General features: G+C 40.0%; 2 protein-coding genes across 2 annotated transcripts; one reads left to right on the plus strand and one right to left on the minus strand.

Moving 5' to 3' along the window:
* Positions 1-979: 979 nt before the first annotated feature.
* SCAMP1 (secretory carrier membrane protein 1) lies at positions 980-39,287 on the plus strand (the record flags this gene model as incomplete). Its single annotated transcript, XM_079548386.1, has 9 exons — positions 980-1,036; positions 15,308-15,385; positions 23,304-23,402; positions 23,656-23,767; positions 26,874-27,002; positions 31,613-31,772; positions 33,623-33,724; positions 37,748-37,865; positions 39,123-39,287. 9 exons carry the CDS (start codon positions 980-982, stop codon positions 39,285-39,287), a joined length of 1,020 nt encoding a protein of 339 aa, XP_079404512.1.
* Positions 39,288-47,292: 8,005 nt separating this feature from the next.
* LHFPL2 (LHFPL tetraspan subfamily member 2) lies at positions 47,293-59,329 on the minus strand (the record flags this gene model as incomplete). The annotated part of the gene is made up of 2 exons (XM_079548110.1): positions 47,293-47,549; positions 58,900-59,329. 2 exons carry the CDS (start codon positions 59,327-59,329, stop codon positions 47,293-47,295), a joined length of 687 nt encoding a protein of 228 aa, XP_079404236.1.
* Between the last annotated feature and the right edge of the window lie 12,760 nt (positions 59,330-72,089).

The raw sequence follows: 72,089 nt of genomic DNA on the forward strand, positions 1-72,089 counted from the left end.
CTGCTGAAACACACCAACCACTGCTTCACTGCACTCATATTCACTGTTTTGTCTCCATAAATGTTCAGCAAATGTTGATGAATGTCAGTGGGTGCCATGTTTTCCTCACGGAAGAATTCAGTGACATAGCTTTGTTTCATACACACTTCTGTGTCAGTTGCCAGAGTGCCCCTCCACTGCATCTGTCACACGGCAACAACACAGAGTGGGATGCTGGTGGGAAAGTTCAGCCTCTACTGCTGTTGCACCATGTGTGCCTCTGATGTTGTGGCCCTGCCCTTGTATGTACAGGTATAAGGATCTGCCCTTCTATGTACAGGTATAAGGATCGTGTTCAGCTGGCATGACAGTGGTGGTTGGACTATCTGATCTTAGTGTCTTCCCCAACCTTTATGACTTTGTGACTCTATGTGTTAATGTTCTGAGTCAGCCTTCAACAAACCCCAAATAACAATACCCAAAGTTTGCCTGTGGTTGTTATATGGAGAAAAAAATAACAATTAACACTGAGAAAGCCAATTTTACTCTGCAACAGCTCCTTTCAGACAGACTTCAGGCCTCAGTTTCAACCCTCTCTTTTTGCATTTTAACGAAAACTTAAATAATTTCTTTAGAAAACATAGAGAAAAATTCAGGATTTGTGCCGGTGGACACATCAGAAGAGCTTCTCGGGGGTGCCTCGGCCGGCCTCCAACCTCCTCGCGCCGCGCATGGGCTCTCACAGCCGCGCTACCTCCACGCCGCTCCGGGCCGGCCGCTTCCCCCGCTAACAGCGCCGCCCGCCCGGCGACGCCATTTCCGGGGCGGCCATTTTGGGAGGCCGGCGCTCGGCGGCTGGTAGGTGCGGAGGGGGCGGGCTCGGGCCACAGCAGCAGCTGGTGTCAGGGCGGGGGGCATCTCGTGAGCCGGCGAGTGTGGGGCGCCGCAGGGCGAGAGCCGCCGCCACCACCGCCGCCACCCGGAGATCGCAGCCCCCGCCATGTCGGACTTCGACAGCAACCCCTTCGCCGACCCGGACCTCAACAACCCCTTCAAGGTGAGGCGGGCGGGCGGGGAGGGCGGTGTGCTCGGGGCATCCCGCTGCAGGAACCGGCCCCGGAGGCTTCTGCTGGCTCGAGTCGCTTTCGTGGGGCTGGGCGGCTCGGGGTGTTGTCAGGGAAAGCAGCCGTTCTGGAAGCGCTGGGAACGGGCGTAGCGCTCTCAGGAGTTCAGGTTTCTCTGTTTCGTCGTCCATACTGCAGCTGGAATAATAGGAATTGTTTTTTCCAGTTCTCACCTCCCTCTTAATTTTGTTTTTCACGTAATGTCTGCAGATGTGTGTGTGCGTGTGATACTCTACAGTATTTTTCTTTCTGATCGGCTGACCCACATAATGCTGTGGATTTATCTCGTTTTCCCTCATCGGGCTTACCTGCTTTGCTGCATTTTTTTGAAGCGCGCAGGGTGCTGAGGGAGAGGCTGGGTTCTGCCCTGCTTTCTAAAATGCTGTGTTACAATGTGTGCTGAGCTTTCGGTTCTTGCTCTCCTGACCTGGCACGCTGCTGGGAATTGTTTCTTTACCCTCTGTTCTGTCCGCGGTGGTCAGGGTGAGCTGACCTCTCCAATGCTTTCCCACCTCATCAGCTCTTTATTGTTTGAGTCTGGTTGGTCTCATTTTTTTTTTTTTTCTTTTCTCTTTTTCCAGCTGCTTAAAAAATCTCACCAAACTTCTTCTATGCCTCATTTTTATCTCGTGGGCACTTTATAATACACAGTACTGCATGTCAGTGTGACATGGCTGAAATAATTAAGCCTTTTAGAAACTGATCTGTCACACTACAACTGTACTCCTGCACAAGGAGTTGCTGAAAGCATAGATTTTTGTCTGGTTCATTCATTGGAGTCTGTCATCTTAGTTTAGTTTTTATTCTCATAAGATTTAGTATATTTTGTTATTTGGGCTCACCACTATGTTTTTACTTCGCTTTGTGCACCGTTGCAGGGATGTTTCTAGGGGAACAGAAGTCCAGGCACATGGGTTGCTGCCAGCAGTAGTTTGGACTGGCACCAATGGCTATGAGCTCTGTTCTTTACTTCCTGGCACCAGGAGACAAAAAGGTGTCATTGTTCTAGAACATGTCTTCAGCAACAAAAGTAGCTGATTCTTTTCCTGTGCAAAAGCAAATATAGCAAATTTATTGTGTATGGATACCCAAAGCAGAAACAGCTTCCTTTGCATCATTTACTGGCCCTGTGACTTCATAGAATCACAGAAAGGTTTGGGTTTGAAGGCACCTTTAAGGTCACCTAGTTCTAACCCTCCTGCTATAGGCAGGGACACCTCCCTCTAGATCAGTTTGCTCAAGGCCCCATCCTGGCCTTGAGCACCTCCAGGAAGGGGGCATCCACAGCATCACAACAGGATAACCTGTTCCAGTGTTTCACCACTTTCACAACGAAGAATTTCTTCCTAATATCTAGTCTAAATCTACCCTCTTCCAGTTTAAAGCCATTTCCCTCACTCTGTTACTGCATACCCTTATAAATACTACCTCCCCAGTTTTCCTGTAGGCCTCCTGAGGTACTGGAAGGCCACTGTAAGGTCTCCCCAGAGCCTTGCCTTCTCCAGGCTGAAGAGGACTTGTCCTGTGCAGTGTTACTGAGTCCTAAGCTGGGAACCTACCTCGACCGTACTTAGTTTGAAGACGTTGCTTAAAGTGATGTTTTTTTCTAGTTTCTCTTCATTGTAGCTGTTAGGCAAGACCTGCACTGTATCACAATAAAAATACTCCAGAACAACCCTGTAATTTGAACCTCCTCGTTGAACAGAGTTCTGGATTTCTCTCTCTTGCAGAAGTTGTTTTAGGAAAGCTTCATGCTTTTTCTTTCTTGGAGGGCTTTTTTTCCCTGCTTCTTCTGGTTTCTGCTATTTTCTTTCTCATTCAACTGCAGACAGAAAATAATGCTGCTTACCTATAGTTACATACGTACTTACTTGAAGGGGTAGAAGGCCTCCTCAATATGCCAAACCTTGATTGTCATCTCGTTGGCATGACAACTTTGAAGTACATGTGTCAGAATTTCAGGTTACTCTACGTGTTTTATAATATGGGCTATGTCTTTTATTATATTTTATGCACAGAACCAGAATTTCCAGATAGGCCTTGATGACCTAGATTGTGTTGTCTGAGCATTGTATTCAAATTTATTCATACTATTTGTCTACGAGATTACTTAAGTTCCCTTAAGTTGGCAGGCACTTTCTATGTCTGTGTAAAATCACAAAGTAGTGTGACAGAGAAAGGAGGAAGGGGCATCACATGAAGAGTCGTTGCCAGGTTTGATCAAAGCTCCTGCTTTCTTTGAAGTATTTAGGTTTTGCTAATTGTGATCTGCTAGTTTCCTGCGACTGCTCTCATGCCTTTTAATGAAAAGATTTCAGTGGAGATTCTTCATTGATACTGAATGGGAAAATGGGAAGACAGAAACGTCTAGTTTGCTCATGGTTAGCATGGGTAGTTACTGCTTTCTGAAACCTAAAATTATGTTTCTCTTTTGGCGTCTAACTAACTGGAACTAAATGGATTTAGTCTAAAAATAGAATTTCTCGTATCAAGTATTTGCTTGCTTGAATTGATCATGGCACATTGATACATATATGTGAACACCTAAGATTTCTTTTTGAAAAAGGGTAACACATTAAAAAACAAAAGTCCTCAAACCGAATCCAAAGGATGTTATGTTTTTGATATCAGAGTATTTCTGTACAAGTAGTTTTTCCCTTGATGTATACCAACCAAAATAGGAGATCTTTCATTTAGAAATATAAGGAGTGATGAAACAAAAATACAAATAGCATTCTGGCATTAGAAAGCTTGTGATCACATTAGAATTGTGCAGAAGAAAATGCTCTTATGTACCATGCAAGTGAAGGTGTGATCATCTCTCTATAATTTGATGTAGCAGCACTGTAAATACATACACAGTGTGACTTGAAGCATCATAAAAATGAGCTAATAATGAAAGCTGTTCTATTTCCTTCTCTGTGAAGTACTTCTGTCTTGAGTGCATGAACTCCGGTTTGGTAACATTCTCACTGACAAATGGTGGAATCCCACCTAACCCACACAGCATGAGCAAAGTGGGTCCAGTGATAGTTCTTGTGTTCAGTCTGGAGTCAAGGCCCTGCTGAGACCAAGGTAGGAAGTCAAGTTTAGGTCAGGATCAGGTCCCCTGAAAGTAATGGGTCATCTGATTGGGTCACTTCCCCTGCTGTGCTGAGAGCTCTGAGCAGATGCAGGTATTTGATACTAAATTAAGGTAAGACTGAAAAGTAAGATGTATTTGTGTTTAAATATAAATGGTAGCCTCCTGCTAAAAACAACTAAGTGATACGTATGGAGACTGAACAGAATACTGCTTGTCTTGTTCAGTTATGGTCTGGAAGCCTGCAAGCGTGGAAACCTTCAAAATTATGTAGTTTTGGAAGCAGTTTCTTTGGGTTAGGTATCTGCATTGGAACTGTGAGGTCACAGCCTGAACCAGTGATTGAACACCTTGTGAGGGGTGTAGTCAGCCCTGGGAGCACAGGTGCAAGCAATTCACCTGTGTGAATGGAAGGGTGGAGCCTGGCTCCCTAACTTCATTTAAGGGCTGGCAGCTACAAGAGAAGCATCTCTACTTGGAAATCCTCTCCTTTGGAGTATTTGATGAGCCAGGATCCCTGGAAAGGATTAAGCAACTCTTTATTTACTGGCTTGTTTACTATTCTTAGGTAATTTAAAGCAGGTATATCTGCTTTTTGCCTTTCTCTACATTATCCAAACAATGGTTAACCTCCTCAAAAAACAATGGTTACTGCTCCTCAAAGTCTTCTGCAGTTCTGTCATGACTACCCTTCTTATACAGATGTCTGAGATTCTCTAAGACATCTAAAAATGGCATTAGATGCCTGAGTTGCTCCCACTGAGGTCACAGGATTAGTTTAGTCACTGAAGCTAAGTATACATTAGAGCTTAACTTCACAACAGAGCTAGTTCCAGTGATAATTTGGATATTGCAGTTAATCTGACTCATGTGAGAACAAATTAATCTTCTGTCTTGTTTGGAAGGAAGGATGAGCTGAAGATCTGATGCTGAAGCACCAGAGAATTGATGATTGGTGGCTTGTATTGCAGCAGAACTTATCTGTACAGCTTGCACAGCTTGCACCTCACTGCTGCTGTCTAAGTGAAGCTACAGTGAAAGAAACTTGCATTCCTTGAAGAAAAGGAAAACTTAATTGCTTGTGAAGGATCAGGACCCTAATTACATGAAGTTTTGTATGTCTATATGCCTAACTTTGTTTTAATTCTTCTTAGGTATTTAGAAAATGCACCCAATTAATTTGTATTTCTTTAAATTATTAAGGGACGTAAACTGCAAATGCTTTTCTGATTTACTTATCTGATGTCCCTTCATATTTTCAAAGACTACAAGTTCCTTCAGTCTTACATAATTTAATGCTGAAAATAATGTTCAAAGTGCCCTTTATAAGGCCTACATAGTAAGTAGTTTTCAAGAGTGCACTTCCTCAGTGGTGTTTCTGCACCATGAATGAGAACTACTGTGTCTTGTTTGATACTCAGTAGTGATTATAGCTGCATTTTTCCAAATTTTCAGCGTTTGAAAGTATTAGATTTGTATTAGTTTTGCATTATGTAGAGTGACTATAGTATTACAAAGAGGAGTACACTGTACCTTTCATAGCTAAGGAAGGAGTGTTTTTTAGAACAGCTAAGAGATGTGATGGTTGTATTGGGCTTGCGTGGGAATGTTTTGGTATCAGGAAAGCTGTAGGGATGACCTCTGTGCACTGCCCCTCTCAGCATTGCCCTGTGTCAGGTCAGAGCCAGCTCCAACAGGGACCTGCTGCTGCCAGATCTGAGCCATACATCATGCTGGGTGTGCTCTGGGAGTGCACGGTTAAACAGCAGCTGAGAGAGCAGGGTGAGGAAACAGGAGAGAATCAGCTCTACAGCTGCCACAGTCAGTGCAGGAAGTGCTCCAGGCGTGGAGCAGTGACACTCTGCAGCCCAGGTAAGGCCTATGGAAGAGCAGGCCTTTCCCCTGCAGCCCACGGGCACCACGAGGGTTAGATCAGCCTGTGCAGCCATGGAGGAGCACATGCTGCAGCAGTGGATGTTGCCCTGGAGGAGGCACAGCATGTGTAGGGCCCTCACAGGAGCAGACCCTGGCCAGTGCTGCAGCCTGTGGGAAGCAGCCTGCCTTGGGGCAGGGACTGAGAGAGCGGCCATGAAGAAGCAGCAGAGATGAAGCATTATGGGCTGACAACTCTCTTGTTCCTCTTCTCCTGGTGGAGGATGAGGTAGAATAGGATAAATGGGAGGAAGGTGATTTTGTTTGTTTTTAGCTTCTCAACAATACGCAATAAATTACTATCATGGGCAAAACAGAACAGCGTAGGGAGAATGATCTAATTTGAGTGGTCTCTCCATTTCAGCCTTTCAACTTTTTTTTTTTCCTCTATATTTTCTCCGTTTATTCCTTTGAAAAGCGTAGTGAGTGAGCAGTGTGGTGGAGTTCAGCTGTCCATCGTTTTGAAACCATAATGCTTGCTTAGTACTCTCTTGCAAGATGGGCTGATATGGTCTTGGGAACCAGCGATATTCTGTCTGGTTTCAGAGATGGAGAATTTGGTTTACTTAGTAGCTCAGAACCCTTCAGAGCTGTGCTTCTGTCAGATAACGTCCTACAATGTGCACCACTTGAGAGCCAAGTGAGAGAAAACCAGCTGAATACTTCTGCAGTATTTTGTTTAATAGTGTTCTGGTAGTTCTGGAGTGAAAATCTTTGAATGTCATTTGGAGAAGGAGGGGTAGAGAGAGGCACAGGTTAGAAGAGAAATAGCTGATCAGATGTGGAGATGACAAAAATTTTGAATGGACTGTTCTGGCAGTTATGTGTACTTTCAGTAGGTGCAAAACAAAGGCTATTTCTGCACTTTTCCTTAATTCTTCCTGGTGTTACATGTGGACCTTTCAGGGCAGTTCTTCCTGACAGTAAGTTGTATTTAATCGTAGATAATGTCTTGCAACAACAACAATATATTTTAAGGACTCCTTTATACTCTTGAACATAAACAGTTCCTACCATTAAGATACTATTAAGACAGTAAAATGTACAAGTCTTGATTTACCACTTGTGAAATTCCTATAACTATAATCTGCCTTGGGTTTATAATGACGAAGGGAGAAATAAAGCATGAAGAGCTTTTATTTTTCACTACGTCAAAACATGAATAACTTCTTGACACTTGTGCAACTTGTTATGGCATGAACAGGGAGAAAGTCTCTGTGGAGTTAAGCTGTTTGATTTATGCAAAGTTTTTACTGAACAAGTACAGATTGAAATTTCAGAGGCTTGATCACCAGAATTTGGACAGTATTATGGGACTAAGAAACACATATATATAATTTTCCGAAGGTTGGTTCCTTGTTTAAGAGCTCAGAATCAGCTGTTAATGTAGGAGAAGAAAAACATTGATATCCATTGCTAGCTAAATACACTTTTCTTCCTATTGTCAAAAAGTAAGCTCTGTCAATTCACTCTCCAAGAGTGTTCTTTGGAAGCAAAGTATATCATATAGAGATTGTCAGCTGAAAGAGTAGTGGCTTTGATTGCTCTAGAGAACTTATTCCTTCATGAGGAATGGGGTACGTAGTTCTCTTTTTGATCAAGAAGTCATAAAACCCTCAGGCCAGTGAAGATAGTTACAGGCTTTTTTTTTTTTTTTGTTGCATTTTTTGCCTAGTTTTCAGAGCTGATCATGTCACCTTAGGAAGTACTTAGCAGAGAGCAGGTGTTGAACAAAACTCAGGAAGCATTCTTGGCAGAATGTATGTAGTTAGTATTATGTATGTTTATAATGGGCATAGCAAATAATCTGTGATAAACAGTTTAGAGTTTGTATTGAAATAAGTTGATCCTTTTCATGCATTGGAGCTTGGACTACAAAGTAATCCGGGGGCACAGTCACAAGAGGGAAGACCTAATGGAGATTGAAAGTTCATATTGAATTACACCCATTACAATTGATCAGTAGTAAATTTAGTCTAAAATGGGGAAGGGTTCTAATTTTTTTGGACTGAAATGCTGAAGCTTTCAGTGGGATTGGTAAGTCTAAGAAATCCTAGTTGGCTAAGGTTGATTCAGTAAGACTTACTGATCTTATGATTTCACCAGAGTGGATTCACCAATCTGGATGTCTGTCCAGGGTCAGGTTTTTTGAAGGCAATGTCTTTGCTGAGCATGTTAAGCAGTTAGAAGGATAACATTGGGGCTGAATTTCTTTTGCTTTCTTGGAACCTTCTTCCAAATACGAAGGCAAAAGGGAAAATGCATAGCTGGGTGAAAGTAAATATGGATGAATGCTGAAAAAGTTGCCTCAGTAAAAGGTGGATGGTGTCTGTTACTATTAAAGCAGCGAGGAGGAAGTAATTTCTGAAGATCCTGAAGTAAAGGGCAAAGACTATATGATGGTACAAGAAAGGTGAAGCCACCTTATATCAATCCTACCATTAGAAGTTTTTCTGATGAGAAGTGTTATCTCTACATGGATTGAAACCAATTTTGTCATTAACAGATCATCCTGGAGAAAAGAAGGCTGCGGAGTGACCTCATTGCAGCCTTTCAATATCTAAAGGGAGCCTACAGAGGGGAGGGGAATCAACTCTTTGAAAGGGTTGGTAACTGCAGGATGAGGGGAAATGGTTTGAATTGAGGGAGGGGAGATTTTAGGTTGGATGTCAGGGGAAGTTCTGTACTGTGAGAGTGGTGAGGTGCTGGAACAGCTGCCCAGAGAGGTTGTGGATGCCCCATCTCTGGAGGTGTTCAAGGCCACATTGGATGGGGCTATGGGCAACCTGGTCTAGTAATAAATGGGAAGGTTGGTGGCCCTGCATGTGGTAGGGGGTTGGAGATTCATGGATCCTTAAGGTCCCTTCCAACCCTGCATATTCAGCGATTCTGTGATCCTTTTCCCTTGAACCTTGAAACCCTGAAAATAAAAATCTCTAGAGTTGCATGTAGCTGCTGATTATTCCTTAGTTGTATTCAAGTAGCTATGTTACTGATGAATTGTTTTCTTGCCCTGACTTCATCCATGAAAATTAATTAATCCTTTTTAAAAGTCCACTTCTGCTTTCCTAGTCCATTGCTTTATCCTTGGTTTCTTTTTTCTCCAAAGGTTAACCAGGTGTACTTCCGGCAGTTTATTCAGATATCTTTTTGATTTTTTCCTATGAATCCTGTGTATATTGAGAAAATTAAAAAAGCTGTCACTTCTAAATGCAGCATTCTAGTGTTGCCTGTTCTACCAAACAGCATGGTGGTTATATTACTTTGATGTGCTGCACTCCAGGTAATGTGATCCAAGTCGTGACAGAAATTTAGTTGTCTTATTTACTCCCACTTGTCAACTAGTGTTAAAGATTTACCTTCCTGCCCTGTTTTAGAGGCAGTTATCTTTTCCTAATAAAAGTGTTTTATGCACTTATGCCTATTTCAGGTTTTTGTAATTCTCTGTATGTTACACAATTTTAATTTGAAGTTATTGTTTTGAGTTGCTGATGCGTTGTGAAATCTTCATAATCTCTATCCAAATCGGTGTTTAGAGTGTGTTTTTTTTGCTCTGTTTCTTGACCTCTCCAATGAGATGTTGTTTTTACTTACTTGACAGTCCTTGGAATCAAAGCATACTGAACTAAATTAATCATGACATCTGGTGTACTTAGCATCACTGTCTCTTATGTTCCATTAAGAGGGGAAAAAAAGCTACTGAAATATACCTTCTCAAATGTATTGTTAGCTTCTATTTTATTTTTTAAACAATTTGAAGTACACGTTACAGGATGGAGAATTCCTAGTTCTCTACTCAGATGGCTGCCTTACAAGAAATTGAAGTCTTGAATAGCGAAATAAATTTAGGTGGTAACATTTTTCAGAACATTTTCACATTGCGCATTATCCAAGCGTCTTAGTCACAGTGAAAAAATGCGGGAGCCCTTTCCAGTGAACAATAACACAGAGAATCATTACATCTGATATCTAGTTTGAGTCTTTAATTAGTTAATCTGTGGTGGGCTATCAGGGCATCTTAATCATGGTGGAACAATGCTGGAGCCGTTCCCAGTGAACAGTAATACAGAGAATCATTACATCTAGTATCTAGTTTGAGTCTTTTAATTTGTTCATCTGTGATGTATTAATGAAAATTATAGCAGATGACTAGTTTTTGTCTCCTAGACAACAGAGGTCTCTATTCTCTTCAATTTGATTTTTAAAAAGCTGTAAAAACTTGTATGGAATAGATTGTTCTACTCCATTTCAGCCACATGCTCTCTTACGGAGCATGGGGGTGGCTCAGGCAACCTTTCTTCTCTTTCTTTTTCCCCTTAATTTGTGGATAGGTGGTTTTGTGCACCCTCTTTTAATAAGCCCTTTGTGCTAACTGGGCATGTGAGTGTAATTTGTTAAGCTAGTACAGGAGGCATTTTTAGCAGTTCTGCAAGTGCTCTTGCAAATGTGAACTAAAGATGTATTGTGGTTTTTCTGATTTCCCATTCTTAATGTAAGTATTGGGGTGCTTCTTACCCCTGACTCCTGGTGACACAAATAAAGTAATTCTAATCTTTTCGGGTTGATACTGTGGGAGAGAGGTTACAAAAAATAAGTGAAAGTTAAGATGGAAAAGGTTAATTAGATTGTTCTGGTTTCTTAAAATTCCAGTATTCCAAGCTAATTCAGATGTTGAAAATATCATCTGAAGTGTTTGTATGTGACCAGTGCACAGCTTAGAGTATCGGAATGTGGAAAACAGCCAGTTCTGAAATTGTGTTTCTCAGTTGGTGTGGCTAAACTTGGAAGTTTGAGTGAGATAAGACTTGTGAAAGAAGTTAAGTGGAAAGAGGGAACAGTAAGCTGGGTAAGCAAGAAGGGAATTCTTGGCATTTGTCTTGTAAGAAGCAAGGGCTGGGACTGGCTGGGTGTCTGTGGAAAATTGAGTTGTGGCGTGGAGTCAGTGCAAGAGCTGGGACCATTATGGATGGGGAGCAGTCCTCCAGGATATGTCCTTCTCTGTCTAAGCGTTATGTAGTTGTCCTGTTCAGGGGCTGACGTGTGATATTTAAAGAACATCCCAGAAATTCTAAATCTTCTTGGAGTTACCTAGTTTTTATCACTGAGTTTGAGGTCTCTGGATGCTTGGTGGTTCCAGTCATGCTGTTGCTCTTTGTCTGTGTGTACGTATTATCACTTAGCGGAGCTTATCTTTTTGGGGTTTTTTTCTGTTCCTCCATGTTAACAAAGAAGAACAGCTCAAATAATGCATTTAACTTAATTATCCAGGTAGAATACTAAATATGGAAAACAAGTTACAGCAGCCTAGATTCCCTTGTTTGTTTGGAGTATTGTGGTTCTAACCTTCTTAACCAGGAGGATGCGTGTGTCTTGTACAGATTTGTTAAATTTCATTTAAATGTCACTTTATTCCAGTGTTGTGTTCAGCGAACATTTGTCATTCACATTTCTTGTTCATTATTCAAACCCTGATAAACTGCTAAATTAGATGTTTTCTTACTAAGCAGCAGTGAGCATGAGTGTTTCAGTCTTTCTCCCTGCATCTAGATGAGTAGGCATTCACTCTAGTTTTGAAGTGAGATGTAATGAGTGTAAGGTGAGAAGGTGCATGGTAAGTCTGTGTTCTCTGGATTGTCAGGTCTGATCTTTTCAGAGTATTCTAAGTACTGTATTGAAATATGAAATGTAGCTCTTGTTGGCATCAGTACTTCACTGTGAATGTTTAGAAAGTCCAGTAGCTTTCACTTAATGATCAGGCTATGATGAACTTGTTCCTTTCTGCTGAGGCTGGTTTTCTTAGCATCACAGAACATTTCAGTCAGTAAGTATAGGAGAGAGTCTGATCTCCATGATGGTAATTGCCTCCTTCAACTGTGAGATTACTGTATTTTTCACTGTAATCTCTGGCTTACTTCTCCTTGTGTCTTCCAGCTTGTGAGAGACATGAGGCCGTGAAGTTATACTGAAGTCCAGATTTTGAGAGCAGAAACTTGGCATGATGGTATTCAATTATGTATTTCAGTAGAACTGCAATAACCTTTGCAGGCTTTTTACTACATAAGACAACTTTTCTTACATGGAACTGATGTTGAAGGTCTTCTGGGTCATTGTTTTTTTTTTCAGAGCTGTTGTTAATTTTGCAAACAGTGGCAATATCTGGCAGAAGTGCAGCAATTGTTGGTTCTAGAAGTAGAATGGGTTTCTGCTAGAGGACTACATAGAGTGTTTGTACATGCAACTTATTTCTAGAACTAAGGCATTTGATGTAGTGAACTTATTTAATTCAGTGAGCAAGGATTTCCTGTCATTTTTGTAAATCAGTGTTAGAATGTCACAGTGTGAAGAGATCTAAGAGTTTATCCCTATTCATCTCTGAAACACTAGAAGAAGGCTTTTTTCATCAGACATTTATTGTTTGCATATCTAATTTGTAAATGTAGACAGCCTTTCAAAATTTGATGTGACCACTTCACATCCTTCCTGTTTTTTCTTGAAATCTGATTCTGTACAGTGACTGTCTCATGAGCCTGTGATATTCTAGTTAAAACTGAATTATTTGATTAGTAATGAATGCACTGCTGAATCACATGCGTGTTGAAGTGTGCTTCTGAAGCAACTAAATCAAATTGCTGGTTGAGTTTAATAATTTTGTCTTCTTGTTCATAGCTGATGGCCAGCTATCTATAGTTTCATCTGTGTCTACACTTGAACACTGGAAAAGGCAATGATTTGAGAGCATTTGTTGAAGTAATACTATACTAAAAGCATGAGTGAAAGTCCTGTGGAGAAGGATTTGGGGGTTGTGGTGGATGAGAAGTTTGCTGAAAGCCAGCAGTGTGCATTTGTAGCCTGGAAGGTGTGCAGTACCCTGGGCTGCATTAAAAAATGTGTGACCAGCAGGGAGAGGGAAGTGACTGTCCCTTTTGCTCTGTCTTTGTGAGGACCCATCTGAAGTACTGCGTCCAGGAGTGGGCTTCCAGCACAAGAAAGACATAGAGCTGTTGGAGTGGGTCCAGAGGAAGCCAGGAGCTCGCTTCCTGCAATGGAAGGTTGAGGGAGCTGTGCTTTTTGAGCTTGGAGAGAGCATTGGGAAGACTTCATTGCAGCCTTCCGGTACTTAAAGGGAGCTCATAAATAGGAGAGAGAGAGCGACTTTACATGATCTGATAGTGATAGGACAAAGGGGAATAGTTTTAACAAAAAGTAGGGAAATTTACATTGGATATTAAAAGGAGATTTTATTACGCAGGGTGATGAGACACTGGAATGGGTTGTCTAGAGGAACTGTGGATATATCTCATCACAGGAGGTGTTCAAGTCCAGATAGATCTGGTGGTTGGCAGCCCTGCCCATGACATGGGGTTGGACCTGGAATGATCTTTATGGTCCTTTCCAGATCAAGCCTTTCTGTGATTAGGGCACATTATGCTACTAGGTTTCATGTTATTTAAGGGCTAGAATAGTCCTGGTTCTGGCTTCAAAAGAGTTAATTTTTCTCATAGCAATCTGTTTGGTGCTGTGTTTTAGGAATGGAACCGAAACAGTGCTGGTAACAGTGTTTTTGATGCTGCTGAACAGCTCTTGCACAGCATCATGGCCTTCTGTTTCTTACTGTTCTCTGCTGAGAGGAGTCTGGGGATGTGGACAAATGGCTGGGAGGAGAGAGCCAGACAGTTGACTCTGCCTGACAAAAGAGATAGTCCATACACTGTACTGTCATGTTCAGCAGTAGCATATGGAAAGGAATCCAGAGTAACCATTACTAAGAGACTGGCTAGGTATCCCTCTGCAGGATGAGGATGGCGAGTGGTTGCTCTTGCATCATTTGTATGTTTTTCTTTTTTTTTCCTCTCCCTGTTCCCTCATTTACTCTCTACCTTGACACTGACAAGTTGCTTTTGCCTGTCTGGTCTCTCCATCATCACGGTGGGGAAGGAGTGAGCAACTGGGTGGGAGCTTAACTGCATGCTTTGGTCAACCCACCTGAGTAAGATAATAATTTTCAGATGTATAAAACTTTCTACAATCCCATAGTTCAAATATATTGAATTATGACATTGCTTTATTTGTATTCACTTTAAGCTCTTCCATAAAGATCTTGCATGAGCAAGTCCGGTAAATTGATGTTCAGGTGTCAGGTTTTTCTTATCTGTCTTCTAACTGAACGTTTCAAATGACGTGTGTTCAAATTTTGACAACAACTGTTCTCCCCCATATATTCTCTCTTGCTTTTGTTGTTCAGCTGCGTGGTGTTTTGTGCCAGTCCTTTAAAGAAAGGACGTGAAGTTACATGAAGTTAGTTATTCTGTTAGTTCATGCAAAATTTCATGAGATTGTACTTGAAACAGTGCATTCATAAGAGCAAGACTGAAAATACGATGAACGTGTTGGGGAGACTGTCACCAGGATTACGTTATTAAATTCACTAATCATTGCATAAGTCAAATGCAGGAAAGAGAATTTTAAGTGCATGTAAAATTTTTTTATTCACTTAGAGGTTAACTCATGTTCAGTCACTGTTAAAATGTTGCTTTGCAGCTAAATGTATGCTTTAGCCAAAAGGGGTAGCATTCTATATGAACAGAAACAATAGTTTTTATGTAGATATACATACATTTGATTAAAATATCCAATATAATTTATTTTTGAAGCAATATTTTTCTTGTCTTATACTTTTTATGAGTGAAGTTTTAAAATGCCTCTTATTTTAATGTCTGTGACTGTAGCTAGTGAAAAAAATAGACGACCATAAAACTACAGACTTATTCCTACATTTTAGATAAAGCAGCTACTGTCAACACAAAGTGCTTTCTCTACTCCTCTAGGTTCTTCTAAGTAGAAAAGTCCAAAGTTAAACCAAGCTTTTTCTTCTGTTGTGCTCTTTGTTGGTTGTATAGTTGTGGAGACTTAACAGTCAAAATAGCAGCGTGCTGTTTTGTTCCCTTCTCTGCTGAGAACATATTTTCCTTATGAATTAAATGCATGACAGATGGAGTTTGTGTTAATCTAGATTTGGAAGAAGCTCTGAATAGAATGATGTCAGGTTTAGAGGAAGAGGTGGATATTTACAATTTTTTTTTTTTGTGAAAATAACTTCGTTAAACAGAAGCTAAATTTTATGTGATGTGTAAGTGTTGTCTCATTTCACGCATACTTGTCTGTGCATTTACGGAACTGTCTTGTCTTCTAGGATCCTTCGGTTACGCAAGTGACAAGAAATGTTCCCCCTGGACTAGATGAGTACAATCCTTTCTCTGATTCAAGAACAGTAAGCATGTTTATTTCTTAAGTATGCTGTTGAACTTTTTAGGTAAGATTTGTAGGGTGTTGTTTTCAGAATTTGGAACAGTTATGTATAATATGTGAAGAGCTAGCTGGAGATAATGGAAGATCTGTAAGGACATACCATCTCCAGAGTATTTTAGTTTTAGTTTCAGGTAGGGTAGAATCATTTTCTTCAGAGTGTTTGATACGATGCCACATTTTGGTTCTGGGAGAAGGGCAGTGCTGATAACACGCTAGCATTCATAATTGTCTGCTAAACAGCGTTGTATAGAGCCAAGGCCATTCTCAGCAAAGGAGCCAGGGAGATGGGAGGGAACAGAATTAAGATGACTGATTTAATATGTTAATGTGTAAATGTCGTAATTGTTAACCTTTTCTCTATCTTAGTAAATAGTTTTACCTCAACCCATGAGTTCTACTTTTTTTTTTTAACAGGTTCTCACTGGGGAGGGGGGGGAGTGAGCAAAGCAGTGTTGTGCTCAACCTGCTGGGTTAAACCACAGCAATTTAAAGGGTAGTTGAAGGATACATTGTGGGCTTAACTTGAGTTTTGATCTCTTGTGGAATGTGGCTTCCTGAAAGGGACCCAGAGCAAAACTGTTTTTCTTCTGTTCAGTGAGGTTTCTGATAGTCTGTCCTTTGTGCTTTTTTGAATTCTTCAGTTCTTTAAAACTCAGATGAGTGTGGCATACTAAGAAAGTATCTTTTTCACGTAAAACGTTGAATTTAACTAATAATCCTCAGACTATGAATAGTTTTATTGTTATAAAACGAGTAATTTATTCCTGAGAAGCACAACATTGCAATTCATGTAGTTTCCACATTGTCTTCTCTCAATAGATTTGATTCTGTAACGTTTTTAAGTGATTATTTCTGACAGTGAAGATCTTGTGTGAAATGTGCATAATGTATGGATAATTACTATCTATCAGTGTAACTTCCAACAATAAAATACTATGTTTTTCAAATTCAAACTTATATTTTCTGTGGCAGATCTTGGAAGTGCCGCTCAGGGATATTGGTGTCCCTGTCTTGGCAACACAGTGGTAAGGTGTCATATAGTATTACAGTGCTAGACTGAAAGCACCTTTTTTTGAGCATGTTTGTGTCATCTCTTAAATGAGATGTAGTTAGAACATGCAGCAATATTAACTAAGCCCAGACTTTTTTTCTCCTGACTTGCAGCATCACAAATTTCCTCAGTTTTTCATAGCTTGGATATAGCATGCATATAGCATGCACTTGGAAATGTATATATTAAAAATCTGAAAAAATCATTAGAAGAGTATTGTATTTTTAGAGGCATATATTCAGTAAATTCCTGAATAGCTCCCTCTCTTTTGTCATTCCAGCAATGAACATAAAACCAGACCAATCAGTTAGTTAAAATTGACTTCTTTTGAAAATTTTTGTCTCACTGATAAATACAGTACTTCATGCTTATGGAGAGATGTGCTTAAGGGATGTTCCTTTTAGCATTCATCTCTTGCCAGCCTATTGCCTTCAAGGAAGGTCATATTCATTTGCTTCTTTGCTCATTACAGCTTTGACAGCAAAACACTGAAATAAAAATCTATCTAGTAAGTGCAGTTTGGGATAACCATGAGAAGCTGTGGGTGGAATTTCAAGATATAAGTACCTTGTAGTATTTGTCAAGATGAAAGACTATGGATGGATCTGTGTAGTAAAGTGTCTATAGAAATGGACAACTCAGTTCCCTTGGCCAACTGTTGGTTGTGTAAAATAGGTTATTATCCAGTGATGGCTAGAGGTCAGTGCAGTTCTTGCAATACAAATCTGAATAATTAGTGTTAAGTCCTTCTAAAAGGTAATTTTAATAAAAGGCTATGTTTCTCTCTGCTGATGCCTCCTCAGTCTCATCCAGGCTGTCAGTCAGATATTTCTCTTCCCTACCCAAATCCCCAGCAGCACTTGGAAAAACAACCGGTAAGCACCATGTCACAGGTTGCAATGGACCTCTGGAAGTCATTCTTCAACCCTCTAATCAAAATGAGTCAGTGTACCACATTGCGTAGCTTATCTTTTCCTGCTGAGTTTTGAATGTATCGAAGGATGGAGATCCTATGTGATACTGCTGGGCAGCATCTTCCAGTGCTTGACAGTTCTAATAGTGAATGGTTGGCTAGTTACTTGATAGCTAGTGTGTGAATCTGGCATTGCTTTCAAAGCTGCCTCAGCGCTTTTAGTGCTGGAAGTTGTGTCTATAAAAAACAAAATAAGACAGGAGAAAAGAATATGCTGTTCTGCTTATTTAGTACTGTTCTGTGCACAAAGAAGCAAAATTGGTTCTGACAGATTTTTGGCAATATTAGGCATTCACAGGTAGTCCAGTAATCATATACAAAAGGAAGAGTTGAATGCACGCAACTGGTGAAAGGGCTCTCTGGCTGCGCAGCAGTTCTACTTCCTGCAGGTGGGGTGTTATGAGAAGATGGTGTCTCATGAGAATATTTTTACAGTGCTTTGCCATTTTATATGATTTTTCAGTGCAACAAGTTGTGAATGCTTTATCACATGAAACTGTGAAGAACTTACTGTAAGCTAATGTTCCAGAAGGGATTTTATTAGGATTGTTTTGGGCTTTTTACATGAAGTTAGCTGAATTCCTAATTGAGCTGATTTTATAAGAGGTGATAGATAAAACCTGTGCTTAATCTGTATTTGGAAAGTAAGAAAAAATGAGCTTGTGGAATAACTTTCTAATAACTGTGTACAGAACTCTTAGTCCTATTGCTTTGTCTACAGGCTAATGAGTGGTTGCTTTGACTTCTCAGAACATTTTGTTTACATGTGTGAAGGAACACTCTTGAGTACCCTGTTTGCGATAAGGCTTAATTTCTGTTCTCCCTACTTTTTGTTTGCCCTATATGCACTTTATTGAACTTCTATTTCTCCAGTAATTGCTGAACATTAGAAAATGCATTTGCAGGGAAAATAAATTATTTGTGCCACTATGAAGTAGACAAGTGGTTCCAGGTGGTATCTGACTGCAAATAGCAATTTACCCTTCTCTTCTGTATTCTCATTACTGCTAGTGATGGTCCAATAATAAGAGATCTTGAATGCTAGCAGGACTTCTGTTTCAGGCTGTGCAGTCCTCCAGATTAGCAGTACTGTGCTAATGCTTGAGGACGTACTTATTGCTTCTAAGAAACTCTGGAACTTCAAAGCTTTGATTTTCCAGGGCGGCTGGATATTCTGGTTGTTTGATTCTAAGTAGCCGTGGGACTTTTCTTCACTGCTACTTAGCTTTGATTGGAGGTATAGAAATGATTTCTTAGTTTAATAGGAAGAGTTAGTGCAGCCTTTGTTTTAAATGGTTTCATGTTTACAATACTTTCTCCATTAACCTGCAAAAGATGGGTTATAATGCCTGTGATGATAGCACGTAGAGTTAGTCTTTGAAGAATAAACTAGAAAAAAACACCCTAAAGCAATTCTGAGTATCTATCATTGCAGATACATTGGAATAATTAAGTTCATTTCCCAATATGCAAGTTATGATAACACAAGTAATTGTTATGATACAATGGTGTACAAAAAAGTGCATGGTTATTTCTGTTCTTGATGAAGAAATACTAGTATGTTAACATAACTAGCTGTAGCTTATGAAGATGTTGGCCAGAATGTGATTTGGGAAGGAATAATTGCATGCACCAGTACAGGTTGGGGGATGACCTGCTGGAGGGGAGCTCTGCGGAAAGGGACCTGGGTGTCCTGGTGGATGACAGGTTGGCCATGAGCCAGCAGTGTGCCCTTGTAGCCAAAAAGGCCAGTGGCTTACTGGGGTGCATTAAAAAGAGCGTGTCCAGCAGGTCGAGGGAGGTGATCCTCCCCCTCTACTCTGCCCTGGTGAGGCCTCATCTGGAGTACTGCGTCCAGTTCTGGGCTCCCCAGTACAAAAAAGACAGGGATCTCTTGGAAAGAGTCCAGCGGAGGGCCACGAAGATGGTGAAGGGCCTGGAGCATCTCTCCTATGAGGAAAGGCTGAGTGAACTGGGTCTGTTCAGCCTTGGGAAGAGAAGACTGAGAGGGGACCTGATCCAGGTCTATAAATATCTGAGGCGTGGGGGGCAGAATGGCGAGGCCGGACTCTTTTCAATGGTGAGTGGAGACAGGACAAGGGGAAACGGCCGGAAACTGCACTGCAGCACAGGAAGTTCTGCACAAATGTGCGCAAGAACTTCTTTACAGTGAGGTGACGGAGCACTGGAACAGGCTGCCCAGGGAGGTGGTGGAGTCTCCTTCTCTGGAGATGTTCAAGACCTGCCTGGATGCCTACCTGTGTGACCTGCTGTAGGGAACCTGCTTTGGCAGGGGGGTTGGACTCGATGATCTCTGGAGCTCCCTTCCAACTCCTACAATTCTGTGATTCTGTGATTCTGTGTTGGAATTTTATTCTTAACTTACAGCAATCTAGAAGGTAGAAATATCTGGTGAGAAGTAATTACTGATCTTGAAGCAGATATGTGATTTTTCTTTTTCCTCATCACCTCTGACTCTCTTGCAAACTCTTCTATCATTGTTTTCTTACACTGTGCACTAGCTGCAGCAAGTGATAATAAGTGATAAGTGTTCAATAGCATTATTTTATGGGGTAGATGTACTTATTCTAGCTTGAAGGTAACAGCATAGGAGAGCCAGCAGCCATTTAGATGCCACCTGAGAGGAGACAAATCATGTTGACTTTCTGCTGTTTTTGATTTAAACAGTAAGCATACAGTAAGTGTGCTCCTGGGGCTAGACAGCATTTGAAAACAGAGAGGTTATTTCTAAAGAAAATTTAAAGAGTTTAAACTCTGGCAAGAAAGCATGAAACTCTGAGGCAAGCTCTAAGGCAAAACAGTTGCCTTAACTGTTAACAGAATTAATTCAGACACTTTTTTCACAGAAGGAAGAAGCTACCATCTTTAAGGTTATAAGAATACTGATAGAAGTTAATAACATAGGAAAAAGCTTGATGAATAATGTCTTACAAGTAATAAATCAAAGGAAGTGTCTTAAACTTGAATGCTCAATAAAATAGGCTCTAGAGCAGTAATAAATTGCTGGAATCAAGGTAGTATTTGGCAGAGTATTAAGAAAACTTAAATGGGAAGTTGCTAAAGCGTGAACTGGAATGTACCTCTGTTGGCCTCGCACTAGAGGAAAGAAAAGTGACAGCTGTCATACTTCAGAAAAAGCTTTTCATAGAATTCAAGGTGATTCCAGTTCTTTATTGGCTAGGCAGAGGACAAAAATCTAAGCATAAGAGGTTTTGGCTTTGTTGTTTTCTTTCTTGCTTTCTTATCAGACAGGGACAGTCTGTCAACAGGGAGAACCCTGTATCTAATCACTGCAGCTTTTAAAAAATCCCCACTTACCTACTTTTCTGTAACATTTCACTGAGCTGCCTCTATCCTGCAAGGTCTGGGAACCAGCAGCTCGAGAGACTGGGGTGAGTGAACTAGGTGCCTGTAGCTGTGGCCGTGCCCCCAGGTAGTGATGTCTGCAGTATTAACTTCCTCTTTCTTCTGAGAGGGGAGGAGTGGCACACTGTTGTGTGTATCTATGTTTTACCATAGTCCTGTCAGTGTTCTGTGGGGATGTTGTTTAAGAAAGTTAGTGCCCTGCCTGGCTAGTTGGCCGTATTAATGTTTTCAGAATGAGTGTGTATTTTTGTGAACCTTGAGTACATGTTCAGCCTTCCATCAGTATTCAGCATTCATCAGCCTAAAACAGGGAGCCTTCAGGATATTGAGGTGCATGCACTGGGCTCTACCAGTAGGAAATTTCCCAGGTGGAGGGAGAGTCCCAGAGGAGTCCACAGTGTGAGACTGCTGGATGTGGCAGCTGTTACCCCATGTCAGTGTATGTGCAGCAATATTCCAGGCTGCATGTCCACAGCTCCAAATTACTATTTCCGTCTCATTTTTTCCATGGAGCACAGGCCTTTACCTCGGTGGCCAACTTTCTTCACAGCTGTCCTTGTATGCATAGTAAGCAGCAAAAAGGTGTATAGATAATTATAGCTGGCATATAGTGGAGCCTGCACATCTTGAGCATTAAAAACAGTTCCTTTACTTATAAGCGTATGTGTGTGTTTCAGTCATCAGCAGCACTGCAGGCTGTTTGGATGATGTATCTTTAAAGGATAAGCATCTTTGAATTAATTGTTCAGGTATTTTCTGGTCTACCAATCCACCTTTAAACAGTATTACAGGTGCCTTTGAAAGGCTGCTGCAGTCATTATGGAGGCTGCAGGTGGTCCATAGTCTAGCAGACAGCTGCTATCGGTTATGCTTTCAAGGTCTTTGATTACTTTGGCTGCAGAGCTATAATAGTCATACTTCTGGGGGGGTCTTCTTTAGCATTGCTCTCTTATACAGTACATAATGTATGGAGTTTTTGTTCAGTAGGTTTTTGTGCAGAGTCTGAGTCTTATGTTTAAGTAGAAGATAGAACTCTTGGTAGTTACCTGGATTTCATAGTTCTCAGGCAAAAGACCTTTTGTTGTTGTTGTTGAAGAATGCTCCAACATGAGGAGTGGTGGTATTAATATAATTATAATTAATTATAAATTACAAATAAACTATAAATTATAAATTAATTATAAATTAATTAATTATAATTTAGCCAAATTCGTTATCCTAAAATGATGAATAATCTTTATAAGATAAAAAGTTTAAGTCACCATTTCTGAAAGAGAATGAGACCTCTGGTATCTCTCCATTTTGTTAGAAGCTAATGTATAAAGATACTTTTGAAATGCTGGAAACAACTATGTTGCTAAGATGTTGCAGTATTACATATATAGGTGGGATTTCCTTTGTCACACTGATTTCTCTTCAAAGTATTGAAGTGTATTTCAAAAGATGATTGGGAAAAGTGCATACAAAATGGACCAGATTATCATTTCCCACCTTAGTGGTATTTAGTTGATTTCTGATTCAAATATTTTGTATTTTATTCACACTCCTCTACTGATTTCAGGCTTACTATGGTTCTGTGTCTTACAGGATCACAGAATAGCAGAGTTTTTCATACTGCAAGCTGTACACAAAGATAGGTGTGAATTGTACATTTGTCCCCAAGCATATTTAAAAAAACCAAAATATCAACTGAATTTTATGAAAATGTAGCTCTACTATGATGTGAACTTGAGGCAGTAGTTATTTCCTGGGATTTATAGTCATTGGTTGACATGAGAGATGTGGCAAAAGCCAAAGATGTCAAAAAGGAATACAAAGAAAAACAGCCATCTGAGCTTTAAAACAAACAAACAAAAAACAAAAAACAACTCAACCCTGATCATCTAAAAAAAAATTCTTGTAAACTGTTTTTTTGTTGTTGTTATTTAAATGGAAAATGACCAGTACATGAGACACAGGTACCTGAAACCAGATGCTGCACTAAGTGCTACTGAGATAGTTAAACAATGTGTTACAGATCCTGAATTTGAACATGTAATACAGTGGATTGTTTCTCCAAGTAAGCAGGTAGTTTAGGCCTTTGTTAAGTCTTCTGGAAGACATTACTATAGATGACATAATGTTTGAGAATGAGATCACTGGCAAATCCAACAGTTCTCTTAATAACTGTCCTTTCCCATATCCATTTCTGAACAAAATTAGAATTGTATTTACTTTCTGGTAATTACTAAAATTCTTCATGTGCTTGTGGCAAGTAGAGCAGTGTAAAAACAACCAGCAAAACACTGCATCATAAAATATATTTATCTTTTTTCCTGAAGGTAATAAATACTGCAGGCAGCATATCAGGTTTTCAACTTGTAAGTAACACTTCCTTTAGAACAGTTGTGTTAAATCTTACTGACTTAATGAAAAGATGATTATTAGAATAGGAGACTCTTTCCCTATAACTGTCTCTTGTATTCTTAGGCTCCTCCAGGAAATGTGAAAATGCCTAATGTACCCAGTACTCAGCCAGCAATAATGAAACCAACAGAAGAACCACCTGCTTACACTCAGATTGCAAAGGTTTGTCTATAACTTTCAGGCACTAGATTTCTTTTAAATATAATTATGTAACATGCTTCTGGAACAGTATTCTATAAATAAGTATTGTTTTCCTGCTGATTTATGAAAATTAATACTGCTTTAACATAAGCAATTACTCCATGCAACACAAAGTTACTCTTATGCAGAACTGGAAATGCTTAATTATGTGAGGTAGGCTTAGAATATTTATTTTTGTACATAATCAATATCTAATTATGTCTGTTTTGTTCAGGAGCATGCCTTGGCCCAGGCAGAACTACTAAAGCGTCAAGAAGAATTGGAAAGAAAAGCTGCTGAACTGGATCGCAGAGAAAGGGAAATGCAGAGTCTCAACCAGCAGGGGGGTATGCATGAAAATTGTTTTTTAATTGCAGAATTTAATTTCTTCTAAGCAACCATTTTTGCTTTATAGTGACATTGTAAAACAGATCTGAAAAGGTTTTTATAATCTCTTCTGGAAAATTAATCTCCTTTGAAACAGTTCATACAATCCAGTAAAAACGGGCTTGTACAGTGCAAATTTTCACAGCAGTAATATTAAATGTGGCCTTTGTTACATATTAGCCTCAGCTGTCAGTTATTTTTATTCTAATCTCCAAGCAATTCTATTTAATAGAAGTGGAATGTTTTCAGAAGTAACCTCATCTGTAGAATGCCTTTTTTTTTTTCTCCTCTGAATTTATAACTCTAGAACATCTCAGTTTTGTAGCGTTTTCCTATTTTTTAGTATGTTCTGGGTATAATATTTATGCAAATAGCAGAAAGAAAGTATTAATCTTTGATATGAAACTTCAGAATCCATAATCAAGATCTGCATCTCATTTTGACACAAATTGTAACTGTGCTGTTTAACACCATCAATTTTCATACTGCAATTTCACAATTGAGAAGATAGCTATATTCTCACTGAAGATTTAGCTGAGGATACTATTCCTTTTCAAAAGGAATAAATTTAGACTGAAATTATAAGAATACCCCAAAACACTTTGTGCAAGGTTGACTTTTGTGTGGTCTTTTCACTTGCACCTTGATTTCTGTCCGTTTTATTTTCACATGATTCTCTGAGGTCTTATTTGCTCCTTTGGAAATAGAATTGTACACCTCTATATGTATAATCACACAGTAATTCAGATTCACAGGGAATTTTCTAGCATGTTGTATACCCTAGGATCTGCTTATGAAAAGAGTCACATTCCCTTCATAAAACCATTTTTATTTTCTCTGTACTTACTCTTTTCATTGTCTTCATTAAATCTCTACCTGTCCTCCAACATAATGATTTTTTGGTTTATTTTTTCATTTACTTCTCCATATTACCCTTCATATAATTTCAGTAACTTGCATTGTTGGTCTGAATTGTTACTTTACTCTTTTGTCTTTTGTGACAATTTTATTCCTTTTCATCTCTGTTTCAGGGAATAGAAGTCTAATACCTGATGCATGTTTCAGAGTATTTTTAAGCTGTATTTATTGTTTTCCCAGCTTCAGTTGTTTACATTGAAGCGCTTAAAGAACTCGTAAGAAACTAAAGGATTCTTCAAGAAGGCTAAACAGAAATAATAGCTCCTAAAGCTTTAAGGAGAATGCTAAATTTTTAGCAAATGCCCAAGTAAAAGATGCTGCAAAGCATGAGTTGTGCATTGTGACTGAGAAAAATATGCTTTTCCTTCTATTTTTTTCTTTTGTGCTCTCATTCTAACTGCTTTGGAAGTGCTGTAGGGATGTCTTGATTGCAGAATAGGGCGTTCTGTAACAATACTGTGGATATTTGCATTTAGTTCAAAATGGTGGCTGCATATCTAGGACACTCATCTTGTACAGTTGGCCTGCAGCTGTAAGATCTTAAAGTCTGATAGGTCTGCTCAATACCACATCTTTGGTCTTCTCTGTTCGTGTCCTGTTCAGTATTGCTCGTGAGCTGGCTGAAGTGTACTGCTGCTTATTTCAGCTTGTTCATGTGGCTGGTCTTAAAAAAAATCCATCAGTGTACTGGGATGTCTTCAGTGATGTGCCCACAGTACGAGTGCAGTTATGTTCACAGGTCTTGAGGTAGTAATGTTCTGAATTAAATAAATCTGAGCTAGATCTTTGCTTATGATTCAGTACTGGAACATGACTATCTTAGAATGGCGATACATGAAATATCAAACCATCTTACTATGCTGTCTTTCAGTCTTAGTTGAAAACTGGTGCTGGCTTGTAAAAAGCATATCAAATAGCATCATTAGTAACTTGAATTATTTGAAGATATCTGAGTTTTTCTGTTACTCTTGAAACTGAAACGATCATATACTGCCAAGTAAAGATCTGAATTGTTATCAATATTTTTCATAGAAGAAACTCCTCAGTAGTTTTTAGGACAAGTGGGCATATTAATTGATTAACTTTTGTACATTCTTATTATAAATCATCAGCTCTAAAAGCCTAGGTGAAAAAACCTCCAATGGAAGAGGCAGACTGTTCAGCAGATCCTCACTGTTGAGGACTTCTGTGGACAGAACTGTCAACTTCATCAACTGTTGAGTGAGGAAAGAATTTATTTCATAATACAAGTTTGTAAGATTTGCTAGCTTTCTGTTCTTACTAGGTGAAACTAGTGAAGCTATCGTTGAAGATGAAATTTGCAAGCAAAGTATTGTCAGAATTTCAAATAAAGATACTTCTAATTTTGTCTTTAACCCCCCTTTTCGAATATGGTGATTTATATGTCTGTTGTGTACAGGATTTGAAATGTTATGGTGAAGGTTTGTTAGAATTATCTTAGCTGGATCTCTTAATCTGTATTTGTTTACCCTAATAGATCAGCATGCAGGAATAAAAGATTGTGTTGTCTTTGAGTCCTGACTGTGTCTGAAATCTTTATATAAAAATGTAATTAGTTCTGTAGGGGCATCTTCTGTAGTTGAGAGTATTTTAACAGGTGCTTTTCCCAACTTTTATGGGCTTAGAAGTAATACTTTGACTACAAACTGTATTAGGAACTAGTTAAAAGTTTTAGAGATATCCAGATGTAAAAAAATACCAGGATTCTGAGAATCAACACGGCCTTTCTATCTCTGGCCTTTGTATTCAACAAAATGATAGGTGAGTATAGAACATGTTGGAGAAATGTGCATTTAGAGGATAAGAAACGTTGAAAATTTGTTTTTCTGAGCAAAGCTTACTTACTGGTTGTTTTTTTTTTTTTTTTCAGCGTTTCTTTTCTTGGTACTCTATAGGAGCTATCAGTTGCTTGCTTAGGCATTTACATAGATAAAATAGATAGAATTCACTCATTTCCTTAATCTGCCTGAATTTCATCATACCTTATTTCTAAAATTTGTTAGGATTGGTAATAAAACTCTTGGGTTTTGGTAGCCTAAGCTATCTATAATCTCTTTTTCTAGTGTAGAGAGATTGAATTTTTATTATAATGTATTTTTCTGTTTTTTTAATTATCATTATTTGCAGGTAGAAAAAATAACTGGCCACCTCTTCCTGAGAATTTTCCAGTGGGACCGTGTTTCTACCAGGACTTCTCTGTAGATATTCCTGTAGAATTCCAGAAGACTGTAAAGATCATGTACTACTTGTGGATGTGTAAGTATTTTTTTAAAAGAAGAAACAAATCGCTAATTCAAACTTGACGATGATGCTTCCTGCTTTGGCTTTTGCAACATCTGTGATATATTTTTAAAATCCAGAAATTAAATATTTAAATGAAACTTTCTTGTTCGTTTTGACTTTAGAAACACTGAATTAGTTCATAGAAAATTCCCTGGGGATAAAAGGTTTATCCTGAAGCAGTTTTGCATTATATATTGTATGCTATTTTAAATCTCATTATTATCATAAAACAATATTTGACCATTTGTTACCTTAGAAATAATTTTACTATTTTTAAAATCAGTTTGCATATGAAGAAATTGTACATTTCTATATGTACAACACATGGTTCACATTTCATTGTTGGTGTTAATATACTGTGATTTTAAATGTGTAATATCCTTTTGCTTTAATGTGCATACTTACAATTCTGTGTAGTTTTAGTATTAGTATTATTTTAGTATTATTTTGTGTTATTATTCGTATGTTGCCCTCATTCAGAGAATGTGTTTTGAAGAAATGCTGAATGAACCAAATATACAAATGATATTCTACCCCTTTGCAAGGATCAGGGCTCATCAAACACTCCAAAGGATGCAGTCTCCAAGTAGAGATCCTTCCCTTGTGGTTGCCAGCCCTTAAATGAGGTTAGGGAGGAATGAAGCCATGATTTATGCCTTCCAGTTACACGGGTGAATTGCTTCCACCTGTGCCCTCAGGGCCGTGCTCCCCCACCAGGTGTTCTCAGTTGCTGGTTCAGGCCGTGACCTAACAGTTCCCATACAGCTGTTAGTATGATTGAAGTATGTATATGAAACATGTAAAATGAGTAAAGAACATTAAATCGATTCCATGTCACTCAATTCAATTCATCAGTTCCACACCTGCTTGCTGTTTTCATTGCTAGGCCATCAATCATTAACGTAGGTCCATCGTAGGTAGAGCACATGATTAGTCATTCTCAAAAATCAGACAAGCATTTCAGATTTATATCAAATGAAAGGTTAAGGGCTCAAGAATTTTAAGATGCTAGTACGTTCTGTTCTGCATCCTCTTTCAGAACTTCCTAGGACTTTTAAGGCCTAAGGATAAATCTGGGACTGACTGCTCCGCACTTTGTAAAGTTTTCCTGTCTTTTTTTTTTTTTTTTTCAGCTGTAAGAACATGTCATTTAATGTGTGTGTGTTTCTGTGTTGGTTTGGTTAGTGTCAATTTTAATATTTTTTTCTTGGCCATTATCTGGCCAAGATTGGCAATATTTCTTCAGTATCTGAAGAAACTTTTTTTTTACCTGTTTCAGATCTGTGCATACCTTATCTCGTGAGAATACAAACCTGCCTGTATCCTTATTCCTGTGAATTCATCCGTATTTTCTCTGCTTCCACCAGAAGTCAGAGTCATCTGATTTCTTGATGTGTTTTTTTTCTTTGCACGTATCTTTTTTTCTTCCTGGAAAGAGCCACCCCTTTCTCTTTTTTCACTGTGTGCTTCCCCTTGTTTTTGGACTATAGCAGTTACATGGTAATGGCTTCTGTCAGCTGCCAGTGGTTTGTTTCTGCACTCTTTTTTGCTGCCACTGCTGTTTTGGTGACTTGCAGATGAAATAGCAGTTTTTCTTTCTCTGTGACAGTGGGCACTAGTTTTTAAATCTGTTTTTAAATGTTGCTAGAAGTGAAATGTCTTGTTTTTTGATCACTTCCTGACACCAAATTTTTTTTGGCTCAGAAGCCTATTTTCTAGTTACACTCCCCACAGCACAATTGCATGTGCAAAAAGAACAGTGTTAGTTTTCAAGGAATTTTTCTTATTTAAAGTTTAAGAACTGAAGATCTCTTTAGTCTTATGGAAGGCATTATGGCATTTGGCTTGGTTTCTTGTTTTTGTTTGAATTTTGCCTGTGACGAGGTTTTTGAAGGCAAATGATGTAAACTACAGATGATGATGGAAGTATACTCTTAAAGTGTCAAATTTTGTGATATTTTCCTATTTAGATTTCTTTTGTCTCATCCATTCTGTCTGAGAATACAATCAGTAGTGTGTATTCATCTGTGTTCATGTTTTGTCTTGGCATTTCCTGATATCTTCAAGTGTGGGCACTTCATAAGCTCCTTCCAAGCATGCTCTAGTGTTGCTGTCTTTATCATTAGATGATGTTTCCAAGTATGTAATTTAATTCTCCAGTGCTGTCAGTGATCTTAGCTGTGCCATCTATTGTTGTTACAAAAGACCATGTGTCTCCCTTAGTTTTTTTTTTTTCAATTGAAGTAGCATAGTTCACTCAACTGTTCTTTGTTGGTCATGTTTTTTAGAGTTCTGATTGATGTAAGATCTGTTGATATCTTACAGATTTGCTATTTGGTCCACTTCAAATTATTACGGCATTTTTATTATATAGCATCTAGAATTGGACAGTGTGGACTAGATCCAATATTTTAGATAAAGTCTTAGTGTACTGTGTATAGAAGGAAAAAGAATGTCATACTTCTGATAGTATATGCTCATACTCCTGTACACTATTAACAATTCTTGGGTTGTTTTTTTTTTTTTTTTGCAATAGCTTGGTGTTGTCCACTCATGCTTTTGTGGTGGTGCGTGGTGACTGTTGTTGTCATAAGCCCATTCAAGAAGAGCAGCACATCCATGAGTTGTGTTGGTTGGCCAGTGGGCTGTATATTGAGAGACATTCTTTTTTTTTCTAAGCTTCTGTTCGGGTGAATTTTGAAAGTGAAAATCATCTTGTGCTGATGAAAGCCTGTTTTATTCCTATGGCAAATATTTGTCATTCTTAAGGTGTGTGTGCAGATGTCCCCCATCCCTTTCCAGAAAGAGCAGAACAGACAAGGAATGAAAGTCTAAGCTCAATTTTAAGCTAACTTGTGTCTTCAGAATTCTCCGTAGACATCTCATTCTCGTCAATTCATTCTGTTAAAGGGTGGCAGCCCAGCTGGTTCCTGGGGGAAAAGCGTATTTTTTTGCCGTGTATCCCAATGAGGACTTTATTGTCACAGTCGTTGGATGAGTGCAGAGTTGTGCCAAAGACTGAAGTAATTTCAGCCCTCGCAGTTGTCTTTGAGGAGGTAGAATATTTTTAGAACTGTTGCACAGAACTTGGAAACACCTGCCTACTCCCACAGTGTTTGTGTGAAGGCATTAGCTCTCAGAACAATTGCATCTAGTAACAAATGCTTCCAGTAATCAAGGAGATTTTCCTGTTTTCCAGTATTGTCTAGAAAGAAGAAAAAGACTACCCCCTGAGTTAGTTTTCTCATATTTATGGAAGTATAGTAAGAGTTTGTATCATTTGTTGTGCTTCCTGATGAGTACACACCAGAATTCTAGCGTGAGTTTCTCGGAACAGTGCTAAGATATGTAAATGAATTAAGCACACTTTATTTAAAAGTATGATGTTTTCTGGTTTTGGTGACTCTGAAAGAAGGACTTTTCTGAGGAAGATATTTTGAGTTCCTTTATTTTTGGTGCAGTAATGTAGGCATTTTGTTTATCCACTTTTTTTTTTTTCCCTAGTAAGTTGATTTAAGGCTTGCTTAAAGCGCTGACTGACAGGGAATGAAGCAAAAAGCTTTGAAGACTATTTTCAGAATCTTCACAATCTTACCAGTTCTTCTGTTGAACTTACCTTACAGTAGAATGACTCAAATATTTCTTGTAAGCAGCTTCTTGCAGCACTGTTTGCATACTCTTAATTAAGAGAGTGCTGCACGTTGTACAGTGAGCCGGTAGAATCACTGCCGAATCACTGGGTGCTGCTGAACAGGCACAGAAATTCATTTTTATCTTCTTAGTATCCAGAAAAAAAAATAATTTCTATGCCAGATACTATGGAAGTGTTTCATAATCAGGTACTATGAAAATATTTTCATGATGTAATATTTCTTACTACTGCTGTGTTTTTTGTTCCAGGAGTAAAGTATTTTTGAAATAACTGTCAGAATGCCAATGCATTTCCTTCAGTTGAAATTCTAACCTGTCACATGATTATGTTTTATGGATCAGTGTATTTTCAAAGTAGGGTATTTTGCTCTACTACATGTAAGACAGATAGCTTTTGGTAAAAATATATTTGATGTATTTTATATTTAGGTTATATGTTGAAAGTTCCTTTCAAATTAGAGCATGTCTAATGCTAATTTTTAATATATTTTGCATCACTTGTAGCATTGTCTTTATAAATATATAGTAAAGCAGTGGAAATGTATTTTAATATTAAGGCTGATACTCTGCATTTATTTACTTGCCTTATTTAAGAGAATGTAAACAGCCTATTGAGTGCATATGTACATAGTCAATTAGGTATAGTAGAAGAATATCCATTACTGCTGTAAAAACTTTTTTCTTCATCCTTTTAGTTGTAAGCGTTTTATCTTCACCATATACCTGTTAAGACTTGATGTCTTTCATTCAGTGCTTTCACTTGGGAATGTTGACTTTTCCTGAAAGTTACTATTTAAAAATCAGTTGGATTATTGCAGAGAGGATGTTTTATTTTCAGCATGTTTAGTGTTTTGGGTATTGCTTTAACAGTTAATCTTTTCATACATGACCATAATTTAATTAAGACTTTTTTTTTATTTGTGCTTCTGCAGTCCATACAGTGACACTGTTTCTTAATATCTTTGGATGTTTGGCCTGGTTTTATGTTGATGCTACTCGAGGTGTTGATTTTGGATTGAGTATCCTCTGGTTCTTGCTTTTTACACCTTGTTCTTTTGTCTGCTGGTACAGACCACTTTATGGAGCCTTCAGGTAAAAACCTCATCTTGACTTGTAATACATTTCTTAAATATTCTACTTGTAGAAATGCACTAACATTTTAGCATTTTTGTGATTAGGATGGTCCTTTAATCTGACTTCATTAGAAACAAACAGTATGTCTGCCATTAATTTAATTTCTGTATTTCAAATATAAACAGCAGTACTTAGAAATATCATGGAACATCCTTTAAATATCTACTGTTTCTACCACTGGCATAGTAATAACTTTTTTCTTTTGGGCTGGTAACAATTTTAAGCAAAATTCTCAGTGTATTTCTATCCCTTTGCACCTGAGTAGATTTACAGTTAAAGGTTCTTAAATTTTTGGCTTAAGTGAAATTTATGAAACCTGTACTTCATTTTTTATTGTCCAGTGGCCTGAAATGCCTGAAGTTATTGTAGACTGAGATTCTTAAGCTTGAGTAAAGCTAGCATTTAATAATCAAGTTTCAGTATTTTTTTTCCAGCTTTTACTGATCTGTATTTGGTAGGCGTCACAATCTTGAAATGCATCAGTGTTGAAAAACAGAATGGTTGCAAAATTGAACTTTCTCATGTTGATTGAAACAGTTTGAGTTTTCTTGCTCTTAGAATATTTTTTAAATTGATTTTTACATTGAACTGAATCAGAATATTGTCAGATTAAATACACTTAAATTGTTAAAGATTTATAGCCGCAAATTGCAGTGTAGCATAATCTTTGGGCTAAATTACATGTTTCTTTTTGATAACCAAGGAAATGCTGTTGTACCTACTTATCTTTGAAGATTTGTGTAGCTTAAACTACATTTTCTCCTGTCAACTTGTTTTTTAGTAACAAACAATAATACCAGAATGCATGATGTAAACTGGTTGGGTTTCTTTTCGTTTTTGTAGAAACCAGTCTTCTTGAGAGCATTAGAGAAGTGGTAGCTTTAACTGGTTATAGATCTGACGTAGTGATGATTTATAAATAATTGTTATTCCTGATTTGCTGGAGGAATTCAGTGTCGCGTTCTCTTCTAGGGTTTTAGATCTAGTAAAACTATAGCATTTCTTAGTTGTTTGGAAGACAGTTACTCAACTTTTATACTTTCTTTTGTGCTGAACAGCTGAAGGCAGTACTTACTGAACTGAAAGTATTGAATCAGTAGTAATGAAAACATTCCCTCCACAAGAAGTGTTCCTGCTAGCAAAACCTGATCGCATATTCTTAGTTGGTATCTTAACTAAGTGACTTTTACTTTATTTGGAACTTTGGGAGCAAGCATGTCAATTCGTCACTAGTTTTGAGATCTTCATTGAGGCTTTACCTGTTCATTTGGATTTGGATTTTTTTGGACAGGCTGTTGACACTTCACTCCTTGTCAAGTTGGTATTTTAGAATTTAAACAACAAGCATAATTGTATATTTTGCTTTTAAACAGCAGTTGCTTCAGTACTGTGATCTGCATTATACCTCCATAATTCCAAATTAGATTTTATTTTATTTCAAGTAAAAGATTTTCGTACAAAACTGCCAGTACTGTGAATTTCAGAGTTCTGTTCTGCATTCACTGTGGCAGAACTTCTGTGTTTACTCTAAGAGGCCCTGCTTTGTGCTGAGCAAAACACAAAGGAGTAGCACCTTGCTGGTATTTGCACCTCTTGAAGAGATGCAAGAGGCAAAGATACTGTATTAAAGAGGAAAACTCTTGAAAATAAACACAAATCACAGAATCAGCAATACTTGAGGTCATAATCAATAATTCAAAATAGTTTTCATATAGTAAATGCAGATTTTTTTTTTTATAGTATAGTGGTTTGTCAGAAGTCCTTTATTTCCTGGCTGCATTACATTCTTTTTTTTCCCCCTCTTTCAGGAGTGACAGTTCATTCAGGTTCTTTGTGTTCTTCTTTGTGTATATCTGTCAGTTTGCTGTACATGTACTTCAAGCTGCAGGATTTCAAAGATGGGGAAACTGGTGAGTATTCTGTTTTCTAAGTATGACAAACATATTTGATATAGCACCTGCAGTGTAGTCTGTGGTTTTGTGTATATATATTTTTATATATATATACACACACATATGTTGTTTTCACTAGAATTGTTACATTTGGCACTCAGAAAAGCTTAAGTGAAAGATATCCCAGGAGTGTGAGGTACTTCTGTTACTGGGCTGTACAGAGTTTTGTTGTTTAATGTACGCAAATCTGAACTACTTTTATACTTTCTGCTATGTTTTAGTGGTATATGGAGGTGTTACATGCTTAGAATAAGGAAAGAAAACAGAGAAAATTGAAGTAATTTAGAAATAATAGTATGCTGTTTGCTTTTTTTGTTATTGTTGTTAGTTATTTGTTGTTATTTCATGTTTAACACGTGCTAATGAAATTTACTAAAACTTGCAGAATGAGTCAGTGTGATGTTTGGGAGCATATAGTGGTCTATGCCTGGAGAGATTGTGAGGTTTCCTTCTCTGGAGACTCTCAGGATTCACCTGGACACCTACCTGTGCAACTTACTGTAGGGTACCTGCTTTTGCAGAGGGTTTGGACTCTTGAGGTCCCTTCCAACCCCTGCAATTCTTTGTGATTCTGTGTGACTTTTGGTATTGTTTGAAAAGTTCAAATGTCTAAGACAACTGCGTATTCTGTAGTAGTTAATTTTTCCTTTTGCTGCACATTAATGCAAGGCTGCTCTGAGGTTAATGTCTCCCATTTTATTATGTTGGCCCACATCAGAGGCAGATGTTGGTGGTATGGCAGTAGAGGCTGAAACTTCGCACTGGTATTCTGTTACATTTTGTTGTTGTGTGACAGATGGCAGCAGAGGGTAGTCTGCAAAGTGGCATCTGACATGGATGTGTGTATGGTGCAAAGGTGTGTCGTTGAATTCCTCTACACAAAAACAGTTACACCCATTGACAGTCATTGACACTTGCTGAATGTTTACGGAGACCAAACAGTGGATGTGTGCACAGTGAGGAAGTGGCAGTGCATTTCATCAATGGCAACTGCCACCTGATCACCTCCACTGGGGTACAGATTTTTACAAATGTGTTATGCAGCTCTTGTTCATGGCTGGTGAAAGTGCATAGCTAAAGATGGTGACTGTGTTAAAAAATAGTGCTTTTTAGCTAAGAATTTGCCCTATCAAATAGTGCTGTGCTCCTTATAGCTGCTGTAGTTTCCATGGAAATGAGTAGGAGCTATCACTTTTGGAACCACCTATGTATATAAGCTTTAATTTGAAAGTCCACCGAATCATAGAATCACCAAGGTTGGAAAAGTTTCAAGGTCATCCAAACCAACCACCCACCTACTATCAGTATTTCTCTACTAAACCTTAGTACAACATATAAACTTTTCTTGAACACCTCCAGGGACAGTGACTCACCTGCTTCCCTGGGCAGCCCATTCCAGCTCCTGACCACCCTTATGGAGAAGTTTTTCCTAATATCCAACCATTCCCTCTAGCCCTACGGCTAGTTAGATGGGAGAAGAGGTCAACTCCTATCTCATCACAATCTCCTTTCAGGTAGTTACAGAGAACTATAATGTCTCCCCTGAACCTCCTCTTCTCCAGACTAAATAATCCATGTTCTCTTGGCCACTCCTTGTAAGACTTGTGCTCCAGACCCCTCACCAGCTTTGTTGCCCTTCTCTGGACACGCTCCAGGACCTCCATTTCTTTCTTGTAGTGAGGGGCCGCAAACACACTGTTCAAAGTGTGGCCTCACCCGTGCTCTGTACAGAGGGATGATCACTTCCTTGCTCCTGCTGACATCACTATTTCTGATACAGGCCTGGATGCTATTGGCCCCCTTGGCCACCTCAGTACACTGCTGGCTCATGTTCAGCCGAGAATCAACCAACACTCCTGGATTCGTTTCTTCTCCGCAGTCTCCCAGCCACTCTGCCCCAGGCCTGTGGCATTGCCTGGGGTTGTTGTGGCCAAAGTGCAGGACTCGGCACTTGTTGAACTCCATCCCAGTGGCCTCAGCCCTGAGATCCAGCCTGTCCAGATCCCTTTTCAGGGCCTCCCTACCCCCAGGCAGGTTGATGCTTCCTCCCAGCTTGGTGTCATGTGCAAACTTACTGAGGGTGCACTCAGTGCCCTCATCCAGGTCATCAGTAAAGATATTAAACAGGACAGGCCCCAGTACCAACCCCAGGGGAACACACACTTGTGACCAGTCACAGCTGGATTTAATTCCATTCATCACCACTCTCAGGGCCCGGCTCTCCAGCTATCTGTTTACCCAGTGAAGAATATACCTGTCCAAGCCATGGGCTGCCAGTTTCTCTTGGAGCATACTGTGGGAGACAGTGTTAAGGCTTTGCTGAAGTCTGTGTAGACTATGTCAACAGCCTTTTCCTCACTTTTCCTTATTCATCAGGTGGGTCACTCAATCATAGAAAGAGATCACGTTGATCAAGCAGGACCTGCCTTACATGAACCCATGCTGGCTGGGCCTGATGGCTGGTTTTCCTGCATGTGCCATGTGATCTCACTCGAGATGATCTGTTCCATAACTTTCCTTGTCACTGAGGTCAGGCTGACAGGCCTGTAGTTCTCCAAATACTCCTTATGATGCTTCTTGTAGATGGGCATCACATTTCAAGCCTCTAGTCCCCTGGAACCTCTCTGGTTGACTAGGAATGTTGATAGATGTTGGAAAGCAGCTTGGCAGTAACCTCTGCCAGCTCCTTCAGCATCCTCAGGTGGATCCCATCTGACCCCATGAACTTGTGATAGTCCAGGGGCAGTAGTAAATCTCTAACTGTTCTCACCTGAATCATGAGGAGTTCATAATACTTGAATTTTACATTTAAAAATTATTGGGAATTGTTACCATTCCTGCAAAAAATCCTCAGCAAATCAGAGCTAGCTAAAAGCATGATTGCAGTAGCCAATTGGTAGCATGGAATACTGTGACTGGCAGTACAGTATTTGGGTAATGATATTTTTCTATATCAGCAATATTTTGCAACTAATCTCCAAACACTTGTACAGCAGCCAAAACAATACTGCTTTAAACTGGTGCATAATGAAAAGTCCTGTTTCATTATTTTTTTGCTCTCAAATTTATTGTGTTCCTTTTTTATAGATACCATGATTGATGTGAGAAAAATAAAGTAATTTTGTAGGGGCCGCTTTCCTAATGTGGAATATGCTTCTAGGGATCATGCTTTGCAGGATGAGTATAAAAAGTAGCCAGATCAGAAGATGCTGTTTACAGTTCAGACTTTGGGGATTTGTAGTAGAGTCCAGTTGGGCATAGGGAATCAGAGCAGTATGAAGCAGGTAGAGGAAAATTTTAGTGTTTTGAAGATTTACAGAATTGATTTGCTCTCTTAATTGGAAGAATCTTCCATCTTGATGTTCTGTTTTTCTTAAGGCAGCCTGCTTTTTTGTAGTTTAAAGGTTTGGTATTGTTCTTCACTGTTGATGTTACAGTTAAAAAATAATAATAATAATGTTTAAAGTAGAGAATGAGTAGTTAATACGACTTTTGTGTTAACTGATTTCTTAGATAAAGCTTTCTACTTTAATAAATTATCATACTAACACCAGTTGAGAGACTTCACTCTGTGGATATAGCTCAGTAAATCTTCCCACGTACAAGATGTATGTATAGTATATTTTTGAGTTGTTTTGAAAGAAATTTTAAGAGTTTTTTAAAGTGACTTTTTCACAAAGTCATGCAGTTTTAAATCAATCTGAACTGATATTATGACCAAGGGTAACCAAGATTGATAAACTACTCTGACATTTCTTTAATTTCTTGACTTATACTGAAGTTTTCCTGACAAAGTAGGAATGTAGCTGTAAAAACTGGCTACAATACAGAAGTGTTCTGATTGGCAATTTTTCTGAATTTCCTTTCAAAACTTTTTGGAGTTGACTAGAACCAGGAGTTTATCTAGCTTCCCTCTGATGTGGATGAATGGTTCCTGTACTGTTCAAGTAAAGTTCAGTGTTTTTCTTTTTCTTCCTTCAGTGGATGGATTTCGTCACTTACTGGTCTTAATAAGAGTATTCCTGTTGGCATTATGATGATCATCATAGCTGCACTTTTCACAGCATCTGCTGTGATCTCATTAGTTATGTTTAAAAAGGTAAGCTGTTTATTCCACTTTTCTGCTTTCTGTGTTTGGCCTGGAATTTGTTTGAGAGTGGCACACAGTCACAAAGCAGGGGTTGATGATGTGATATTCTTGGGAGGTCTGCTGTGCTTCTGTAGTACTATCTACCTTACTCCTATGTTTAATGATTTTCACATAGCAAAACTATTCTGTCCCTCAGACATGAGTCAGAAATTTTAAGGATAGCCTAGAGATGTCAACCTCTCATTATTTCTTTTCTCCATAAATACTGAGGTACAGGAGAAGGAATCAAGAAAGATGTAGAACAGGGTTGGTTGTTTTTTTTTTTTTTTTTTTTGTCTCTCTGCCACATGCATCTGCATTCTTTCAGAAAGCCTGCATGCTCAGCATGCTCAGATGTGACGGTATAGCTTCACAAATGAAAAATAGTCACGTTTCTAACACAGGAAAAAAGTTATAACATCAATTTGTCTGCTGTGTGTAATGGAAATATCTTTATAATACTATTTAACAACTTTATCAACTATTTAAAGACTTGAGTGAATACGAATCTAAAATTGAGATCTAATTTTAGTTCTCAGGTAATTGAAGGTTTCTCAGGATTTTGTTTTTGTATTATAAATCGTAAGCTGTATTGTTTGAAGAGTTTGTAAGCCATATGGTTATAATCTCTGCTTATTATGCAGACCTGTTGGGCATCGTGCTAGCAGATGCATATCTACATTGCTAAGTTATTTTGAACTACACTCATTAATAGCTTAGCTTAATAGATTCTTATAAGCGTGTAAATTAGAGATTTGTTTTTCTAAAGATTGATGTAGAACAAAGCTTTTCAGATTGTTATTGGCACAGTGGCACTACTTCTTTGGCTTTGTTTTCAGCTTCTTCTTTTAACATGGACATTCACTTTCAATGAGTATGCTAAATCGTAGGCAAATTGAGACATAAGATTTTGCAAGCCATGTCCCTGTGTAATACTAAGAATACAGCCTGTTTTGCATACTTAAATACATTATTTTAGAAAGTGAGTATTAGAAAAGATAAAGACCTTTTGAAAGACCCCTGTGAAAGTGTAACAGAAATCTGTGTGATCAAACTGTAGAGCAGGGCAATCAAAATCTGTAGGACCTTGTGTAGGAGTAGTCTGACTCATTTCCAGATCCTTCTGAACATAAAGTGAGATTTCTCTACTGCACAGCTCTCCTTTGCTATTACTCTACCAATGCAATGGAAAGTTCATAACTTGTGACTGCCTTCACACGTTCCTAGGTTCATGGTCTCTACCGCACAACTGGTGCTAGTTTTGAGAAAGCACAGCAAGAGTTTGCAACAGGAGTGATGTCCAACAAAACTGTACAAACTGCTGCAGCCAACGCCGCATCGACAGCAGCAACTAGTGCAGCTCAGAATGCATTCAAGGGTAACCGAATGTAGAGGAAATAAAAGAAATTGTTGCGGTTCTCTTTGATGGTGATTTATTTTCAGGTCATTTATTCTGTTTCCTAAAAGCCTAGAATAAAATTAACACAGCATGTTTGTCTTTTCTCCAGCTGTGCATGGGTAAAATGGGAAATGTTAGTTTTGTTCTATTATGAATTTATTTATTTTGAAAGCATATTCTTTGCCCTTCTTTTAGAAGTTTCTATCTATGATGTAAAGCCCTCTGTATTTTATGGGAGATAAATAGTTTCAACAATTGGCCTCATATTGAACAATGGTATCTAATTATCAAATAAATATATTAGGAATTTGATGAATTCTTCAAATTTTTTAGGGTAAGTCTTTTGATATAAACCTGTAAATTTGCATGAATGCTGTTGAGTTATCTGATCATACTGAAATCATGTTTTGGTCCAGAATTTACTTGCACCATTTTATAGCATTTGTTTTATCTATTTTCATGGAGTATTCTCTTCCTGTGAGAAACGACAATGATGCATAAACATTCTTTGTAACGGAATGTCTAATGCAGTGTACAAGTTAAGAAAGTTAGCTAACGGTTACAATCACAGACATAAATGATTATATACTATGTTTTTTATTTCAGTATTTCTTTCTTGAGGTAATAATTTTGCTGGAAAAGAACAGATATTGATGTTTAGAACACTAGTTTCTTGTTTAGCTCTCTTCACTGACCTGCAGTGGTATTTTTGTTTTGGGGATCCTTAGATTTTTTTTTTTAGTGTGGTTTGTGTTGAACAGTGGTACTGAATCTCTAGCCTTGTCAGTCACTCTGTTTACTGCTTGTCCAAAAATATAAATACACAGTATTTAATTTTCTTACAATAATATTGTCTAAGATGAATCTTTCTAAGCAATGGCATTACAGATACTTGAATGCATTTTAACATAACTCAGCCATCTCTGTGATTTACACTTGGAAGAGCTTCCTGTTTCAAACTGAAAAAGTGAAAACTATTCATCTTCCACAACGTCATTGAGCTGAAGGCCGAAAAGATTGAACGGATGCTGAGGAACAGAACAGTCAGTAATGGGATGTGCCATTGTATTGTTCTAAAGTTTAATCAGGTGTTTAATTAAACAAGTGATGGATTTGTCCTTTGAAGGTTACTTAGAGTTCCTTGATTTGGCTCATGAGCATAATGTTTGGACTATTTTTTAAGCTTTGTTTTAGAAAATGAAAGCAGAACATCATCCCATGACCTGTAGTGTAATTTTATTGTGGCTGAAATTTTTTCAGCTCTTAATGTGTGAATCACTTTTGGCAAGATTGAGCCAGAAGTTTCTGCGGCCCCTCCATGCTGACCGATTAAATCTTTCTTATACAGTGTATTTATAATAACATAAACTTTCTATTTTTTAGTGCTATTAACTTAATTCCTTGATGAGTACTACCATTAACTGTAGTAATTAGTCTTCTTTATTTTACTGACTTCTTTAGATCCAACTTGAGTTTGGATAAATGTAGCAGTTTTACCTACACAGAAGTTTAATAATAATAATATGCTATCATCTAAATATTCTTTGAATCACAATGTTAAAAGCAATTTAAATGTTCTATCTAATAGGGGCTCTAAAATTTTACAGTAGTGAATAGGTTAGCCTTGAACTTAAATCTGTGTGGGATGTTAATAAAAGCTTTTCAGACAGGTCTTCATTTTCTGCTGAGATGGGGTCTACACTTCTAGCAGCTGTGCATCAAAGTTGTTCTTTTCAAAATCCTTCACATTTGACTTGGCAGTTCTGTTTAGGAGCTGTAATATGGATTATTTTGAATCTAAATTTAAGTAGTTGTCTTGGATCTCCCTTGGATTTGAATCCCAGTGACATAATCCTTGCTTTAAGCTGAAGAATGCATAATACAAATTACCTGAATATAATAGGGAAAGGAAGATACAGATTTAGGTATAAAAACCTGAATTTGGCAGGCATATTTTGCCAAATGTTTAAATGTCAATGAGAATGTTCAGTGTAGGCTGGGTGTCGATTTGTAATGTGCTGGGCTGAATATATGGATCTAAACCTCGTAAGCAAAATTCAAGAGGCAGTTATGTGAGCTTTTGAACCAGAAATCTAATGCTTTGCAGCCCAAAAGGGAGGAAGAAGTTTGAGTTTACCTTTGGCAACAGAAGGCCGATGTTGGTTAAAATACTTTTACCCAAATAAAATGATATTTCAGCCTCTTACTAATTACCAGACTATGGCACCCACTTGTCATTTTGTAGTATTGTGACAAATTGAGTACAGAGTATGAAGTTTAAACACTGGAATGTCAGTAGTCATTGATACGTAATATAGGAGTATTTATCATGGGGATGTTTGTATATTTTGTAAATTACTAACAATGCTCTGTCATCCTGGTGAATGTCACGATTCTCTACAAATACACTCCTTCTGTCCCTCTGTTGCATGTCTGAGCTGTTCAGAAGTTTTGTATATTTATTGTATTAACACGGTGTCACAGAATAAAAAAAAAACAACTTTTTTCTGGGATTTTTGCTCTGTATAGTTTTGAACAAAACAGTTTTTTCTTTCAGAATTCAGGATGACATATGAGGCAGCTGATCTATGTAAAGATCTCACTTGCCTTTTGTAATTCTGTATATAAATGCTTTAATTATGCTGAAATGGGAAAGATGCCCACTACTGAAGTTATACATTAGGATAATCAGAACAGCCAACTCAGATATTATAAGAAACATTCTCAAATACTTGCAGCCTGCTTCCTTGTGCTAGATAGGTAGAGAGTCAAAATCTAAACATGTTTTGTCATTACTGAATGAAATTCTGTGGCTACCAGTGAATCCTGAAACGTTATTGAAAGTAAAATGAAGTTGCTGAAAACAGCATTGGTTTGATACTGCTTGTTTTCCTAATTTCGATTGAGTTGACACGTGTCACTGCTGTGTCTTGGTCTTTTATTCACTAGGTGCTACCAGTCGTTTTTTTCCTGTGATGTCACCTGTAACACCACCTCTTTTGTACTGAATGTATTTCTGGGTTTTATTTGAATGGGAAACAAAAAATGAGTTTATCTATACCTCTGTGGTATCAGTACAGAGAACAGTGCTCAGGCACAGCCAGGATTATTGTGGGAGAGTGGTGGCAGATATGAGACTTTGAAGATGCTGGCACACGTGTACATCATTAAGTAGTGAAGGTGTTCATCAGCTTGACCTGTGTCTTTGTAGCTTAATGATCTCGGGTGGCAGTGGCAGCAGTAGAGGAACAGGTTTTGAACACCTTACATAAGGGACTGTGCGTATGCGCACGCCTGCTTTGAAATCCACAGGGATGTTTAAAGTAGTGATGCACTGAGTGGCACCTGTCCCTGGATTTGTTTGGGCTTTAGATTTCCAAAAGTCAAGGAAAATGCTTCAGGTCTTTCACCATAAGCTACTTCCTGCAAGCTTAGAAAGTGTCAGAAGCTTAATTAATTAATGTAATCGGACCTCAGTAACTATCAAAGAAAATGGACATCCTGACTTCTGTTTCAACTAGTAAAAGCCTTGCTTCTGGTTCTTCCATAAATTTGCTTAGAGAGCAACATGCAACTCTTCATTGTTTGTCAAGTTGCAGGTGAAAAATATGCACCTGCACCAAAAAATAAAGCAAGTGTAATTTAAAAGTCTGTGACTCAGCAGTTTTTGTTCTAAACTTTGTCTGCACACCTCCCACTACCCACTTTTTCACGAGAAAGGAGTGGCAGTGCTTTAGTCGCAAAATAAAAATCACGTCAGACATGTTTTTAATTAGAGAGTCTCTTTAATGCGACTGTACTGTATAATGTATAGGTACAATTTCAAATCACATACTTTTTGATCAGTAATTGTTAGTCAGAAAACTAAAACACTAACAAAATCACTGGCTGGGTTCTTAAATGCTATTAAAGCTACAGTTAAAGAAAACTTGCTCTGGCTAAACATACCTGATATGTTTGAATTAAGATAGTCATGCTCCTGTTACAGATCAAAAACTCACATTTTAATTGAAATTTAGATTCAGAAGAATAACACATTAGGTACATATTTCGTGCTAATAAATGTACATAGTGGTGACTCAAGAACAGATAAACAGTACCACAAATAAACCATGGCTCAACCTAATGTAGCTGGGTTGCCACAGCTTTTCTTTCTATGGAGCGTGGCTGTGCTGTGTGTGTTGCTGCCAGGCCCTGCTTTTGCTGGGCTCTGTCCTTTCCTTATCATAGGCAACAATGCCCATGGCTTTCAAGGGACACAAGTGAGATACGCTCATGTGGGATTCAAAACTGAAATGACTGGGCTGAAAAAATCTCAGAATCCAAAGAATGTGGAATAAAAATGGATAAGAAGGTGATATAGACAAGAAAGAGCTCAGTAGCAATTTTTTTTTTTTTTTTTTTTTGCAATGCCACATTATAAATAAAGCACACTGAGAAACCTAGCTGAACCTTTTCAGCTTTCAGATTGTACACAGCTAGAAATAGCTACAGCTTCACATTTCAACTGTCTGTATTATATAGATTAAATCACCCTAGAAGAGATTTTTGTTAGATCTTTAAGCTACTGTTAACATTGTATTCATCTTCAAAATCCATAACTCTATTGCATTATTCTATGCTTAGTCTGTCCACACCACCAACACACACCAATTCTTCCCTGGGAAGTCCCTTTTCAAATATCCTGTTCAATAGCAAAAGCAACCAAAAAAAAAAAAAAAAAAAGCCCCCCCCAAAAACAAAAAAAAAAACACCAAAAACCCCAAAAAAACAACCCACCAAAAAACCAACCCACCAAAAGACATTCCTGTTATTGCACATCTCACACAAATTTGTGTATATATATATATATATTTTTAAATATGCTACAATTAAAAAAAGTCTATGGCACTTTACAGAATATAAGTTTACAAAGTTGATCAAACCACAGATGCTTGAAGAATTCTTCAATACCACAAAAACAAAGTTGAACTGAGCTAATTGGCACACAGGTTTTAAAGAATCCACAGCAAAGTCTTCTAGATCCTATGCAGTGCATGTACATTAAGAAGCAGTTACGCTCTGCAGCCCCCCTCGTGAAATTAATTAAATTAGTTTTAATCTGATTTCTTTCTTCTTTTTTCTAAACATCTTTGAAAGCTGCTGTTGAGGTGACAGTCAGGAACAACTTTAAACAGCTTTAAACAGCTTTAATGAGAGCACCCTACATCTGAAAACTTCATCCAGAAAAAAAAGCGGCAATACGTAACGCCTTATCACTTGATAGAAAAACAGAACCCTGAGAAAGGAAATTCTGATTATTGTTTTTCTGTATTTCTTCCCAGCCCGTCTTCCATCTGACTGCGTGCTGTGTGATGAACGTGGATATTCTTGCAAGTTAGTTGATTATGCCGTTGCAGAGCAGGTTGATAGCATATCAGCAACAAGCAGAAAAGCTGGCTCTTGTTGGTTACAAATGAAAACAAAAGCAAAACACGCCACTGAAAATACTTGCCTAGTATTACAAAAACAAAAAACCCAATATTAAAAATTTTAAGCATGCTTTAGATCATAGCAGTGTATACTGGGGTTGTTCACTGCTTACTTCTAAACCTAAGCAGCACGTGCCCTCCATACCTTCTGGAAGTACTGACTTTGGCTCTGGCTAATCAGGTGCTCAAGCCGCAGCAGCATTTACTTCAGTAACGTAGTTACAGAAAGTCCTGGCAGTGGCAGCATTCACACTGGATTGCTACCCACTTACAAAAAGTCAAAACTCCAAATCCGACTGATAAAAACTCTGAATTTTTTTTTAATTAATATTGAGCCAATTTATAGTCACTCTTATTCTCCAACCCTTCCTTTCCAATTACGCTGTTGACAAAAGCACAGCTGGGCTAATGCCCCAGCCTCCTCTAGCACGCACTCCAGTAGAGGGCTCAAGAGGAGCACCATAGGATGTTTTCAGTCACAGTGCAGCTGTGCTACACAGGTAGCATGCACGTCCTTCGGCGTGTGTGTGTGCGAATGTGTCCAGCAAAAAATGGGAGACCACGAGTGCGGTCAAGACATGCTGGCTGTGACTTTTTGTCCTCAAACGCCGCTTTATTCCAAAAGTTTTTTAAAAACAAATTTTGCTATATGCAGATAATTGGCATAAGTGGTTCCAGGCCGTTTTTAAAATTAAACATTTTAAAGAAAAGTTAATTACCCGTTTTAAAATCTACACTGTGGTGGGCTAGAGAAACTAGTGAACGCAAGAAGCTGCTAAATTAAATTAAATCCCTTTTTAATATTGGCAGAAGTTGATCCCGGTCTTCGAACAGTGGCTCAGCCATCAGCTCTACATCTGTCCGGCACTTTTCTTGAACACGTGCTGTGTGCTCATGGGCACTGCTGCCTACACAGGTGGGCTGGGCTCAGGCAGGGTCTGTGGGGCACAGCAGGCACTGAGGGTGCTCCAGCACCACTGCTCAGCCATGCTCAAGGCTAGCCCTGGGCTTGTGCTAGTGGCTGCTTTTACAAGTCCTGTGAATCACCCAGAGAGGAGCAGCGTATTGAAATCAGCCTTCTACCTGTACAGTAACAATTTTTAATATCTATAAATAGCCAACGGCACACTGTGATAGACTGACCAGGCTCCAGTGATAGAAAGCAATGTATGATGTGAAACATGCACCAAGAAATAAGAAGAGGAATTCACTTAAAGTTCATGAGAATTACTTCTCTGATGAATTCTTCCTAGTGCTTCTGTGCCACAGTTGCATCATTCCTTTTTTTTTAATACCTTTTAGATTTGTTCTTACAAGTAGTTCTAGTAAGTGATGGGACACCACAAGTAATGCAGCCGACTGTTTTTGAGAAAGGAATGTCATTTGCGGCAGGGTCTGTTATTTCTGCTGATTTAGTTGGAAAAGGTTCCACGCTACATGTGGTTCAAAAAATGGGAAAAGATCTTCACAGCCATTAAGAATTTGGCATGACTTCCTGAAAAATGTAAATTTCTTAAGGACGTAGCTGGTTCTGGGACTTGAAATTGGTCTGCAGAGTAGGAATGAAGTTTCACAGGCAAAAGGAAGAATAATACCATTGAAGTCCAGCATTTGATGTTCACTTGTACAAGAGGCTAAAGCTCCAGCTGTTGGCATTCACAAAGTAATGCCCAGCTGTGCTCTGGGGAGTTATCATCTGCTTGGGATTTGGGGTATTTCAGATAAAGGCAGAGTTGCTGCTTCAACATACGGTAAAATGGTATTTCTAACAGTTGCATCAGATTCAAGTGAAAACCAGTGTTAATAACAGCATCTCTACTGGGTCAGTGAAAACAAAATAATTAACCTGCTAGACAAGGGGCACGCACCTTGTGTTGTGAAGTTTCAAGCAGGAGATGTGGTAAGGATTCAGCTTTAACTGTTTAAAGGTGTGTGAACTGCATCGTGTCAGCTTTGATCTCTCCATCGCGTACTTACTCTCTGAGAAGGCACTGTACTTTAAGGACGTTCAGTATGAAGAAGCACCTCAATTAAAAATACGGTACCAAACCAGGTGGTGGTGAAAGATTCACAGGTGAGGGGAGCCCTTGGAAAGAAAGCCTAATGAAAATAGGCTGCTTGGTTGTGTAAAAAAAAAGTAAAAATGTGCTGGCTTTTATTATTTTAAATCCAATTTTTTTAAAGTGACCAAGGTGGTTAAGGCAATCCAATCAATCAGAATTTGTCAGCTATGTAATAATATCCCCATTATATATATGATTCCTCGCATCCCCAATCTGATTAATATACTCCACAGCGTCCTGATAATGTAATCAAACTAAAAAATCCCCAAGTGTTTACATTCTCCTTTCTTGGGATCTTTTCTGATCCTCACTGCCCAACAAGGAGGAAAGACCATTTCAGTAGTTCAGGGCTGGAATGCATGGGGCTCAATCACACAAACTGTGGAAACTGGTAAGTGGATCTCCTCATCAAGCCAGTGACTAGCAAATTAATATCCAGGCACTGGTATTTTTTCCCACTGGAGTTAAAGGAGGCAGATAAGGTTTTTTCCTTCCTCTATTTCTTCTTGCACTTTGTCACTGGATGTGGCGATTTCAGCTTGCGCCGAGAAGACTGCACAGATGAACGTCAGAATAGTGCCACCAATCGCCGTGTAGAAAGCCCAGCCCAAGGAGCAGTCTCCCAGTTTGTAAGCAGAAGCATAATGTCCACAATAGCTTATTGCTTTCTGGCATCCCCAACCTGCAGGGTAAAGTATCAAGCCTAAGATAAGGAAGAGGCCTAGAAATAAGAAGAGAAAGAAAAGACAGAAGTTTAATAATTCATAAACTGCACAGCGAATGAAACATTTAGTAACAGAATGGACGCTGCTGACTTTAAGCGTCAGAACTGGAAACAGACAGCTCTGTCTCATCCATCCTTCATTTACTGTTCGTTCCTTACTGTGTAGACTTTTATCTCACCAAGGGGCTGTCCCACAGTTTTTTAATTGTGAAAGGGTTATTTCATATGGCCTTCTTCTTAGTTTTATTCTCTGCATTCCTCCTGCACTTACCTGCTGCATTTACAGAGTTTGCCAAATGTTTGGACATCTCATCTACTCTTTGTACTTAACACTTTTCAAATACTTACAGTTGTTTGCATCTACTTAACATTTGTATTTAGCTAGCCTTTGTTCCACTTTGTCATTCGTATTTTTTTCTTTTCCTCTGGATTTTCCCTACATCTGTTTTCTTAACCTGGAAAGAACAATCTTTCAATTCAACAATAGAGCACTGGTTATTTATCCACACTCAGACATAGTAGAAAAATCACTCAGCACATTCAAGAAGCTGCTTTTGCAATGAAGAGATTGTGGAGTCAGCCACAAACAAGAGGACTTGTGTCTCCACTACCAGTGCATAGGTAACAGTGGCATCCTCTGAAGAAGGGACGCTGTTACTGATGGCTTTCTCTCTGCTGAGGACCAAAGTTATCGAAGCAGTGAAGAGTTTCACTGAGGAGATGAAAATAACATATTAGAGCCCCTATGCACATGATGTGCCTTTGTACAAAGGTGAGAGATTTAATCAAAATGCCTGCAGTGCTGGAAGCTATAATGCTGTCATACAACCTCTCCTAAAAATCACAGTGAGTGAAAAACATCTCCATCCAGCAAGGTACGTAGATACTTGTCAAGACAGCTCATAGGCATCTGTATTAGCTTTCTATTATTTTCTTTAAAATTTTACTTCGAAGAGCAGGAAGAATTATACAAAACAGTTTTCGCTTAAAGGCAGCCCATTTATTCAGAAAGTGAACACAGCCTTCCACATCCTATAAGTATTACCCAGTTTATTTCTCCTGTCCTCAATAAAGCCCTTTATTTAGCCAGGCATGCTGAAGAAGACAGCTGATAATAGTATTATTCTTGAAGTTGGCTGAAAGTTGTGCTTTTTATTTATGGTACTAGTTCATCCATAAATTTAATTTCAAAATTTCTACTAGGTTATCAAATAGAAAAGTCTTATGTTGTTCTCTCTACTACATTTATTACCAAGAACACCTGTTAAGATTTGTTCCCATCTTCAGTTCAACAAATTCAAGTTACAATAGTCTATTCTGCAGTGCATCAGATTTCCTTACAGCTGTCTAATATCTATAAATGCCAGGTATTTGACAAAAGATTGTCCTTCCTCCAGCATTTTTCTAATGGTTACACCATGGGCATGAATGAACTTAATGCCATAATTTAGGGCAGCAAAATCCACTAGTGAAAGGTATCTGTTCTGTCTGAGAGAACTTAGTCACTGTTTACATTTAAGAAGCAATGACAAATTTTGTGCAGTGATTCCAGCCCAATTGGCCAAACTACACTAAGCATAAAGTACTGCTTTATCTTGGACAGGCCTGGATAAGCTGTGCTTTCATCCTGCTGAGCCCAGCAGCTAGTTTCACACTAAACACCAGCAGTTCCTCTCCTCTATTCATCACTATCTTCCTGTTCAGTATTAACCAGCAGCACTAAACATTGCATTTCTCTAACCGTACATGAGTTTGGTCCAGCTGCCATTTTTTCTAAAGGTCACAAACTACCTTTGGTAGTTAAAAATCGCCAGCCCTGAATTAAGAAACCAGGCACGAAATGCCAAAGTAGCTGCTTGTGCCAAGTTAGTTTTTAAAGCCTACCACCCTATCAGTAACAAACCCAGAGGGCAGTGTTTCACTCCAGATGGCTTAGGCACAAGTAGGTCTAAGAAGTCACATCCAACTCTTTCAGCCAAAGCCAGAGCACTAAACATCTCCTGAAAACTGCTGTTGCATGGCACGGGCCCTCGAGCTGAAAAGCCACTCGGCCACCTCTAAAAGACTGCAGCATCTCTCCATATTCATCAGTACTCTGCTGGCTGGATAACTTACAGTTATTTCCTCAGTTAAGGAGACGATTTGGAGAAAACTCCAAAACTATGAGCCATGACCACGGACAGATTCTTTTTCCCCCTCTGACTCCCATACTACCATAATACAAGAAAAGGAATAACATCTTCACCTCACCACTGAGCCTACCTTCTATTCCATCCCAGTGCAGACTCGAGGCTTCTCAGAACATGCCTCCTATATCTATCGCTAATGTTTACCATCATTCCTAACTTCAGTCGTATCTGGTTCCTACTTGTTAGGAAAAGTTAATAAAGATTACCTAATTAAGGCAGTTCAACACGCGCAGAAGCAGAGATGGCACTCCTTGGGTTTCACGCTAACTAGCATTAAGTGGAGAGGCGCAGACTCATCTTGTGCTCAGCCCTACCCTGCAAAACACAGTGATGGAGCTATGCAGACTTCAGACATGGCTCTCTCCATAGGGATCTCAAGCAAAAAGGTCAAGACTGCCTGCTGCTTGCAAGTCACTACAGAAGAGATGATCATAGGCAGCAGGAATGATTCCTGCTGCTTAAACAAAATGGATGGAAGATCTTCGTTACCCAACAGCAGACAAAACCACGGGCTACAGAAGAAGTCAGCAACCAGCAGCACTTACCTGTCCAACTAGCTCTAGCCAGAGGCATCTTCCAGAGACCACAAGAAAAGAACCACTGTGCTCCTGGGAACACAGATGCAGAGGGAGGGAAGAGAGGCCCATGTGGAAAGAATAAGCTCAGATATATCTGATATCAAGGTCAGATGAGGCTGCGATACTCCTTGGAAAGCCAAGGTCTACTTTTAAACAGGTGAAATGGTTAAATGTAATATGAATAGCTCAGCAGTCTCAGTGTTCTCTCACCTTTAACCTAAGGATTGCTGCTCAACCATTTTAAGAAACGCAAAAAAGCCAGAGGCATGTTTCTGTGGCTAATGCTGTAGCCTTGATCTATGTCTCAAACACACGCAAGCAGCTGCAGTTGAGCAAAAAACAATTAAGAGGATAGGATCTGGCCAAACTGGTAGACTTTCAGCACTGAATTTTCATACTAGTGTCCACAGGGCAGAGCCTGACTGAGCCCCTCACATCTCTTTACTTATTTGCCTGTATCTCTCCCTTTCTGCAGCCGCTCTCAGTCCCTGGGGCTTCACCTGCCTGCATCTCTCTCATTTTTGTTATTTATTTGCATTACTGCAGCGCTTGGCAGCTTTGCTCATAGTTTCTGTCAATAGCTGGCAAACTCTTCTTACATAACAAATAACACAAAGAGCAAGCGAATTAATCCCGAGCAGCACAATGGCAATCGTGTTTCATTGTGGTTCTAGTGGGTAGCAACTGTGCACACATCAGGGTGTTGGAACTAGATGATCTTGAAGATCCATTACAACCCAAGCCATTCTGTGATTCTAGGATTCACAGCCAGAGGACTGAGGAAATGAAGACCAACTGGTTTTCAGCTGCTTATGCACAGCACAAAACATGTTTCTGTTCTTTGAAGCATCCAGGGGCAGACGGCGGAGTAGGCACTGGGTAGGCTGCATGGAGCTGGGCATGAAGCTTATCATCAGAGAGCACGGGGCTGTCACAGGAGGCATGGGCACACCCTCAGCATTCGTTTATATCCACAGTGCACAGGGACACGGGAGCAGTTCCTAGCACAGTACTCATCTATGTGTGAGAAGCTGTTCTCTGGATTAACTATTGCAGTTCTCAGCTTTCTTGAATTTAACTCAGTTGTTCTTAAGCTCAACACACTTAAATATTACCTGTGTATTTAATCTGCATGATGTGGCTTTGTAAGGCATTTAACGCTGTAAGTTAAAATTAAAGCACTTAAGCTTCTGTTAGTCATAGAAGTACAAAGCTCACTGTGTGTTGTGTAACTTTATGTCAGCACAATCTAATGAAGCAACAATTATCTCCTGTCGACAGTTTGTCTTAAGATGGATCCGGCGGGAGGACAGTAAATTATAATGATAATGATTTCCTTTTCTTAATAAATCATTTTTGCTTTTGTCCCAGTGTATTTGAACAGAAGCCAATTTTCAAGAGGAAAAACACAGAACAAAAGTCCTGTGCTTTAGCTGAAGAAAACTGTTCTGCAAAGAATCCTTCCAGTTCCTCTCTCCAATGTACAGTAAATGAGTTTAATTCACAGCCAATCCACCTGTTAATCACTGCTGTTTGTTCCCCATGCCGGGAGAGCAAATTCATTTTGAAAGCATGACATGAGGCTGTTTTCCAGTGTGCTTCTCTACAGCCTTGCAGAGCTCAAGTTTGCTCTGTTGAAGATTTAACCTCCTCCCTCTTTGCACAGCTGCACTGCTATGGATGCAGCATTAATTACATTTTTCTTCTGTTAGCTGTTGCCAGATTTCATACATGTTTTTTCTTAGGATTACTTAAAACAGAGGTCTCAAGCTCTGTAATGCTTATGAACAAAACAGGAAAACTATTCAAATAACCCTTTGATCCAGATAACTCATCTCATAAAGCTCACTGGTATAACTGTCAGCAGAGAACATTTTCACATGTTTCACTGAAGGGAATTTGCTCTCATAACATTTTATCAATCCCAAATTATGTGTTTTCAGAAGAAAGCCTTAAGAAATACAAAATGTAGACTAAACTTAATTAGGATTATTATCCCTATCCTGATTACAGCTTGGACATCCAATTAAGCCCTAGCCCTCAAATGTTTACACTGAAGCCAAACTTCTCAGAAATATCAGTATGAACATAGCAGACAAGAGGAAAAGTTTCTGAAGACAGCCCAGTAATTACCTTTTTTTATGAAAACCTTTTTCCACTTGCACCCCCAGACTTTCCTTTCTGGGGGCTTGGAACTGCAACAAGCAAGTGTTCCTGTTTTTCATGCTCTATAGCAGTGTTGCTAAGCTAACATCACAGAAAAACAACAGATCAGTCTGTCACTGTGGGCATCTGCATGTCACATCACGTGTTGGTCAACAGGGTCAGAGCTGAGTAAAAGCTTTCTCATTCCATCCTTGGAAACAACCCTCAAGAAAGGGGCTGTGCCCATGCCTGTTTAGATAAGTGCACGCTATTTAGTTTTGACAGTCTCCTGTGCAGCTGCTGTTGTGCCATATTAAATAACAGCATATACTAACAAAGCCAATTTCCATTGCAAATCTTGAAACTATCTTCTCATTTCTTAGCAAAATAGCAAAAAAAACAAAAAAAACAAAAAAAAACCCAAACCTCAAAAATACCCAACAACCCAAAAAACCAAACCAAACCAACCCTTTTAAAAGGCTGCTGAAGATACAGGGAATTAAGCAGCTGTGGCAATGCAATATGCTCCCACAGAGCAGCAGAACACAGCAACAGCACTGCAGCAGACAGGAGTGGAAGAAGGAAGATGAGCTTTGCTCCACTCATGCGGTCACCTCCTGGTGGTGAAAAGCAGCAACACTGCTTTTCTCCCCTTCTGCACAGCCACAGGAGACAAGTGCTCAGGACCAAGGGCGCACAACAGCTTGGCACAGCAACCCTGCCTTTGTTTCCCATGGGCATATTAGCAAATGTGTCAGTGTGCTAAATGAATACCTGAACAGTGTCATGCTTGAAATATGCACACAAATGCACTCCACTAGCTTAAGCTGAGCAAGCTTTTACATACACAGACAACTGTAGCGATAGCCACCACACGCAGTGGACATGGTGGACAGCCTCCACACTTAAAAATCAAAGTTCCCTCAGCCACTCCTCATAAGACTGGCCAGCCCCGGCTAGCACAGAGCTCTGTGTCAGGCAGAGGGGGTGGGAATTCCCCACAGAGGATGGGACAGAACTACTGCGGCGCAGCAGGCCAGACACCACAGCATAGCCCAGGCTTGTGACTTTCCCACATCTTGCCCGCGGCCTTTCACACTGCATGGCCTCCTTCAGCCCTGCCAGCATTCAGGTGAGTGCAGCAGCACATGCACAGCAAGCAAGGGGAGAATCTGTGAGCACGAGAGCCTTGAAGATGGCCCATCTGGAAACACTGCAAAACAGAAGCATTTATGATTTCAAGACCTATCTTGATACTGCAGACAGTGTGGGTTCACATCTACGAGGGGATCTGGGATCTTGCTCACACTCCAATTCATTAAGCCAATCAAAGATGCATGTTCATAACCAATCACTGTTTCCGACGTCATTATTGATATTAGGGTGTGAAATAGGGCTAAGATACATGTGGAGGATGTGCATGACAGGAGGTGTAAGGAAGAGCTATGGACAAGAAGCTATTTTCACTATTATGTACATTTTGCTACCCACAGAAAGAGCCAAAAAGAAGCCAGCTTATAAAGCCTTGATGTGGGTTGGTTTGGCAGAATGACAGCATATGGGCGATTCCTGCATGGCGTTTGGGGCTTCTTGGGTTTAGTTTTTTTTATTGTGTAATCTGCTCGGTCTTCTCTTTAATGAAGTGTAAACATACAGACTGCTCTCTTCAGGAACGGAGAGGGTAGGCTGCATCCCATCAGACTTCACAGAATCACAGAATACCCCGTGCTGTGCCAACCCTACCCGTCACACCAATTTGCAGGCCCTGACCACCCTGTAAGGCTGCGGCACCTTTCTTTGAAGCAGGCCCTGTTGGTGTTTCACACACATGCAAGCCCTGCCCAGCTCTGTGCTCAGAACACCACAGCAGGAGCCAGGCACACCGCTGAGCCTTCTGTGGGGCTGCCGCGTGGCCGCCAGGGTTTGCCTCAAAAGCCAGGGAGGTAGTGGGCGTTTTTAATCTGAGACGGCCTGACGGCAGGCCCGAAGCGGCTAAATGACTAACTACACTGCAACAGTTGAATTTGGGAGGTTCGTTAGTTTGGAAAGAAAATGCCAGATGATGTCAAACTGTCCATCCGCGAAAGAAGCAGGGGAAAAGACCCAGCACGTTTCAGTGCTTGCTGTAACTGTTTTCAGTGCCGTCCAACTGGCTGTTGCCAGTGCCCTCCAAAACATGAATTGGTTGTGCAGAATCAGCAGAAAGGGAAAGAAAAACACCTCGTGACCAGGGCTATGCAAAGGAGCCGAAGCAACAAGCTGCCTTGGCTGAAACAATGAGGTAAAAGGGCTCTGAGACGTTTTCTCATTCCATTACATTTCCTCAGTGCTGATCCTGCAGTGCAAGCCGACCGTCTCCACCCCTCTCTGCCTGCTGAGACTGAGCTGAATTCTTCTTTTTTCTTGTGTTTGAGTAAAAGCACAGACTCTGCATCTAAATATTCTCCTAGAGTTCGCTGCTCTATGGAAAAGCAGCATCAGCCTTGGCTCTAAGTCTGAAAGCAAAAATCCACCCTGCAGGAGAGGCAGCCAGTCCCACTCCGCTGGACAGCAGGGAATGCAGACATCCCCACATCAGTACCATTACACAGTGCCACACACACATGCCGCAGGAAGGTATTTCTCAGAGTGAACAAGGTTCTCACACTCAACACCATTTGATGGAAGGTTTATGCTTGCTTGCTAAGAACATCAACTGCTAATTTTTGCTAGTGAGAACCTCAGCACTGACAGTCTGCTGAGTGTCTGCTGATCCCTGTGACCATCATGGTAGCACAGGAGGTAAGCTGACCTCCAAATCTAACTAAACACTGAACTAAAGCTTCACTTTATTTCTTTAACTGTCCTTTAACTACTTCTTAATACTGTCCCGCAGGCTCAATAGCAGTTCAGCACTGGAACTCGTTTTCCTTCCCTGGCATAATTCCTCTTGCTCCAAACCAGCACTCCCCTTAGCTTGAACTTTCAGCAACCATCTGTGTATTGGATGTCGTGCTGGCAGCTGGCCATATAGGTTACAGGAAGCACTACACCACAGACAGCAGGAGCAGTTCAGACCATCAGGATTTCCATTAGAAATCCCCCCCCATCCCTTCTTCTTTCTTCCCACCCCAAGAATTCAGATTTCTGGCATCAGAAAAGAAAAATTCTAAGATGAATCCAAGAGGAAATATGCTTTTGAAAAATGCATGCTCTGCATTTTAGAAAGACAAACAAGAAGTTCCCTTGCCATTGAAGGCTGAACTGCTCTGCCTTCACTTTCCTCCTGCTCAGGCTCTCCGCCAAGCAGCAGTCTGTCACCTGCGGGCAGCAGCAGGAGTGTGCGCGGTGCTTCCCCTGAGCGCCAGCTTGGCCTCTTTGACCAGCAATGCTTCTTAACAACATGCACAAATACTGAAAGTGCTCCACAGCTATTACAAGTCATCCTGGGCCTCTTCTAGCCTCTGTACTTCAAATGTTTCATCAACTGTAAAAACAGAATACTTTCCCAAAAAAGATGTTCAAAAAGTCTGCCTGAACTTCTTGCTGCTGGGTAGTAATTATCTGTTTAATTACATGGCTCCTTTCTTTGCACTGTCTATTGCAGGGAAAATATTCTTTTCCAAATTAAACAATCTGCAAACATTTCTAAAACCAGGACAACTGGTTACAACTTCTACAAGTCCAGAGTGAGAGACATTGAAGCCTGAAAGCAAGCGGGAAAATGTCATGTCCTATTACAACAAATTATAAGATTTCAAACAGAAGCTGTATAGTTTTTTATTTCTAATTTTCTGCAATGACAGTAACAACAAAAGCTCTGTGGATCAGATATCTGCATGGCTCCTACCCACTATTTAAATGAGGGCTTGTCAAAGGACCATACAAAAAGATGTGGTTTTGTGTTAGTAATTTCACTGCAGGCATCACCCAGGTCACAACCACTGTTGCTAAACAAAAAAGATATATCCGGTGTCTGTTATTGTCTTTTCATGATGAATTCCAGGAATAAACTAACTTGCTGTATGTTTTTAATTATATCAAATCTCCATAGCAAAGATATAGAGATTTTAAATGAGATTAAGTCTGTGAGATCCTGAGTTCCTGTAGATTACTCTGTGTGGGAGCATCTCATCCTTGAAAATGAAATGTTTGACATGCTTAAAAATACTGGGCTGATACATGCTGATAAACAAAGTGACTTTGTGACTTCTTTTTCCTGAAAAACATAATAGTTCACATTTGAAAAAACAATCTTAAGCTGAAGACAATCACGCTGGTTTGTATCAAGCTGTTCTCTGGCCAGGGCATTAGTTCACATATCATAATCCTCACGTGATTGACTATGCCAACAATTGTACTGCTAGAAACATGCATAAGTGTTTTTCAAAACTCAGGAACTGAGAAAGTTGAAATTAACAGCTGTGATAAGTCATATGGAAAATACTTTCAACTAAGTAAGCAGATGCTGTAATGCTACTGGCACAAGAGTAGCAGTGGACCCAATAAAATTAATCTTGAGAAAATGAGTTGCTAGCCACAAGGCGCCTGGCTGCAAATATCAGCAGTGGTATTTCTCATAGCAACAGCTTCAGCAACGTGACCTTCCAATTACCCAGTTTAATGCTGTCATTTATCTAAACCATAGGAAGGGAAGCGTTCTTTTCTCAGTACAGATAAAAGAAAAGGACTTAGCTATCTCTTCACATAACAAATGCTTGGTCTACCATATTGTTCAATGTTTTCCTTTATCCACACAGCTGGTCTGATATTAAAACCTAGAACTGTCATATCTGCTCACAAATGGATGTTTTACAGAACAGTTTGCAAGATACAAGAATCTACTTCCTGCCTACTCTGATGCTAGACTACATCCATCTTGAGATGGCACTGGAACCAGAAGCACAGTTATCTTTTCAACAGACATGAGTCTGATGCAGCAAATGTCTACTTATGCTGCCAACCTATCTCTCACACAAACATAACTTTAAATGAAAAGATGTAATCTCTTAAAAAACAGGTTTCATGGATTATTTCTGAAGTGCAGGGTAAGAAAGCAAGGAGCTAAAACCTTCCACTAGCTCTAATTTGCACTGCAGAGCTGCTTATTTGTCACACTGGTGCTGGTAGTTCTGTGAACCAGGAGGGATTGCTGCAAAACATGTCATTTTTTATTTTAAGTATATTCACCTGCTCCCATAATCTGTACAGAAACATCTTGAGCCAATGGAGGGATCTAATTCTGGTGCAAGCGCACGAGCATTATTGTGGATGCCACAAAACAACCCGTATGCTTTTATACTACTTTACAGTGCCTTAGTAGCCAGTGTCGGCCATGTCCACAGCTGTGACCTCCGTGATCAGAGGAAGGTGAGCACAGCCCTCATTCAAGCCGGGGAACAGTTAGTACACCAGTCAAGGAGCAGCCAGCAACAGGGCCACCGTTGTCCTGGCAAGTAGTGGTCAAGACGGACTCCTCCTTCCAGCAAACAAGTCCCAACTCCTCACTTCTGGTTTAACCACATCACTGTATGAATTGAAAACATCTGGTTAAGAGCACCACAAAGAGGGAAGGCAGAGGCAGCCTGTGCCACTGCCGCCTCCCTCACCAGTCCCTGAGGGCAGCTGGTTGTGGCAGGACCACTCTTCTCCTTCGGACCACCCCATGCACACACTGCAAAGCACGGAACTGGCACACAGAACCAGTCCTAATGACCACAGAAAGCCACACGCTGCTCTGCCTAGGGCTTTCCAGCTTTGGTCTGCATTACAGTTACTTAATCCCTGCAAACCTACGTTATAAACAGTAACAGGACACATCTAGAGTGGATTTGTCATTTCAGGCAAAGTACAATCAGATCACAAAAAGATAAGCTCAGAGGGCTCTATGACTGCAGCTGAACAACGCAACGGGCTGGCCAAGGGGAGAGTTTACTGTCAGGTATGACTTGTCAAGCACACACCCTTGAAGGAGGTGGCTTAGCACGAAACTTGGTAAGCAGAGTGTACACGTGCAGGCCCTGTCCTGGGGTGTTCGCTTTCACTTCAGCCATGGGGCAACTAAACTGCCCTGCGCCTATGGAAAAGTCACCGAAGAAGTGAGAGGGCGATGAACTACCTTAGCCTGAGGATTAACTTTGCTCTCTGCTGGTAACAAAGGAGAGAACTTTTTGTTACAGAAAGAAATTCACACAGAGAAAAAGCACTGAACAGCAAACAAAAGAAACACTGGTCAGTTCATTTTGGCACACTACATGCTGCAATCCTACGGCCAATGTCAATGTATTACATGCTGTGTAGCTATAAATTTCAGCTAAGTTTGAATAAACACCAGCATATAGAATCACTCTGGGTCTGTCTAATGTGATCTTCTTGTAGACACCACAGAACTGCTGTGAACAGCAAGTTGAACAGCACAAAAGTTAGCATTTTTAGTTGCTCTCAGAGCTCACGTACCTGCAATCCCTTGTAGCAGCCCACAGACATTAAAAATACTTTTCTTCATAATACTCTGCACACACATAGTAAAGACAGACACAAACGCCACGGCGCAGAGGATCAGGATTCCCACAGCTAGGAAAATAGCGGTCGCCTGCCAGAACCCACTGGCAATCTCACTGAAGTTTTCAGCGTAAGGGCCACAAAGCGTATCTCGCCTGGAGAGCTGCATGTGAGAGATCCTTGTGCAGCGCCCGTAGATGCCCAGGGTCGGGCGGTAAGGTTCCTGCGGCCCTCCCGTTCTGTTGTCCATGTCCTCGGTGCTGACCGGTTTGGCTTTGCCAATCAGCCAGTCCGCGCTCATGAAAGCGATGAGCTCCGCAAAAGCCACGACGATGCTCAGGAGAGTCCATAGCATTGACCGACACGTTACAATGACATGACACATATTGGTGTCCACTGCTCGCAAACAGTGCAGCTGGCAGTCTTAACTCCAGGCACGAGGGGGAAAAAAGTTAAATAAAAGCAGAGAAGGGGGACCACGAGGAAATCACTGCTGCAGCTCCGCTTGCTCTTCCAGCTCTCACAGCAGCCAAGACAAAACTCCTCAGGAGAAAAAGTGAACCGCTGCAAGTTTTGCAAGCAGTACAGTCATTCGTCCTCTCCACTCAGTTCCTCCTTTTTTCTCGAGGGGATGCTGAGCTCCGAGGCGCACTTTTCTCTCTTACTGCTCATACTGGCGCATGACGCTCCGAGTCGGCGGGGAAGGCTGTGGGGACTGCCCACTGCTCGACATCACGCACCTACGGGAGAGAGAAAAGACATCAGCAGCAGATAAAGCCTTCACACAACTCAGCAAGCTGAAACCCTGCGCGCATCCACATCCACAAGCCAAAGCTTTCCGTGTGCGCTTGGAAGCCGCTCGCCTCATCCCGAGGGAGCGACCGCTCCGGCTGCCCGGCGGCACTCACTCATCCGCTCCGCCCGTCCCGCGCGGCCGTGCGTCGAGCGCGCTGCCACTGAAGTGTTGGTGGCGGCCCGGTCCCACCCACTCCTCCAGCACGCCCACATCATCTTCCCCTGCTTGAAATCGCCACGGCTGCAGGCGGCGGCCCAGCAGAGCGCTTTAAGCAGTTTTACAGCCGCCGAGTGGCCGCGTCGCGAGGATCTGGGCAGGGAAGGTTGCACCGGGGGAAGGCAGCGGAACGTGGGGCTGCCCAGCCGCCGCGGGACACCGACCCGCACCCCGCAGCCCTCGGCGCTCCCAGGGGCCTCCCCTTCTGCCGCCTGTGACGGTAGCTGGGGGACATTCCCAGAGCTATACTTCCTTTGGAATGAGAGGCGATCGGAGATCACTACGCTCCTCACTCAAACCCAGAAGCCTTCCTTACAATAACAGATGGATCAACACACATGCCTCTGCGCTTAAACTTAAAATGTAGCACTTCGGAAGGGGGGGACAGCAGGAAATGCACTCATGCTACCCCTCAGCAAAGGGGGTGCACCGCTCCCAAGTTCTACTCACAAAAAAGACCAGTAGAGAACAGTGCCTCCTCTGCTCCCCTTTGCCGAACAGAGAGGGGTCAGCAGGTACTGGGGAAAAAAAAAGACATTCCCATCCTCCTTTGAAGTCCTTTAGCTTTGTCAAGGAGCGATGGAGTTGGTGTTTAACTTTTTAGGAGCTTCTGAGCCTAGCGGTTAAATTCCAGTCCCAGTGAATGCAAAAGTAAAAGAAAACAACAGAACACCACAACTTCAAAAACCTCAGAATTCCATACGGCAATTTCTTCTCCTTCCTACATTAGGATTTATGGACTATCCACAAGATCTCACCCGCATTTCTCTTCTTCCCCACCTCCATCTGCAGGCTCCTGCAGGACCTAGCCACACCTTTCATGCCCACAACCGAATTTCACCTCCCTCAGTTCGTGGTTACCATGCTGCCTGGCCTGTTTTTCTGACAGATGCTCCTGCATACCCTGCCTGGTTTTGTGCTTAGAACAAAGCCCGCAACTTTCAGCCTCTCTGTTGCCACTGGCCAACTAGAGAAAAACATCAGAGAATGACAGCCCAAACCGACAGTGCATGTCTGGCTCTCAAACAACTCATTTCATGACTTTACTAAGTAAATTATGAAAATGTACTAAACTAGATGTTAGCAAATGGCAATCCACATTTAGTTGTGCATTTAGCTGTACTGTGACAATCATTCTTTTCCCATTCTTTATTCTGGAAAAGCTGGAGAAAGCATCGAGTTTTCAAGCAATCTGACATACCAATGACTCGAATACACCCTTTGTAATAACAGAGAACTAAAGTGTCAGCCTGCCAAAAAAAGTTAATTCTCTCATTATTTCCACTTTAAACAACTGGAAAAGCATACATGCTTCTTATGTCAGTGGCATGATTAAAGACAATTTAATAGAAAACACCTTTATTTTTTAAGAGAAGTTCCAAAGAGAATCTGATTTTTTTGTGTAAGCACCACTCCTGAGTCAAAGATGAGTTAAACAACTCATCTTTGTAATTAATTGTATTTTTAACTGTGGTGCAAAGGACCTTACAGTCAAATCACAGCTGGTACATTTCACTCTGTATCTACGTAACATGATAAAATGCAGTTTATTGAACACAAAGAGAATAAAGTTCATATTTACTTAGGTAGGTGGGAATTCCAAATGAACATTGGAAGCCATAATACATGTCGCTAATAAAAGATGGTGAATGCATATTAGAATCATAAGGAAAACTACACACCACTGAGGTACTTTTCATTTAAAATGCAACAATACACGGTGGCAACATGTTAAGGTACAAGTATCTCCAGAAAAGTAAATGCGTGAGTAGAACTGCCCGGTCAAAAATGATATGAAAATAGAGTCAAATCTCAGGTCTTCCCTGGGACACACACTTCCCAGTTTTGCTATATTGTGAAATATTCGTAGCATGTGAAAGTTAATAAACATCACCAGTAATAACAGCTCCTGCTGTCACACTTACCTTTCAAATTAAACCTTCACAACCCAGCTTTTCACAGGTAACTACCACTTTATTCTGGCAGAACGAGCACACAGATAAATTTGTTCCTGTACTAGTGATAAACTGAATGCGAGTGCTGTTCCCTTCATCTCCTGTTATAGCTCAGAGGACAAAAACACACTCAGGAATATGGTTCAGGGGTCAGAGGAAGGGCAGGAACATTTCTTACTCATTAGATTCAGCAGAGGGAGGTTGCAGATAAAGTACTGGAGATTATTCACAGTTCAGCCATGCTTCTGTAGTTAACGTTTTTGTTCCAGCAGGTATCACTTTGAATTTCCGAATGAATTTACCCAATTTTCACACAGCTCCAACAGAACATGTACACTGTGCATCAGAGCCTTTCCAGCTACGCTGTGCATTATGGAACTCTGCACTTCGTGAAGCTGCCCTCCAGCACTTGCCCCTTTTCTCCCATTTTTGCTGGACAGAAACTCACGCTACAATCTTTCCAGGCTGAAAACTAGCTGTTTATTCCACCTCTCAGTTTCCCATCCATTGACGAACATTTTCCATGACAGAGCTCTATGTTCTTCACAGCATGCCACTCAATATCCACTTCTGAGAGACTGTCAAAATATTTGCCTTGACAGCCTAAATTCAAAATATACAACAGTTCTTTAATCCCTTTGCTATTATCTCACTCAAACCAACTCTAACTGACGAGGCAAATTTCCTTCTGCAGGTTCATCGCTTGGCCATTTGCATCTGCCCCTATATTTACTACTGTGATCATCCATGTGGGTGCTGCAAGAGGTCCCTGGCTGCCCCACCACAGCCCAGCCCAGCTCCTCAGCCTGGCACTGCAGTCGGACACACTACAAGTTCTTTTGGAGGGGAGAGGAGGTGTTTTAAGATTTAGGTCATTCCAGCCAACAAGTTCCCATCATGCCCCTCCAAAAATGCTAGGGCAGCAACAAACCCCAAGTAAGGCAATAGGGCCCTCAAACATTTTTCACTGCCAAAGACAAAAATACTGAGAAACTACATCTTCAGTGTCACTGATTGTGTTCCCTTGTAGTCAAATTCTGCACTAAATGAAGTCTAATGAAGTTAAAAGATATTTTATCCTCACAGCATCCAGAGAGGACAACAGTGAAAGTGAGCTATTATTTTGGTTGCCTTAATCTAACAAAGCAAACTAAGCTTAAAACATGACTAAAATTTTCCTTCTCTTCAGACACAATTCTGACAGCCAGATATTATGCCTCAAGTTACACTTACACATCTCTTGCTAAGAATTTTTAGCCATTGTCTTTTACTACACAGCATTGCTATATTCTAAGTAAATAAGTAACATATAATTTTCTGAACTAGATAAAGAATCACACTTGTCTCCATTTTGCTTATGCTGCCAAGACCAAAAGGTCAGAAGCTGATCCAAATTATAATATTTAAATTTTTGATTTTAGAGATGTTGAGCTGGAGAGTTTTGCTCTGACATACCACACAGATAGGAAGAAACAGCTGCAAAGTTCAAATTTGAGTCAATCACATACCACTGCTGTTTATTTTAAAAAGTGTCCTACAAGCAAAGCACAAGAGTCCCGCAAGTACCTTCCAGAACTATGTTATGGTCAGGCCTTTATGCTCTCCTTAAGAGTTTGACTGGAGGGGGCTCATACCAAAGCCTGCAGCTCAGCTTTCGCCCTTTCCAGCCTGGTTCTATCAGCTCAAGAGTGAGAATAAATCATCTTTAGATAAGTGGCTTTTGGCTTGGCTTAAACAAACAGCTGAATGGAAGGCCACACAGACTGCTGAAATGACCCAGTTTGTAAAATAAATCCAGGCACAATTACAGATTTTATTCTACAATTTGCCATAGTCCAAAGCACAGCTATGCAGAGGAGCTTCTAAATCTTGTTTACAAAACACAAGCTTGAGCATCTCATAATCAAAAATGTGAAAATCCTAGAAGTTTTGCTTCTGCTTTCTCTGAAACATTGTTCACTAGAAGTTACAAACACTGAGAATGCTTTGAACCACCAGAGTGGAAGTAGCTCCTATTTATGTTGATGCTTGCAAACTCACCATTTAAAACAAATACAACTGAGGCTCACACACCAAGGGTTGGTCTGAAATGACCTAGTGCAGCAGCCAGGTCAGTACAGGCTGCTTCACTAGGCAGCTCCTTCCTCTATGCTCTCATTAGCCAGCAGTCAGCTGAAGGCTCACTCTGCCCAGCAAGCAGGAACAGCTCACAGCATAAGCATTACAGATTATTCGTTTATGGGTGAGCGATACATGGCAAATAGGTTTGCCACCCGGGCTGAAGACAAAGAAGACATTAATCTGGGATTTAGTGCGTGAGAGGATAAGGAAAGGCAAAGAGGAATAAAGCAGGAGAAAGAACAGTTGTCATGTGAGCCAGCTCCAATGGCGCTAGGCCCCTTCATGGGATGTGTGTTCCTGCAGAAGGAGCTGTCTGGAGGAGCGCTGTTTCTCAGAGATACCACCATGCACATCAAGTCACTGTGCCAGTGAGGGCTGTCCCCACACACTCACATGTGACCTGCAGGTGTAAAAGGAGGCACATTCATCATGTTCTGCTCTCATAATAGAACACGGATGAGTACTAGTTCTTAAGGAAAAACAAGCTTTCCTAAAAGGTTAGGAGTAAGCTCTCTCTGTAGGCCATGAGGAGATCTGCTGACACTGGTTTGTGCTAAGCAGCGCACGCTCACCACAGGAAACACGTGGGTCATGAATTGGTAAGGCATTTGGATACTTCAGTGTGTCACTGTTTTGTTTTTTAAATGGATCAGATTTCAGAGTCATTAAAGTATTCAGTGTTGGATAACAAAATAGGAGCGGGTGGTTTAAAACTGAAATGGTAGCACAACGTCAGCCATACTTCATACAATAAAGAAAGGATTCCCTCCTCTCTCCATCCACTGTCTTATTTTCATCAAATTATTGCCTACAAAAGTAATACAAGGAACAGAACTTTTTGCTTGAAGATCTGAAAGCAAAGCTTTGAATACTTGTCACTTGCAAATTAAGGAGAGTATATATTTGCATATTATAAATATTTAATTATTATAAAACTGCACAGGGCTATTAATGAGTGCATTATTGTGACTGGTTGCTGAAAAATATAACATATTCTGTTCAAAGACAGATATGTCTATATAATAAAGGACAGCTGGTGATCGGGGTCTACTACAGGCTACCTGAATAAGAGCAGCTTGTTGATGAGGCCCTCCTGCATCAGCTACAAGAAATTTCACACTCACGGCTCTCATCCCAATGGAGGATTCCAACTGTGCAGATATCCACTGGCAAGTCAACACAGTGAGCTGTAAGCGATCCAGGAGTCTCCTGGAGCCCACTGACTATAGCTTTCTGGTTCAAGTACTGAATGGACCAACCAGAGGCGACGCATTGCTGGACCTGGTGCTCATAAGTACAGAAAAGATTGTTACAGTTACTAAGATTGGAGGCAGCCTGGGCTGCAGAGACCATGCCCTGGTTGAGTTTGTGATCTTGAAGAATGTGGGCCTCACAAAGAGTGGAGTCAGGACCCTGAACTTCAAGAGAGCAAACTTCAGGTACTTTAAGGAATTGTAGGATGAGATCTCCTGGGAAGGAGTCCTTACAGACAAAGGAGTGGAAGAAAGCTGGCTAGTTTTCAGGAATGCCTTTCTGAGAGTGCACGAGCTCTCCATCCTTCAGAATAAGACAGCAGGCAGGGGAGGCAGGAAACCAGTATGGCTTGGCAAGGATTTGCTGGTCAAATTGAAGAAAGAGAAGGGCAAGTACAGGCAGTGGAAGCAAGGGTGTGTCACCTGGGAAGAGTACAGTGATGCTGTCTCGATTTGCAGAGATAGGGTAAGGAAAGACAAGGCACAGTCCAACTGAACTTGCTAAAAACAAGGAGGGATTCTACCAGTAGATGGGTCAGAAGAGACAGGCCAAAGAGAGCATACTGTCTCTGCTAAATGAAAAAGGAAAACTGGCTACAACAGATATGGATAAGACTGAGGTATTCAAAGGGTTCTTTGCCTAAATGTTTAATGGCAGCCAGGATTCTCACATCTCTGTCTCTCTAGGTGGGAACAGGGGAACAAACTTTCCCTTGACTGTGAGGACGGAGCAAGTCCAATAACAACTCATGAGAGTGAATGTGTACATATCCATAGGGCTGGATGACATGCATCCCAGGGTCGTACAGGAGCTAGCTGACATGGCTGCTGAGTTGCTCTTCATCATATTTGAAAAGTCATCATTGTCAGGTGAAGTCTCTGGGGACTGGAAAAATAGAAACATCATTCTCTTTTACAAGACAGAGAGGAAGGAGGACCTGAGAAATTACAGGCCAGTGTGCCTCATCTCTGTGTATGGGAAGATCACAGAATAGATCCTCCTGGATATCATGTTAAGGCACATAAGGGACAAGCTAACATGGCTTCACCAAGGGAAGGTCATGCCTGACCAATCTGGTGGCCTTCTATGATGGCACAACAGCATGGGAGGACGAAGGGAAGACAACTGATATAATTTCCCTTTACTTCTACAAGGCCTTTGGCATGGTGCCCTATCACATCCTTTTCTCTAAAATGGAGAGAGATGGATTTGAAGGATGGACTGCTTGGAGAATGAGGAATTGGTTGGATGGTTGCAACCAGAGGGTTGTGCTTAATGGCTCTATGGCCAGGTGGAGGCTGGTTACAAGCAGTGTCTCCCAGAGTGAGACCAGTACTTGGGACCAGTGCTCTTTAACATCTTTGACATAAATGATAGGATTGATTAATCAGCAAGTTTGCTGATAACACTGAGTAGTGTGATTGATACAGCAGAAGACAGGGATTACATCCAGAGGGGTCTTGATGAACTTGAAAGGTAGGCCCTTGTGAACCTAATGAGGCTCAACACAGCAAAGAGCAGAGTTTTGTCTTCAATCAAGGCAATCCCATATATGTGTGCAATCTGGGAGAAGGACTCCTTGAGAGTAGCCCTGCTGAGTAGGACTTAGGGGTCCTGGCTGATGAAAAAACTTAATATGAGCCACTGGTGATTATCCCCCTTTGCTCTGCTCTTGTGAGGCCCAATCCAGAGTACTGTGTCCAAGTCTGGGACCCCCAACACATCAAAGATGTGGAGCTTTCAGAGAGGGTCCAGATGAGGGCCAGAAAGATGATTCAAGGGCTGGAGCATCTCTCCTTTGAAAATAGGCTGAAGGAACTGGGCCTGTTCAGCCTGAAAGTGAGAAGGTTGAAGGGAGTCCTCACTGCAGTATTCCAGTATTTTAAGGGAGTTATAAACACAAAGAAAATCAAATTTTTACAAGGCTAGAGACAGGACAAGGGGGAATGGTTTTAAACTAAAGGAAGGGAGATTTAGATTAGATGTCAGAGAGACATTTTTCACTGAGAGAGTGGTGAGGCGCTGGCACAGGCGCCCAGAGGCACTGTGGACGCTCCACCCCTGGAAGTGTCTAAGGCCTGTCTGGGGACCTGGGCAATCTGATTTAGCACTTGATTTAGTGCTTGGCAGTCCTACTTGTGGCAGTGGGGCTGGAACTTGATGATTCTTGAGGTCCCTTCCAATCCAAGCCATTCTATGATTCTATGTTTCACTGCTAACAGGGAATGCAGATTTACAATACGTCATGTTTTAGTCATGTTGGCATGATGTAATATGCAAAACATAATTAAATTCTTTTGCAAATTAGTTAAAATTCATTGAAGTATCATTATCAATTTCTTATTTCCTTGTATTTCATTTGAATTATATGCTATTTATTTCAGTTTTCCTCCCAAAGACAGCTTGTAGATGTGAAGTCATCTTTAACTGAATTGTTTAATACTCCTGTGCCAAAATGTCCAAATTTTATGTATGTCAACAGGTTAAAAAAAAAAAAAAACCAACAGCAACTATTGTTCTCATGATGCAGTGCGAAGTTATTACATCCCGTCTTGCAAACAAGTTCCCTTCTATTATGCTACAGAAAATGCTTATCTAATTGCAAGTGAATTTGCATCTTAAGTACATCACTGTAGAAGAAATAAATATGAAAATTATTTCAACTTAGAAAAAAAAAAAGCAATTGAAATACACCATTCTCTTTCTGACCTCATTAAAATCCATGGCAGGACTCCCACTGACTTTTATGGGGCCAGTACATCCCTGAAAAATTACTGAAAGAACAAGAATTTCCAAGTTTTCAGACCAACTGCAGGGGAGATTTAAACACAGGACTCATTTCCCTCTTTTCTCATCCAGACAAAACTTTGCATATTGCTCCCACACTGAGAGGAGATCAAGCTAACTTGGATTTCCAACATCTCTCCTAAACTGCACATTCTCCTGCAGGAGATTTGTTCCATTGCTTCATATTTATTTACGAAAGTCTTTAAACCTTTAGCCATTACATTATGTTTTGAAAACTTACTCAAGATCTTCTGTAATTCCAAAATTTATTAAAACTTATGAGGCAAAGAAAAGCTAATGTGTATTATTTCTATTGTTGTATCTCAAGAGAAAATTACACATCACATAAAAAATCATCACTAAGGGAGCAATCTTGGCTACAATCACTGATAGTCTAAGTGCTCAGGAATTCACCAACTGGGAGTGGAATCTTGAGTTTCCTTTCTTACTTTCCCACTAGGTCACTGAAGTTTCAATATTGTAAGCATCTCTTCTGAAGCACCCTTTCCTGGTCACTTAAAATATTACATCTGTCACGAAGACTCAAGCAGTGGGGTGTAATCTCTTCTTCTAGCATCTGTTAAGCATAGCTTATGAAGGACTCTGAGACGAGGATGGAGAAAGAGTGTCTGGGAGGAAAATGGAAAGTCAGAAGGAAAGTATCGCTAATATTTGATAGCAAACAAAACCTTGCTATTTTTGTGCTAAGAATTTTTACCTTAAAAGGAAGCCAGGCTTTCACTGTTTAACTAGTTAATAGTGTGTACATGAGCTAGAGCATCAGCCCAAAAATACTTGGAATCTGTGCTTGTTGTAAAAAGCAACTCAATCCCATGAGTTCACTGTGACAGATTTGGAAATGCTCTTGATAATTTATGAATATTTCATTATGATATCTATTATAGAATATAGTGGTTATTGTTTAGTAAGAGACTGGTGAGAAAAACACACAGGAAAGGAAAGAATGACTCTATTATGGCACTTCTCAGAATGCTCTGGAGAACTGCTTACTAAAAAGACAATACTATGACAGGAAAATCCTTGCAAACACAAGAGATCAAAGACACAAAACTATTTAGGAAGGAACAAAATGAAGGGAAGACAAGCTGTTTCGGACAAACAAGCTCAAATTAACTCTCAAAAGGATGATGGTGCTGTATTCCTTTCCCTACTGTGGATACTTAGCAGTTAGGAATGGTTATGAATGTGCTGCTGGGGCAAACACCATGGGATGGGCAACTCTGCTGAGATAAGACCTACAGCTTGAGGACCGCCCAGTAAAACTTGGGTTGTTTCAGTGTGACTCACTGCTTATTCCTGTAAGCAATTATCTGTGTTTTTCCCTCCAGAAAACCACCATCACTTTACTTACCAATGAAACCAGGAGCTGGTGCACCTATGATGCACCTGTCACATTTCAAAATGTATGCATTCATTTAATTTTCTCTTCATTCAAATTGAAAACAAAACATCCTAAAAATCAATATGAATGAGCACCTTAGCATAGTAAATTATACAAACTGGAATATGTGACAGAAACGCCCTTCTTGAGTAAACACTGAATTCTTGTTATGCAGGAGCTGAGAAAAGTCGGTAGTGACGCAAGGGAACCGAAAGGATCACGATGGATCAGAGCTGGCATGCAACTATACACACCTTTGTGTGCAGACATCTGAGTATCTGGACATCGCATACAATAGTAAGCAACAGTAAACATGAAAAAGTGTGTGAAGAATGTTTTATCTAGTCTGGGAAAAGGCAACGTCAGAGAAATACAGATATGACGCCCCTGTGAACACCTACTAAAGGTGAGCTATAACTGCAGTTAATAGCTAACTATTTAACCACAGTTGAGAGTGAAGAAAAAAGATGTTTCTAGTATTGCATATATCATAATTAATAATTAAAGGAATGAAATATGCATTTTAGCTTAAAATGAAGTCTCACAGCAAAGAGTTTGGAAAAATCTTGACTAGTAATTCAAATTGTAGACAACCATTTTAAATAACTAGAAGAATCCAATGATTTATTTAACAAACGGATTCAATTCTAAAGTCAAGATTAGATATATATTCTGGGAGATAAGTCATGTACAATTCCAGCTTGCTTCATGCTCAATGAGCAGTTAGACTAGAGAATCATACCAATCCTTTTTCTATCCTCAAAAATATATATAACTGTGAAAATCAGTAACTAAAAGAAATTTTTTAAAGCTGAAAAGGGCTAGATGTTAAAAAATCTGTATCCTTTTCAACTGTACTTTTTCTGAAAATCTCTCCATCATCTCTCTCTGCTGCTGAGGTTTAGATTGGATATCAGGAAAAACTTCTTTACAGAAAGGGTTGTTAAGCACTGGAATAGGCTTCCCAAGGAGGTGGTTGAGTCACCATCCCTGGATGTGTTTAAAAACCATTTGGATGTGGTGCTCAAGGACGTGATTTAGCAGAGGGTTGTTAGAGTTAGGGTAGTATGGTTAGGATGTGGTTGGACTTGATGATCTTTAAGGTTTTTTCCAACCTGAGCAATTCTATGATTCTGTGATTATATGTTCTGAGAACTAAAACTGGAGCTGTGCATGAACATGTACATATATAAGGCAAGACTATGCCTTCTTGCCTTCCAGATACATAGAAAAAAAAACATCAAAGGATTGTAGACAAAGGATTGTACCCATCCTTGTTTTCCAGACAACTTGCTTCTCATTCATATATCCACTGGAAACTGAACCTGAATGTTGATATTGCAAATCCTGAAACTACAGTGGTTTGACATGCTTCTCAATGTCACGCATTGTGCCTTTCTTGTCATCTCTCAAACACAATCCTCAATTATTTGAGGATTCATTTTGAATCTCTTGCCTGGACTTGCTGTATGCGAAGGTACACCTCATTTTCTGCTAATTAGGACCTATGATAAATGATATCAAATGAAAAGATCGCGTCTCCAACAGTAACTTTTATTTACCTGATCATTGAGAAATAGCTTTATAATTACACTGCAGCTTTTCTTCCTACCATATTCACTATAGAAATAAATAACTCCCATACAACATTACACAGCAGTCTGTTCATCTTGCAGGGAAATACAAATTAATTTGCAAAGAGACAGACTTAACTCTACAACTAGCCCGAACTTTTCTCTAATTGTACTTGAGCGTAGAATATAACCTCGGTCATAAACTTAAAGAAGATGCTTCTGCCCACATGCATACTTTATAGTGGAGAGAATAAGGCTGTAAGATAATAGCAAAATATTTGAAAAGGTCTGACAACGTACTAGAGAGAGGACTTCAGGACTGACAGCCTTTTTGCACATTTTTTTCTTTTTAAAGCTTTCAGAGATTAATCCTCTTGAAAGCAAGCAAGCAAGCACAGTCTACAAACTAGCACAAACACAGCATCTGATTGTATTACTGCCAAAAGGCGTGAAGTTCTGGACCATGCTTCCCTTTGAGAAATGCAAATAAATTAAAATAAAACCTACATATCTGAAGATCTCCCAAAACATGGTTAGACATCTGTTTCTTAGATCCCTGCATCTCATCAGCTTTCAGATAATTTGTCTGCTCTGTAAGTTTCAACCCCTTAATTGGATTTTTAAGATGATCATTAAATATATGATTGCTGTTAAATCACCATGTTACCAGCTCTGTATAAACATAGAATTCTGTGCAAAATCAAAAGTTCAGAGTACTTACAGAGTACAAGAGGCAGGTCTAGCCACTGTCACAACTATCAGTTTCAAAACAATTTGAATGTATTGCATTTTGTAAACAGATAATGACAATTCTTAGCTTCAGTTGCTTCTTTAAAACATACAGTTGCAACTCAGATTTTATATTCCATTTCCTAATAAGTACTTGTCCTAGAAAACCTAGTCACTTCATCAGGGACAAATTTAAATAGATTTGATAAATCAGTAATGGCATTTATAAAATGGAGAGAAAATAAAAACACCAAGACATGTTTAGTTAAAACGTTTATCAGAAGTTTACTCATATCCTTACTTCACTAATT

The sequence above is a fragment of the Tetrao urogallus genome (assembly GCF_951394365.1).
Source record: "Tetrao urogallus genome assembly, chromosome: Z".
In the NCBI taxonomy this organism is placed as follows: domain Eukaryota; kingdom Metazoa; phylum Chordata; class Aves; order Galliformes; family Phasianidae; genus Tetrao; species Tetrao urogallus.